General features: G+C 41.0%; 1 protein-coding gene across 2 annotated transcripts; it reads left to right on the plus strand.

Annotated features, from left to right (window-relative positions):
* Positions 1-7,448: 7,448 nt before the first annotated feature.
* CACUL1 (CDK2 associated cullin domain 1) lies at positions 7,449-55,329 on the plus strand. Of its 2 annotated transcripts, XM_065638863.1 has the most exons (9): positions 7,449-7,841; positions 14,117-14,243; positions 18,499-18,601; positions 28,562-28,657; positions 34,375-34,477; positions 45,460-45,549; positions 47,786-47,924; positions 51,162-51,205; positions 52,344-55,329. In XM_065638863.1, exons 1-9 carry the CDS (start codon positions 7,568-7,570, stop codon positions 52,382-52,384), a joined length of 1,017 nt encoding a protein of 338 aa, XP_065494935.1. In that variant the 5' UTR covers positions 7,449-7,567; the 3' UTR covers positions 52,385-55,329. The 2 variants fall into 2 exon arrangements, with proteins under 2 accessions (XP_065494935.1, XP_065494936.1); XM_065638864.1 differs by lacking the exon at positions 28,562-28,657.
* The last annotated feature ends 16,760 nt before the right edge of the window (positions 55,330-72,089 follow it).

The raw sequence follows: 72,089 nt of genomic DNA on the forward strand, positions 1-72,089 counted from the left end.
CTCACCTACAATATGGTAATTCTCCTTACACCTCAACAGGGAATGCTTGAAATAAACCATGTGAAAGGTGGTTGGATTCAGCTGAGATTTCTTGCTGTAACAGTAAGTAGTGCCTGTGCTTTTCCTAATTATGCATTACAGCAGTGAGTTTTGTAGTAAAATTTCCACATGCCTTAAGCCACACTAATGAATACACATGAAGAGAAGTGATTTGTTAGTTATTGTCTTGTGTCCTTTTATTTGCTGTAAATAAAGTTTATTTTGTTTATATTTGCTCGTGAATTGTCTTCCGTTCACTTTGTTGTTTTGTAGCATCTCCATTATGAATTTGATCCTGGGTGACATTTTCAGCTGAGATATATCAAAGAAATTGCACCAATGAATGAAGCTGTTTAAAAGACTAGTCCCTCTGTTCTAGACGTAGACATATGTTAAACGGGTGTAGTTTGCAGTGTAAAGCATCAGGGATGCTACACTTGCTCTGCTGCCACTAAAATTCTGCCATCAAAAGTTGCCCTAGAAAAGATTCATGGCTTAGAAATTGTTGTCTAACAGGAAAACACAATATTTTTGATCGTATGAATATGAATGAGTATTTTCTTCGAATTCTGCTTTGACTTCAAGAGAGACCTCTACAAAGCCAAATGGATATTTCTCTGATTTAGGGATGAAATGTGTCCTGGTCCACTAGTCTTGCAGCAAGGAAGGAGCAGTTTGCAAGAAGGAGTGGCAAGAGCAGAGAAACTAATTGTCCTGAAGCATAATCCATTAATGTTACTTATTACCATGGAACAACCACAAAACAGGATGGGATTTGATTTTTTTTGCAACATCAAAAGATGATACTTAAAGGGTGATGGAGTTTTAGGAATCCTTTAAAAGCTGCCTTCTTGTCTTATTCTCATTACCTGACAAGGTCTGCCAGTGGTTAGATACATAGACTTGACAGAAGTAAAGGTGGTGTACAAAATATTGTACACACAAAAAACTCCCAGGAAAGTTTTTGCATGATTTTATCACTTTTCTGCTGATGTGCCATCAGGAAGTTTCGTATTGATTTTTATTTCCATTCTAATATGAAGTCAGAATTAGTCTTCAATTATGTTCATCGACGTTCTTGCCGGTTCATTGCTTCCTTTTGTTACGCAATGTTATACGTGTCATTTTGTAACTTTTTGGTAATTTTGATGGGAAAACACTATGGATCGATTTACTCGCTTACTGTTCTAACACAGCAGCTGGTCAGGGATCGAGACCCCGTTGTGGTGGGGGCTGTGCAAGAGAAAGGTGATGTCTGTCCTTCAAAGCCTGAGGTCTCGCTATCAAACAAGAACTAATGAATGGGTATAGACAGACAGGGAGGCAGAAAGAAACATGAGCCACTGTTAGTCAGAGGGTTTCAGCACACCGGCAGCTGGACACTTAAGGATTTTATCGATGTAATGTCAAAGGAGAATTTTAAGGATAATGAGGATAGTTTCACAGGTACTTATAACTGCTTGGGAAAAGCACAAAGGTGCCTGAGTGAGTGTTTTAACAAATGGGAGATAAGGGGGTTTATCATAAAGAGATCAGAGGACAGACTTGGTTTCCTGATACTTAATGAAAGACAAGAACTGGATCATAAAGAACCTTGAAAGTGAAACTTGTGGTTGATGAGATGGAGAAGGGGGTCCAGAAACTCCAGAGGGGTCTGGTGTGGTTTAGTAACACGGTGGGTTTGATGGATAAGGGGAGAACACGACTGCATTTGGTGAGGGGGAGTGAAATAAAGGAAAGACCAGAGAATCTGCTCAGGAGACTTGCACCTTGGGGTGGGTAAGAGAAGCTGTTTGCCAAAATGTGACTGTCACCAGCTCATGTGGGACATGGAGGCCCAAACCAGGGCAGCCCCCGGGTGGGACGATGGGACTGGGCCCAAGAGAAGAGGTGAGGGAGGGAAATCAGGCTGTGAGTCTGGAGGGAAATTAAAAGCTCTCTTTGAAGTTGAGCTTGTAGCTTGATATGTTGAGATTGTTATTACTCCCAGAAAGGAAGGGAGGAGCAGGGAAAGTTAAGCCAGGGGCACAAACACAACCTGGGTGGGGGAAGAGAGGCTGAAGGAAAGAAATAGCTGAAGAAATAGGAAGAAAATTAGAGAGTACTGAGCAAAGCAGCCAGGCGAGACATGATTGTGGGTTGTGAATGATGCCAAAGCTCTGGGCAGCTTGAGGAGAACGAGGCTGAAGTGCTGATTGTGAGGTTTGATTAAGATAAGGCCACTTGCTGGGCTGGTAAGAACAGTAATCATGAGGGCTGGAGGCTGGCGTCTGTGTGTCTTTGGCCCTTGACCAAGAACACTTAAAAATCTCTTGCATTTGTTATTTCTGTGTTTAAGTTTGTCTGCAAAACCTCTTGTATTTGTGTAATTCCTCTCACCCTGAAGTAATTTACAGAGGGGACATGAGTTTGTCCAGCTGAGATTTTGGAGCGGATCAGAGTAATTGTCAACTTCCGAACCTGGACGATTCAGAATGGAAAGAAGTGGCAGCAAGTCCCACAGAATACATGGGTGGGCCTTCCTTGAAGTGCCAAATCCAAAACAGACCAAGAAACCACACAATAGCTACGATAACCACAGAGAGACTGTCATTGAAGCCTTCCCCGCCATGGCAGCTTATTGACAGAAAAAGTTTTTATGAACCATTATTTCTTCTCTTTTGGTTATGGAAAGATGGCGCCCCTGTTTAAAACTTAGACGCGGTGGATTCATGCGTTATCTTCCAGCAGGAGGAACTGTAGATGCTATTTTTCCATTTCCTGAGAAAATAGCAAGAATGAGGAAGTTGATATCCAGAATCTAACACAAAACAAAGACCAGGCGCCAGTTCTTCTGTTGCTGCACGCTCGTGGTTCACACCACCCAGATAAGTGGTGCGCACATTATTTTCCAGAACGTCTTAGAAGTGAAAGCAAATGAAAGATGTGACGGAGAAATCTTTCCGACTGATTTAACTGTCCTAGAAAGGCCGGTTTTTGAAACAGCAGAGGAGTGCTGCCGAACACCTCAAAGCATTGTGCCAGACAGGAATCATTAACAGGCTCTGTATGGTAGGGAAGGAAAGCTGTGTAAGGGAGGTGCTACTGGTTCCCTTCCCCCTTATATATTGGTTTTGCTTGTGCAATTCTTCCTCCCCATCCCAGTCTCCCCAGATTTTCCCTTGAAAAATTGTCTTGCGGTGATCACAAATGTATTCGGAACTTTCCAGTAATCTGCTCACTACTGGTGAGGATGTATCACACACATAAAGCCATTATTCAAGCAAAGACACGACTAAATTTTGTTTTCTGTTTTCTTTTTTTTTTTTTTTTTCCTGTTCTCCTGCATTATTGCTCAGAAAATGTCGTTCCTCTGTGTTCAGCCCTGCAGATGACTGGCTCCACCTCTAGGCGAATGACAGCTGGCTTTACAGGGTGATCTGCCCATCAGTGTTTATGCTGTTGTGGGTTTTGTTGTTGTCATTGTTTGTCCATTTATTTAAAAAAAAAAGTTCAGCGACCGTTTATGCTGGTTTTGTTTTGTTTTAATTTCAATTTTGGAAAAAACAAATCAGAATGTTTAGTTACATGGATCGCTTTCGGTAGCTGGCACAACGCTGCTGTTACACTTACCTGGGGAAAGTCTAGGAGGAATGGAAGTTTTCACTCTGTTCACTCTAGTATGAAAAACTCCCAAATATTTCCTAAATTTTACACCTAAACGTATTGGTAATGCCTGTTTTAAAAAAGTTCCTCACTCCTGAGAAAATCCTACTGGCGTCAGTTAATATCAAAATCTTTTAAACTTTTTTTCTTTTTTTAAATGACTAAAGTTGTTGTGCTTTTATACCCAACACATCTTTGTACTTGCATTCTCACCTTCAGAAGCAGAAAGGGGGACCTGGGTCAAAGATTAAAGCACAAAAACTTTGGTAGATTCTCTGAAAATGTTACTTAATGTATTCTATGATTTATTTTTCATTTACTGGAACCAAAGTTTTCACGGACTCACACATGTTCTCTGAATACATTGTGAAAGAGAAATGAAATACTTAATGATGAAATAAACAAATTCTGCTCTGAGAAGTCTAGAGTTTCCTTTTTGCTTTTAGTGAAGAAGCACTTGTTTGATAAACGGGGTGATTTCAGAGAGCTTTACAATAGACTCCGCACACCCGAGCGGAGGCGGAGGCTCAGCAGCAGATTACCAGGAAATAATGGAGCAAGTCAAATGAGAAAACATGATGAAACAGCAGAAAATTTACATGCTGCTTTGCTGCTTCTTTTTGCATTAATAGAACCAGTGCTTTCGTGTTTATTGCCAAGTGCCGCTCTGTGTGGATGGCACTGGATGTGTCCGTGGGGCTGACGACCCCGCTGTCCCGGGCGAGCGGGCTGATATCTAATGACGGGCTGTAAAAACAGCACTGGTGAAACTTTTGCAGCTTTTCACTGCATTAAATGCATCAGGCCTCTCCTGAAGAACCAAAATCCATCAGGGAGCCAGAATGATGGGGCTTTGGCCCCAGTGAGACCAGACCGGTGCTGGCTGAGCGCGGGGGCTGCAGGGCTGGAGCCGGTCGTGGTTCCCTTGTGGGTTTGGTGTGTGTTTTGTTTTTTTTTTTTTTAAAAAAAGTCAGATTACATTGCGCAAGAAGTGGAACTCTCGTTCGGCTTCAAGAAATGCTGGCAAGCAGCGGCATTCGGCAGAAAATTGCCACGCATGCCTGCTTAGCATTCATATTTCTTTCCCGTCAGAATTATTTTCTTTTTTCATTTGGTTTTTAGAACCAGAGCTATAAATCCTTCCACGGGTAGTGTTAGGAAACCTCAATCTTCCCTTTAATTTGTAGTAAAGCTTGCAGCTGTGACCTGGTTATCAAAAGTGCAGAGTCAAAAAAAAAAAAGGTAAATATTATGAAGTTGTAACAAATGCTTCTGATACTTGTCTAGGTAATAAAATACGGATTCAGGAGTCTAAAACCAAAGTGTGACATCTGCGTGATGCTTTGTTGGCTGAAGTACTGGAGTTACTGATGAGGTCGTTACAGCAGAGACAAATCTGAAGTCTCCAGGGATTTTATGGAGGCGTGAGGATACTCAGGTCTCATCAGAATTGCATGTTGTATCCTCAAACTAATATTGCAAATAATTATGGCTGCGGTGTTGCAAAATGCGATTTTTGCCAAGACAGTGTTTAAAGCCTGAATCCAACTTTCACATGCTGACGAGGAAATAAGGAAACAATGTGGAGAAGTCTGTGAAGCACATGCAAAAACAAGTGCGGCTTTAACCACGGAGGATCTGATAGCGCCTTTATCAGCTCGCAATCATGTGTTCAAAGAGCGTGAGCCACGGAGGAGTGTTGCAGCTTGTCATTTGCCTTACGGGAGGCAAGAAAGAGCTGCTCGTTTGATGTGCAAGACGAGCTGGCGCGTTGCACAAGGCAGCAGAGGTGGCTCTGTGGAGAACTCCACAGTGAAGAATTTCCTCAGCTTTTCTGGACTCCCGCCACAAGGAAGTGTGGTGAGTGAAGTCACAGCGCAAAATGGATTAGAAAGAAAACATACCTTTAGAGATCGTGGCAAAATAACATAAAAGACCCCAGCTCGTCAGGAAATTACAGAGATGGGAACAAAAATAGGTGTGTGCAACAAGGGAGTGTGAAACAGAACATAAGAAATGCTAGAGCTGAAAAATGCTGGGTTTGTCTTTTCCACTGCTCTTAGATGTTAACATAAGCACTTCCAAATTTAAGAAGAAAAAGATGAAGCTATACTGATAAGGATAAATTCTCCTTTTCACCTATTTTTAAAAACCTGCCAACAACCTGAGACCTGCTCCTGAGAGCAGTGGAAGCGGGTGAGCAGGAGGGTGTGACCGAGTTGCTCTGCAGGTTGAGAACACAAACACGTCTTTCTTGAAGCAGTGAAGAGACGCAAACTTCGTTCACGTTTCTTTGTGATTACCAGAAAATTGCAACACTTACCCGAGCTAAAAACGCTTTGCTGCTTTAGCATCCCAAGTTTAATACCCATTATAGATGACTCTACTGATATATACATTATATTACACACCCTGCTCAGTAATTGCAAAGGTGAAGCAGAAGTGAACAAAAAAGCCCTTTCTGTCCTTTTTCCAGCTGTGGTTAAGGTGTAGATAGAAATAAATCAACAGCCGAGACAGGCATCTGAACATGCGGAATCCGCAATCTCAGATCTAGACGTGATTCACCAAATCAGCTTTTGGTCTCTGAGATGAATTGTGACTCTCTACCAAGACAGAAAAGGGAGAGGACGGTATATTGGTTTCGAACAAACCATCAGTGTTCATAGTTTGATCTTTACATCCAAGAAAAACACTATTAGTTCAAATATGTAAGAAAAAAATGCCATAGGGGCGAATTCTTTTCGCAGCTCGCTTTTATCAAGGCAACTTGAGGCAGAACTGCCTCCCAGTGCAATGAAATCGGTGGCACCTTCTGCTCTATAAAACAGGACGATTTTGTCTCACGCTAAAATAGAAATTGGTGTTTTTATTCGGAAAACAAATAATGTGCTTTTCACTTTTCACTTAGGAAAGAAGGCCGGACACCTCTGCTTTTATCTGCATTTTTCACTTTGTTGTCCAAGCAGGAGCAGAACCCCACGCAGTGGGTGTTTATTTGCCATAGAACCCCACTGTTCATTTCCACTCTTCAACCACAGTAGCCAGTTGCAACTGAAAATAAAAACCTGAAGTAAATATGAAGAAAATATGTAATAAAAACCTGAAGTAAATATGAAGTAAATATGAAGAAAATAAAAACCTGAAGGCAACTAGACAAATACCAGGAAACTTTAAACTGTGTCCACGGACAAGAAAAACAGTTTTATTTGTGCAGACTTTTCCTCCATTAACAGGAGAAACACTGTGGAACAGCAACGTTGTGCAGGCCCTTTAGAGCCCATGAAGGGGGTGGGAAGGCGGGTGTAACATCCACAGCCCTGTTTGGGGGTTTTTCTAACGCGGATTTTGCGCTTTCGCGCCGCCGGTTTCCCGCTAGAGGGGGATGGCGCCTCAGGCCTGACACCCAGCGCAGGCCCCGGCCTGGGGGGGGCGGTCCAGCCGCTCTGCCCTCAGCGGGGCAGGGAACCCAACCACGGGTCCGGCTGGATCCCCGTCCCGGGCTGAAATTAACCACACGGGTTGGCAGGAACGGGACCCCGCAGCCCCAGCCCCGCGGGCCGCGACCCCCGCCCCGCCACCGTCCCACAATGCACCGCGCGCGGGCCGCCCGCCCCCAGCCCCGCCTCCTCCCGGCAACCCAGCCAATGGCGGCATCGCCCCGCCGGACTACATTCCCCAGCATGCCCCGCGGTGCCAGCCGCCTGGCCGGCCCGCCCGCCGTGTTGCGCTCCGCCGCAAAGTGTCGCGCCGCGCGGCCGGAGGCTGGCTGGCGGCCGGGGCCGTGCCCGGAGCGGAGCCGCCGGGAGCCCCGCCGGGCCCGGAGCGGCCCCATGGGCGGCGGGCGGTGATTCCCCGCCCCGCTCCCCGCCAGGCAGCCGCCATGGAGGAGGAGAGCATGGAGGAGGAGGGCAGCGGCGGCTGCGAGGCCATGATGGACGATCAGAACCACAACAACTGGGGCGCCAGCGGCTACGGGCGGCACCTGCTGGGCCCGGCCGGGGGCCGCCTCCCGCACGGCCCCGCCGCCGCCTCCCCGGAGCTGCCCGAGCACAACGGCGTGTTGCGGGGCTGCGAGGCGGGGGGCGGCCCGGGGAAGGGGGCAGCCGGAGCCATCGCCGCCGCCATCAACATCAACGCCTCGACCTCCAAGTTCCGTGAGTGACCGGGGGCTGGGGGGGGCCGGGGGGGCCTCGGGCCGTCCTCAGCCTGGGCTGCCCCGCTGCGCTGAATCACAGAATGTCAGGGATCGGAAGGGACCTTGAAAGCTCATCCAGCCCGGTCCCCCCTCCGGAGCAGGAGCACCCAGATGAGGTTACACAGGAAGGTGTCCAGGCGGGTTGGAATGTCTGCAGAGAAGGAGACTCCACAGCCCCCCTGGGCAGCCTGGGCCAGGCTCTGGCACCTGCACCGTGAAGAAGTTTCTTTTCAAATATAAATGGAACCTCCTGTGTTCCAGTTTGTACCCATTGCCCCTTGTCCTATCATTGGTTGTCACCGAGAAGAGCCTGGCTCCATCCTCCTGACACTCACCCTTTACATATTTATAAACATTAATCAGGTCACCCCTCAGTCTCCTCTTCTCCAAGCTAAAGAGCCCCAGCTCCCTCAGCCTTTCCTCGGCAGGGAGATGCTCCACTCCCTTCATCATCTTTGTTGCCCTACGCTGCACTCTCTCAAGCAGTTCCTTGTCCTTCTGGAACTGAGGGTTTGCTTCTCTTGCTTCTGGAGCTTAGGCCCTGGCTTTGGTTTAATGTTAGGTTTAGGCTCAGGTCTGTCCTACGGCAGGTCCCTCCCTTGGGTTGTGGCCCGAGAGGCTTCTCGAAGCAAAATAAAATGACTTAAAACACCTCGGGAGACAAAAATAACCTTTCTTGTCACGATGGGGTGAGGCAGTGGGTCTGGCAGTAAAAGGAGGAGAGCGGGTGTAGGTTGCGCTTTGGGCTGTGCAGAGCCACCGGGGCTTTTCCTGGAGCTTTTAGTTCAGGTTGTGTTTTCCTAAGGGCTTGTTCTGCCCGAGAAAGCCCAAGATGGGTCTGAAAGCCGCTTGTAATTGCTGACAGCGGATGACGGTGGGTGCAGAGCCCTGAGAAGGGACGTGTGTCTGCAAAGGCCCAATGAGAACAACTGAAGAATTTACCCAAAAAAGCAAACTGGTTCCGAAACATCGTTTACATGTAGCTTTTGGCAGAAATGGCAGATTTTTCCGTTGTTTTTCCGAGGTTGAGGAGAGGGAAGATCTTTCTGTTATTCATTGAAATGAATGACAATTTCAACTTCCATTCCCAGCAGTCACACCTCCAGGCAGAATATGCCTTTTTCTCTAATGGCTGTAGGAAAACTTGGATTTGGCTAGTTAAAGCTATTCCTGGAAACATAACCGTGTAACTGCCACAGTGAAATTTTGATGGGAAACGCAGCTTTTTTCCTTTGTTTCCCTGTTCCTCCCCGGTCCTAGCTCACCTGTCCGGCTCTAGAGCTGCTCAGCAGCCCGAAGTTGGGGCTTCTGGATCCCCATGTCTCTGGCAGGCTGGGTTTCGTGGCTCCAGGCGCGTTGCCAAGGCCGGCAGCTTTGAAGTTGAAGCTCCCAGACTCCCTGAGCTTTCTGGCTCTCGGCCTGTCTTGTTTGTCAGGGCTCCAGGTACCTTGAGGTGGCTCGTAAACACTTGAGTCAGTTGAAATGAAATGTTGTCCAGCCTTGCTAAACTGAGCTCTCAAATTCTCAGTCCAGAAATTTGGAGTCTTAGTTTTTTGCTTCTGTTTCAGAATGAAAATGGTTTTCAAGCTGGATCTTCACCAAGAGGGAAGGTGATTTTTCCAGCTAATCTACAGTTTGTGTCTGAGGGCGAGAAGAGGCGGCTGAGCGTGATTTTGCTTAGAGTGTGGGTTTTGAGTTCTTGTTTTCACTTCTCCAGTATTGCTATCGCAACACAGTATCTGTCTGCTGATCTTCAGTATTGTTTTAGAGAAAATTAAAATTCCTGTAAAATACAAAATTATCTGAGTTAAGTTCATTAGGACTTTTCTATGTCCTTGTTTAGTGGATAATTTTCACAATATATGTGTATTAACAGTTGGACTCGATCTTAAAGGTCTTTTCCAACCTCAATGATTCTATGAACAGAACAAGTCCGGTGAAGTTTTATGGACTGAGAAAATAGAGGAGGTGAGGTGTGATCCTGCCTGTTCTAATCCTCGCTCCTTTAATCTCCTCTCTTTAATTTTCATGTGTAGGAAAGGGGAGAAAGGGCATTTTCAATATGAACATACAGTGAAAAGGAGGAGATGGTGTGTATTTGATCCCCTTCTGCCTGCTCTGTCTTAGCAACCGCAGAACATGCTTGAGAAGCTGATTGTCCCTCTTAAGCTTGACAGGAAAGTTGTGTGTTCCCCGCTGCATGAAGAACTGGTGGTTGAATGAGCAGGAATCGTGCTGCCTTGTTGTGTGATGCAGAGACACAGCCTTAGGTTATCCTACAGGTGACCTTCAAAAATGTGGGTGATGTGTGATTCCCCACAATCCCATGATAAATTGGAGCATTCAGATAGGTCCTTCCCTCCTGATTCTTTCCTCCAAAACAAAAATCCCGATGCTTGTGTTCCAGTGCATAACTATTTGCAATGCGTTGATTTTATTCATGTTTGTAGCTGCAGACCAGAGTGCCTGGTGGGCTTTTTTTGTTCTAATTCAGCTGACAGAATAATAGAGTAAGAAGACTAGATGTAGATCCTTTAAAATCTTTCTAAGGGGCAAAATCCAGTTCTCCTTCCTTGAGGTTTTGGCGAGACTGAGAACTAAAATCGGATATAATAATGTGTAGTTTGTTTAATAGTTTTTCTCCAGTTAAAGCACCTTGAGAAAATTTTCCATGTTTTGGTAAACTTATAACTAAACCTTTATTTACAGTTGATCAGCTTCAATCATAGTTATCAATGTATACAAAATATTAATGAAAAATATTTTTCAAAGGCCATAAGGGAGAAAAGAAGAGTAAGGGCATTTAGTACTTTAAGGAAAACTTTTCCATACTAGTAATTGCAGTACATCTGAATTGTGGAGAAAATGAAGTTTTCCCTGTTGGGCTGTTTACTATTTTTTTTTTTTTAAATCCTTTTCAGGCAAGGCGATTATAACTGTGTTTAACCCCGGTCTCATTTAGGATGGGCACATGTGGCTGTGAGCGTTGGCGTATCTATTAAATTCCTTGGCTACCCTGTTGCATAATGCAGTTCAGTGCAGCATTTGTGCTTTGCTGCGTAGGCAAATAAATGAAGAAAAAGTTTTAACACTACTTTTACCAACCAGTCTGAACACAGACTGAGAAACACATAATAAAAATAGACTTGAAAGCAACTACAGGGCAGACTGATAAAATTGCTAATGTATGCAAGGATCTGTCAGGCAGGGGATGTGACAAAATCTGTTCTGTAAACATGTAGAGGGTTGAGAAAAAGCAAAGTGCAGAGCCACAGCAATAGCTGCAAGTCTGAACATCTGTCTTGGGCATCTGCTTGAGGAGTTTGTACACTTTGATGAAATATTTTAGGATTGTAGGGTGCATTGCTAATTAAGCAGTAAAACTTCATATATGTCACTCTCTGAGATGAAATAAAGCTGCCGAAAGGTGCCTAGCTGCTTGCTTTGATTTTTTTTTTTTTTTTGTGGTCAGAATAAATGACAGAGCACTGTCAGGCTGATGTCTGCTTATTTGTCAATAGGTTGGGTTATCTGTCCTGCTCTGTCTCCTGCTTTTTTAGCTGTAGTTTTAAAAGAAGGATGTGTTTTATAGGTGAACGTAGTCAGCTTTTTGAGCAGTTTTTCAGGTTGTCTCGTCTAAATAACAACACCAACACTATCAATTTTTTATTTTTTAAAAATATTTTTCTATTCTTCACATCCTATGCCTATTACTGTTCCGACATCTTTTTGAGCTATGTGTGTTCATAAGTTTTTATCAATTTCATGAGGGATGTGTACCTAATCTTGGACTTTTTTTTTTAAACTTAATGCTTTTTGCCGTTCTTCTGATTGAAGTTGATATCAAAGAATTGGGTAGCAAGGAGCAGGTTATGTTTCAGTTCTGGCTATGATACTGAAATATCTAGGTTAGGGTATGAAGCTCATGCATATTCCTTTTCACTTACATGGTTTCACTGCTGCATTTGACTTAAAACGGTTTTTCTTTTGAACTTTTCTGTATATGGAAAAGCAGCTGTCACTTCTCAGCCTTTACTTGGGAAGTCTCTTATAATTCTCTGGAAAATCCTGGCTTCCTTTCCATTTGATCAGACCGATTTCTCGCCCAGCCCCACCCCAAACTTTCTGTAGTTGGATAAAATTCTGTATTCTGGCGAGCTTGGTTACTAAATGTCTGTGTCACTTCCCAGAAATTCAATACATGTCAGTGAAATGCAAGTCATCTTTTAGTATCACCCTGTCCTTGTGATTTGGAAACGGAGGCTGTTGGGCAAACCCTTTCAAATCTTGAATACTTAATATAGGGATAAACATTTAAGAATGACATCCTAAAAAGACGGAAAAGTAAAAAAAGATAAAGAAGTTTCTAAAAGGGCAATCTGGCTTTTCTTTCTATGGATTTGTGTGATTCCTTCCTGGTCTCGAGGCTGTTCTTGAAGAGTTTGTCATTGGAAGGTGCTACTTTAACTCATCCTTTGCACTTTGTGTGTAACTGCTGCCGGGAAAAAAAGGACATTGCTGACTTGTGACAGTTATTAAAAATTTAATTTGTTTTCCAGATGAAGAAGAATAAAAACAGTGGTCGTTCAGTGCATAGTATTTGGACTCTTAACTATATAAATATTGTGGTTAGCTTAGTGTTAGAACTGATGTGTGGAAATCAAATGGAATACTTGTAAGAGTCTTTTGAATAAAAATGAAGCTTTTCTAGACTGTTACTCATCCGTGTTTCCTATGCAGGTCTCCCAGGGCTGTTTGTAAAAGCATTTTGTCCTTTACCCGTGCAGCATTTCCGATGGGCAGCCCTGCCTGCCTGGCTGCTGCTGCTTTTGCTGTATCGTAAAACAAAAAAACATCTCAACAGCCTGTTAAAAAAATATATTGCGATGTTCCCAATTCTCATGTGACTATTTTCGTTCAAACGAACGCAACTCATTTAATATGTTAAACCAGATGTGGGTGTGATTATACATTGAAATCTGCAATCAGGACTTGGTCTAATATTTTTGCTGACGTCGGTTGAATGTTTTCTGTGGAGCAGAGCACTTCTATGGAGACCCACGGTTTTTGGGGAAAAGCGAAATACAAATGCTCAAATATTGTTGCTAGGTGTAAGCACAAGTAATAAAGCTACTACTACATGGAAGCTGCTCCTGAGAACATGTGCCCAGAGCCTGGGCTATGTAAGGGATGAGGACTCAAACAAGTGATTGCGAGACAGATGAAATACCCTAAAAAGAGACACAACAGGAATCTGTAACTCCTGCTGTTACAGATAGTGTTCAAACACTGTCTTGTCTCACACCTCTGTTTATTCCATGTTCTCTTTGTACTTTTTCTTGTGATACTGTTAACTTTTGCCTGTATTTCCCTAGAATTGTGCTTCATAATGCTGCCAAAAGTGACTTTACCCAGCTCCTTTCAACCCTTTGTGAAAATAACATTTCGGAAACCTTGTTCCCAAAACCTAGCAGTGAATCTACATTTCCACATGTATTTAAAAAGCAGCCGAGGCACAGAGCGGCTTGTGCAAGAGGATGTGATTGGGAAGCTCAGGAGGAAAATCAGGGAGTGATGGGCAACGCTAATTTAAATACCTCCTATTCTTCCTTCTGTTGGTTCTTATCTGGAAAAGGATTATTATTGTGCCTATTAGAGGGGCAACTGTAATACAGATCCGAAAATGTTGCCTGAGAGCCTGACTGGAATTGAAGGAGCAGAGGGAATTGCATCAGCTTTTAGCTAAGGGAACTGCTCATCCCACCTGAGACACACCAAATTAATGCATCTTCTGGGACAGAGTTTCCAAAAACTACCAGTCTTGGCCATAGCTTGTTCTTCTGCATGTGAGGACTCAGTGTTAATTGTTGATTCTGGCCTCTCACAGAGTTATGTAATTTATTAATCTGAACTAACTACTGAACTATTTTTTTTTTTTTAATTATTATTGTATTGTCACACCACAACTCCCAGGAGTTTGTTTTTCCCAGCTACTTGGGCCCCTAAGAAATATCTAAGCAAGGATTTGACAGGTTTTCCGATTTTATTTTCTGTAAATAAAAAGGTACAAATTCAAGTCTGGGCTTTACTTTCAGATGAGTTTATCTTAGCAGAAGTGAACTGTTCCCAGGTTTTTTGGCCAACTTATCAATATGATATGAAATGGCAGAGCATTCACTTGCTTCTAATCTCCTCGCTAGAGTTACTAAATGTAGTTTTGTCTTCTTCTTGTAGTAATGAATGTTATAACAATTGAAGACTATAAGAGCACATATTGGCCAAAGTTGGACAGTGCCATAGATCAGCTTTTAACTCAGAGTCCTGGTGACTACATCCCTATCTCCTATGAACAAATATACAGGTAAGGAAATCTTTTAAGCACTACATTACTTTTTCTTTAAAGTTAAATGTTTGTGTTATCTTGCAGCCTATGCATATGGCTTATTTTGTATTTACAAGAAGGAGAGTGGGAATGTTACGCGAAGTACAATATTGTTTAAATGGTTGGAAGGAATGAATAAGAGATGCATATCTTGACACTCCATGTTAACCAGAAAAAATGCTAAAGAATTAAAATGCCTAAGTGCTGAAAACATTAACGTTAAAGTAAGCTCCGCCACAGTTGCTTTGTGTAGTATATTAAGAAATGTATTGAAGTTTCAACATCCCTTTCCTCAAAACGGAAGAAGAGACTGGCATGGTTGGCATTTTATTTACTGTTACAAAAAGCTTCTTTGTTGTGTCTGATAGGAACCATCTTGGTGCAGTAGAGGTGCGGAATAGAAGCCACTGGTGCCAAAGTCCATCCGTATAAACTGTAATTTGTGTGTTTTTATATCAGGTAGATTTAGGCCGACTTCCCCCGGCCCTGCAACCCCACTGCATGTGCATTTAGAGGCTCTCCAAAGGACAGACACAAAGTTCAGTCCTTTATATCTCCATTCTTGTCTGGATAACGTGTGATTTGTGCCTGGCCTGGAGCTGCAGTTTACTTTGCTTTGAAAAGGATCAGGTCACACACCAGAACTGCTCTGCAGACCAAGCCACTGCACAGTAGTGGGGATGGTAGGGGGGGATTTGCTTCAAAATCACACCAAACCGAAATGCCGAGTGCTTTAGAGACCTGGCAGTTTCTTAAGAGATTGACTAAAATGGAGATTTTTTGTTCTGTAGGTGACAGGTGTCCAGGGTGTTGGTAAATAGGATGGAAACTGGGTGGCTGCTGCTGCATTTACTGGCCAAGTTGCCATTAAAACTGCTGCCCTTGCCAGCAGCACAACCAGTAGCGCAGCTGTCTTGGGTGTTGTTACCACAGTGTTGCGCTCCATGAAACAGCACTGGCAGCTCGGTCACCGATTGCTGTTTTTAGAGACTTTCAGCTCTGTCTCCTGCCCACTTGTTCTTATCCACTTTGTCTCTCCAGTTTGAAACTCAGGATTAGGGAAGCAGACCCAAGTAGAGCAGGGGTTTAGTCTGCCCTCTTAACTCCAGTTAAAAACTCTGGTAAATTCCCTCTTTCCTCTCCAAACTTTTGGAATTGCTGTTATCAGGACTCTAACATCAGCTTGTGTACCAATAATTGAGATGGTAAATTTGAATTGAGACACATTTTGCAGCTTTAGTGTAAGTCATCAAAATCCCTTTTCTCACTTGAGATCCCCAATGTGCAAACAGCTGGCAGGCAGAGTTAAGCCAACGTCTCCCTACAGTCATCTGTGATAAAGAGTAGTGTGCAAAATTAATGCTTTAATACCTACAGAAGATCTGTACCTAGTTGTGGTTTTCAGATAACTGCAGCTTATCTTTGCCATCTTTTTGCTCCTCAAAAGGTTTAATGATAAAGGCATAATGGGGTTTACGTTTCTGGTAGATAACCCTTATACATGAGGGTGACACTCAATGCAGTGTTGTAATGATGCACAGATATCTGTTGCTTGTATTTTACCAAAACAAAAGATTATCTGTAGGTTAATGTTACTGATAAAGCTAGCATGTCATTTTAAGTTTTCTTTTAAAAATTATGTCTCTAAATGTAATTACTCTGACACAGGATCAGAGGATGGGTTTTAAACTTTATTTTATTTTAGTGAGTATCCCTTTGCTTGACTTACAATCTAGACAACATAGGGAAGAAAAACTGCTTTTTTCTTAAATTTAATGATAACGCTTGCTTGGACTATTGCAGAAAATTTGCAGCAGACTTGAGGTTTAGATCCTCTCTGCTTCCCTAGACTAGTTCTTTAGCCTGAAAATGGGGTGGTTTTTTTGAAGTGGTTCAAACAGCTATGTCTCTTTTATAATTTTTTTGCAGTGAAACAGCTGAAAATACAGTGATCTTTTTGATCGCTTCTGTGCTGACTAAAGGAATCAAGCTTTCCATAGTGCAGACTCAAAATATGTTATTAGATACCCAGACTACTGTATTTGACATGATCAGTGATAACTGTAGGTGTCTGCCCCACAGCAGAGAAAGCTAGGAGATAATTTCAAAGGTGTGTACGCAGGTATTTACTATGGATCAGTTACCTGTAAGGTTTTGAAGTGTGATTAGTGACTGTTTTCATCTTTTAGTCCAAAACCTGCCTGTGCATAGTAACTGCCTATCACAAGGGTTAAATATATCGACAGAGAGATGTGAAGGGAAGTTTGAGACAAGGAAAATGTGAATGGTTGTATTTCTGGCACCCGTTACAGCTGCATCCCAGGCACAATGCAGTTAGGTCTCTGTTCTTCAGGACAACTTAGAGACCTCAGATCTTCATCCCTCTCCATCATTGCTTACCTTGTAGTGTCCTGCTTGGGTCTTCCTTTTCCTGAGGTGTTTGGTTATGCTGAAGGACTAACAAGCTGCCGACTTGTTTTGGGTAACAGCAGGGCAAGGATGATGCAGAGAATCAGCCCACAATCAGGAACTGAAAACAGGATCTGAAAAAGGGGAAGGAACTTCTAAATGGAAGTGTTCAAATAAAGTGTAAACACACTCGGCATGTACATACCAAGATTGGTGTTCGGCTACAGAATGCAGTGCAGAAATATTGCATGTAACACTAAGCAGATGTGTACTTTAAAATTCAGTTAAGTTACATCATTGCAAGTGAAGTCATTGCAAACTTGTGGAAGTGGATATGTACTAGTTGCTTATGAAGAAAACACAGATATGGCTGTTTGCCCTTGTTACCTAGCTGGCTGGTTTGTAAGAGATCACAAAAATCCGTCTGGCTTTTCTTATCAGTGTTTCTTTGATCCAAATGAAATCGATATTTTTGCTGTTACTTCGTCATACCAAAATGTCTTTTGCTTGTTCAAAAATAGGATCTGCTATTGGTAGACTTCATGTGAAAGAAGCAGAATGACTTTGACTATTATTATGTAAATAATACCAAACTACAGATGCTCAATTATTTTTAAACTATAATAGTACGAACAGTGTGCAGTGCCTTTTGGTTTTTGAGAAATAACATGGTTTGCCTAATGAGCAGACTTTGCATAGGGATGAACACTGTATTTTGGGGATTTTTGAAGTTGTCAAAGGGAATAAATAGAAACTTGACTTGTAAAACCTTCCTGCAGAAGACTTAGGGGGTGGCAGTTGTTGAACGAGGGTGCCGTCTTGGCCCCAGAAGGCTCGGACTTGGTGCCCAGCCTCTCACTTGCATTAGAAAATTCCAACAGCCCGTAATCTGTAGTTGATTTTATTCCATCTTTGCAGTTTGTTTGTCATTGTACATTTTTGGCAGATAGTTTTCAAAATGCTGACTTCCAAGAATGAAAACACTCAAGAGAATGAAAAGCTGCTTGGTACAGATAATGTTGGTGTTAGTCCTGATGATGATGACTACCTTAATGTACCTACTTGCTGAAAGTAAAACATGTATTTGTTTTGCAACTGTGGTAAATATGTTTTCAATACATAGCCTTATTTTGCAGATATGTTGTATTGCAGTATGAGAGCAATAAAATGTTCTTAAAAAACAAAGGTAACACTGAAGACCAGAATTAATACAACTAAGCCATGGAATGTAGAATTAAAAGTTTTGTTGCTCTTTCTCTGCATCTTTGCTCATTCTGAAAATGCAGAGTTTTCTTAGAATTTAAGTGACAAGGGATGGAGTAACACGCTTGGGTCTGTAATTTTTAATTTTAGAACTTTTGCTATGTGGTTTTGTTTTGTTTTAAATGCCAACGTTTTTGGTGCAACTTCTATGACTGCTTGTCACTGCCCTTCTTTTAAAAAGGGTTTTGCTCTATAATGCGCATACAGTGATTAAACCTGCATATTTTAATGAAGACTTCATTCACATAGGAGAGACAAAAGCCAGAATTAGGAGTGTGCTGTTGACAGAATTATCCTGCACTGTTAAGAGAACTCATTGTGAGTTCAAGTGAGGTCAGGGAGGGGCAGTGGGAACGGAATGGCCACGCTGGGGGCTCCAGGGGAGACTTAAGAGTTTGCTGGAGCTCATTCCAAGCTTAGGGCTGTATTTAAAAGTTCAACAGTCATTCAATTAACTCTATTTTCCTCTAAACTGAGACTTGAACAAAATATTTTGAAGTCTGTTACCCTCCATTGCAAACTGTTGTGAGTTCATTGTTTGTTCCTATATTTGTTTCTGCAGTTGTGTGTATAAGTGTGTATGCCAGCAGCATTCGGAACAGATGTATAGTGACCTAATAAAAAAGATAACTAACCACTTAGAGAGAGTCTCAAAGGAGCTGCAGGTAAGAAGCTGCACAATCTAATTCTGTCTTTCCTGGGTTCTGTGATTATATCAGAGCAGCATGTAGATGGCCCATGGAGGGGGTTGCAATTAAGACTGATTTACACCTGCTTACTGAGTTGTGGACTGCTTCCTTCGCTAACTGACTGTCAGAATCCTGACTGCTGGATCTGATTGCATGGCACTGACTGGCCTTGGAGATCTGAACCACCTGGAGAGCAGGGGCTGAACTTGAATGTATACTATAGAATCCTGCAGTATAATCTAGGATGTAAATGCTTCAGTCAAACCTGATCTGAGCACACGACATGGATGTCTGCCATTGCCGTGTTAATCTATATAAACTGTTGATGGTCCTTGTGTATCGCAAGCAGCACAAAAGGGAAAATCTAAAGGAAAAAGTTGAAGTGAATTAAATATGAATTATGAAGTATAAATTGGGAATTTTTGTCTATGAAAGTTTTGTGCTACAGTTTATTCTGCATTTTTCTTGCCTATCTCTAGATGTCAGTGGTTTACAGCAGTCCTAATACAGTTTGTATATTCCTGTCCTTCTCTGCTTCTTATTTGTGCATCCATGTTTATTTCTTGTGTGTTCCCTGTTGAAAATTCCTTTTAGGCTAGAATCTCCAGATGTGTTTTTGAAATTGTCATTGCCATAGCAGCAATACTGTTTTTATTTCCCTACAGCTTTTTTCACTTCCATAACTGATCTTTGAGTTCTGTACTGACTCGCACTGCATCAAGTAGGGATGCCAAATACGTAGGAACCGTAAACTACAGCAGCTCCTTCAGTGCTTCTGACAATTGATAACTCATTTCTGTCAGTCAAAAGCAGTCTTACCACTTTTAACTGCATCAGGTACTTCTGGCTAAACGTGCATTCCCATCAAAGTATGTATCACTGTGATTGCTCTGATGTCCTTTTTGTTTCAATCTTTCTTCTTGCTTTCCTTTTGAAGAAAAATAACCACCCTGCATTTAATGGGCACAATCTTTGGGGCATTGTTGACTATAAAATATCTCGGTCATCTTGAGCTATGTTCTTTGCTCCGTTTCTCTTTTACAGTTTCTTTGTTCCTCATGGAGCCTCACTGTTCTGTAAAAATTGGTCAGAGTAGATGGACGTAGTATTTAGAGTAAAGCCTTCCCGTGGTTCTGCTGAGCTGGTCTAGCCTGTGCATTTTTCTTCCGCTTGTGAGAACTGCGAATCACTGCAGCTGTACAGGTTTGGCCAGTTCCTCTCATACATCCCGTGGTAGTGTACTGCATTACCGTGCTTTGAATTTGGGAATACACCAAAATTCTCTGCTCTGTGGTAGCTCTTGATTGTATCCTTTAAAGTTCCAAAACTGACTGAGGCAGCTGCTTTTGAGCACATCTGTGCATTAAATCCTTCTGCCTAAAACCAAGGCTGCCTTCTCAACATCAGCTGTTGAAAGAATAATTGAGACAACTATTTAATGCAATCTTTGTCTTGCAAAAGTTTCCTTACGTAGGTTAGACACACCTTGTGGCAGGAGGCGAGAGGACTGTAATATAACGTGATACCATCTTTGAGTGTATTACGTGAGTTTTGTCTGACGTGAACATGACTTTGGCTTTGAATGGTAAATCCATCTTTTTATGCTGCTGGAAGTAAAACCTATCTGCCTTAGAAAATTGTCCTGTAAAGAAACTGTTTTAGCTGTGGGTTGTGAAATTTACTGATAAGAAATTATTTTACTACAATATATTTTATTATCCTGATATTTCTTTGATCTTAATGCATTTTGGTGATACTCAGTCACTTGGATTTTAGTTGAAAATGCAGTGTTAGATCTTTACCTGAGCAGCAACAGCAAATTACTTTCTAAATGTTAGGCGCTTGGAAGTTTCTGGTTCATGCAAGCAAACAAATATATATATGCGAATCCTTTTAATGGACAATATTTGGTGTTTTGCTTTCTCTGGTATAAACTCATTCCACCTGCCAACAATATTTAATCTAATCACAGAGTTGTATTTAATTGGCAAGGTGTAACTTGATGCAGGATAATTTTTTCTATATGCAGAGATGCAAATGTAGCCCAATATAAGCAGGGATGTTGATTTGTGTGAGAAAGCAGGTGATCATGAAAACTGAAATGGCAGGTAAATGCAATGTCTTATTCTGGATGAGCCAAGCAACTGCTTTCCGTAGAAATGCAGCACTTTAATGGCAAGTGGGTAGCAGAATATCTGCATGTAACCAACATGCCAGAGCAAGCTGTTTCCTACAAGAACCTCTCATCAACTGCGAAAGCAATAAAACTGTCAGATACCAAATAGTAAAAATGGGAGCATCCTGGGGGACCGGTCAGACTTGCTCTTGCAAACTCCTTATTGCAGTTTGTCTTCTTTCTGCAAGGCGTTCACTGCAGAAATTCCCTATATTATTATTATTTTTCCCCTGCGTAGCCCTGGGCTGGCCTCAGCCAATATCTCGGGTGCTGCCGCAGCCCCATGGTCGCACGGGGTCAATCACGCTCCTTGCTCATCCCATGCCTGACTTCTGCTCTTCCAGACTGCTAGACACCTTGTGTGGCCTTGGTGTTTGTCACCATGTGCACTCCCGAAGATCTGCTTCACAGGTTTTCACCGAAAATAAATCATTTTCAGTCATGGCAGAGGCATTATCAAAGTGTGGGTGGGGTGATGTGTTCTCTGCATGTTGGACGTTGGGCAAAAAGCAGTGAACGTTGCCTACTGAGTAGTACTGCGTTGACATGAGATGAATTTCTTGTTGTCACACCATCAGCTCTTTGATACTGGCCTCCTATAGCCCAAGATATTTCTAGCTCCTCCTTACTATATGTAAGTAACTGATTCTCTCTTCAGGCTGTTTCAGTTATGGAAAGACTCTGAGCAAGGGTTGCCTTCCTTTCTTGCAATTGACGTCTGACCAGTTTCTCTGCATTAGTAAGACTGGGTTTTGCCATGTGGAGCTTCCAGTAATTGAGACTTAAATTTCCCTAATTCTTGAGTTGATCAGAATTTTGGTTTTTGTGTGCTTAACAAAAAAAAAAAAAGGGTAGCTGCAGAAAATGCAAACGAATGTGTTTGACGTTGTCTTGAGGTCTGTGAAGCCTGTAGTATACGGATGATTTTTCCAAGGTGCTTTATTTGGAAACATTTTATTGGTAATGGACATAGCCAAGTATGTTGTGGTTTAAAATAATGAGAGCTGTTTTTGTGGGTAAGCGCTGAGTCATTCAAATGTATGAGGTAGGGTGGATACACAGCATATGCTTTCAACTTAAATACATCTCTTTTTAAAATGAATAAAACTAATATTTGCATTAGGCACTAGTGTTTCTGACTTACCTTATTCTTATGCACTCTGGGAGAGTCATTTAAAATCGCGTGCTCTGCCCATTACGTATCTCTTCAGCAAAAGACCTTGGAAAGTCCTTTAAGCGCTGGCAATCAAAGTGCACTGAGGCATTGAGCTGGTCCATGTCAGAAGTAGCTTTTTTGTGCAGGTGCAGTGAAACATCTTCATTTTTGTTAGAATAATCTCAATAATTCCTTTAGGAAATGACTGAGAACTGAAAAACAGTTGTCATTTTGTACCCTCTTTTTATTTAGAGAAAAGAGAAAAAGAGAAAAAGGGATCTATTGTTGTTTGTTCATGTGTTTGTTGTCGTGGGACTTTTTTTTTGCCTTGACCAGAAACAGTTGAATTCACTAGCCTTATGTAATTTTTTTGTTCACTGAAGTTAATAAGTGAGACTCAGTCTTTCTCTGAGTAAACAAACACTGGTTTGCTTACATCGTTTCTATTTTAAATCAAACAGAAATGGTAGAGCTAAACCATCAGAATTTCTTGCTCAAATTCCATCCGTCTAAAAGCACTAGATTACATTTGGAGCCAGTTGCTGATAGCATACGTAGGCTCTTCAGCACTCCAGGAGGTTTGGCCTTTTTCTCCTCTATTGTGTCTTGAGATATGAATGCATGTGTGTAATTTTTTTGTTTATTAGGAACAATATTTTTTTTTTTTTATAATGAACATGACCAAACTGAGCAGTGACTGGTGTTGGTAGATAATTTGCATGATTGCTGTGTGGCCCCCAGCACCTGCAGATTTAGGGTCTTGCCAGAAAGCTTTCATGCCTCTTATTAATCCTTACAATTTCTTGGCCTTCTGTCTCATCAGCTCTCCAACCAGCCGGTGCAGTGTGTGAAAATATCTTCTCACCTATTGTTTCCGTGGAAGAATATGCATTAGAGTCAGGTGTAACAGCCATTCTGCTATTTTGGGGGCTTCCAAATCTCTGGAACTGAGTGCCTTGTCTCACATCACTGTCAGTTGCCATCTGTTCTTAAAAATCTGTCAGCAATATCTGTGGACAACCTGTTCCTTCCTCGCCTTTTCCTTTCTGGCTTTCTGTCTCATCTTTTACCTTCCGCTTGTCCCCTGTGATTATACGGAGTTTTGCCATCCAGTGGTGAGGAGCTTGTCGTTGCCTGCCCCAGCTCTTTCTGAAACATCAATCTGATAAATACAGATCCAAACTTCAGATTAGTTTCTGAACTTCCTTATTTGTCTTTTAGAAACAGTGTAGCTTGCAGTATTTCCGCTGGTTGCAGGAGTAAAAGTGAGAAGTTTAAGTGGCTTTGTCATGATTGCCCTGTGAGATTTGTGTGTAGTAAAGGTGGTATAAAAATACATCCAAGTAGTGCTTTGAGGGACCGGGGAATCTGAGCTTCTGACTGTGGACAGAGTTACGGGCTGGGTACCACCTCATAACAGTTCTTGATATTTATACTTTAAGGTAATTTTACCCCAGATTGTTTTATAGATATATTCTGTTTTCCTTCCAAGGTACACCGATGGTTGTATTAGCTTTATATAGTGATATATTGTAATTGAACAGTTATGCCAGTCTGTAAAGTAGAACTTTTGACATCATCATCTATGGCTGTTTCTTGTGTAAACTTAGTAAATCAGATTGCTAATGAAGTTATGATTAGAATTCAGTCATGTACTTATGGGAGGCCAGGTTATTATACTCCATTTAGATGAAGAAGCCCATTCTTATTACGCTGTTTGTGTGGGCTTTGTTCAACTTGCCAGCCAAATGAGAGATAGCGAGCAGCCTTCACAACTCCCGTCTCATCTCTTGTAGCATAGAAATAACACTCAAATTAGCTCTTGTTAATTTGAAATGAGCTGATTCCCTGAATTAACTTCCATAGCTGCAGTACTTTCTCGAACGCTCATGTAGAAAACAAATCTGCCTCCTCCATGTTCTGCCTATAGAAAAGATCAGAAATAGAGGTGGAAAATGAAAATTGAGAACCTGCATTTTCCTAACTTTTCTTACTAAATACATTAAATCACTAGTGTTATGGTCCGTTTGGGTTAGCTGCACAGTCTGGTAATACTGACAGGCTGTTTCTTAAAGAGGAGACTCAGAGTGGCCTTTTATCTGGTCCATAATATTTAAAAGGAAAAAAACAAGCATCCTTCAGTTCTGCTGGGGGAAGGTTGCTTTATTGTTTGTGAAACAAGCCTATAATGCTGTGAGTCACACTGAATTGAATCGGATCAAATGAATGCTCAGTATTAGAACTCGGACGGCAGAAACCAGAAGTGTTAGAAGTGTGTGCATCTGCATGCGTGAACATCAAAAAGATCGCTTGTGAGCTGAGGTACAGGTAAGGGTCACCATATTGCCAGAATTGCCATTAAAAATGACATTGTCGTGAGCAAGCTAACCTGAGAAAAGCATCCTTGCATGCAGCTTTTTGAAAAGGCTTGTGTTCCTGCAGTCATTTTTAGTTCCTTGCCCCATTCTGCTGGGTGCTGCAGACTCTGATGTAATTACAGAAAGTTATAATTAAATATGGCACAGATGAATATGTATTTACTAGATGGAAAGGTTCTAAATATATGTTACTATTAAACACAGTTTTGGTGGTCCTTAGATACAATATCTTTTTTGTTTTACAAACTTGAAAAATGGAAATGGAAGCATAGTCTACATCTACCTTGCCCTAAGACAATTATGTGAGAGTATGTTACGATGCTGTGCAGCTTTGAACAGTTTTGAGTGCAGACTTGACTAGGAAAGCACAGTCGGTCTTGGAAGGAATTGTACTTTGGCTTGATGTCTGTTTTTTATAAAAGGTTTTAATAGTACCCTTGTCTAGTGAGGTAGACCTGGGCATCACATAAATTGTCTGCAAGGCGAAGTAAACAAATTAGATTTTCTTGAGGAAAGAACAAAAACTGATTTAAAAGTTTCAGACCACTTACGTGAATAACAGGTTAATTTGTGTGGTCGGAGCCTTTCTGCCTTTTCGCTTGGCAGGCGTGGGAGAGATGCCGCAGCATCTGTGCTGGCGTTTTGGCAGCGAGTGTGTTCCCAGGAAAATGAAACTGCCCATTCAACGTAGGAATGTAAGCTTTACTGAATATATTGCTGATCGTGCCAGATGACTATTCATAAACAGATTAAGTTCGTGTTCCTCAAGCAAAGAACTGTTGTCAGTGTTTCTTCTGAGCCATTTCTGAGTTGTCTTGAGCCAGCAGCATCTGCTGGTTTCATTCTTATGTTCAGTTGAAGAATAATATTCAAACTAAAAAAACCCCACGTCGTCTTCAAGTATACACTTTCTTGCCCACAAGCTTATTGAAATGCCTAGATATTAGATTTCAAATAAGGGTAATTTAGCATACTGGGTCTCTAATTGCTTGTTTTGTTTTGAAGATGTCTGTCTTACACGTCATCCTTTCTCAAATGTGTTTCTTGTTACTTCTCACTTTCTTGGTGTTGAGATGTCCACTATGTTGTGTGAGGAGATTAAATGACGTTCTTAACATTAGCTTTTAACAGCCATCGTATTTTATGCTAGGAAGTAGTTAATTCAAAACCAATCTGAAGATGTTAAGCAACTGCATCACTATTTGAAAAACATGACCCAAACGTTCAGTGCTCCTGTGGACAGATGCTCTAATAGTTGCTACTGGAAAACTGTTCTTCACCCTGTGAGTGGTAGATGACAGCAAATGTAGGACAGGATTTAAGTTGTCTCCCCATATAAGGTGTCTTAAAAAACAAAAAAAACCCAAATCCACAAAAAACCCCCACAAACTGAACTGACGGTTCTGTAGGATTCAGGATGGGGAGTGAAGGAACGAAGGATTCTCTTCCTTCCTGGAAAATGTTAAGTTAGCAGTATATTTTTCTTTCTGTGAATAGCTTCTGTAATAAATCACTTGGGTAAGATAGGAGTGGTTTTTAAAGACTTAGTGTTTTCTAGGGGGGTTGTAGGAAGTGTTATGCTTAATTCTGCCCTTCCCCCATAATTAAAGTAGCTGAATATACAGGTTGTCTTTTCTGCACTGAGACAGAAAGTGAAAAATGTCAGCCTAAGCAGTTTCTTTTGTTTTTTGTGTAATAGCTATAGCTGAATAAATAAAAATTTTAAATGCAAGCTTTACTCTAATGATGGCCATTTAATAGAAAAATCTTAGCAACATCTATTTACTCATGAATTTGATGCCATGCACAGCTTTTTACTTTATAACATTCATGTAGTTTATATAAAGCAAGTCCCATTCCAGTTATTGTCTTATTAATGTGAATGTAGAGATGTGGAGAAAGTTCCGATGCTCAAGCAGGTAACTGATTTCGGTGTGGCAGTTTTAAGCAGCCGTACGGTAACGCCCTAATGAACAGAAAACAGATGGTTCTTTTTCCCACACAGATGACGATATTCCATAGATGAGCTGGGAAAATAGTAGTATTGATTTCTTGTTGACTTGGGTTATTTGTTAGTTTACAAGTCAGTAATTGAGGAGAGTTTGATTGTCAAGGTTTTGGAGGTTTGCCTGCCATTGCCTAGAGTCTGTACATGGGATGAAGTCACGTACTGTCTGGACAACTTTTGTCTCTTTTTAAAATTTTTTTTTTATTTTATTAAAAAAAATTGCAAACTGTCAGTGAGAGAAGAGCAGTGCCCTGTGTCAGGCGAGGGTCTTCTTTTGTCTGACATGTTTTTTGAAGCACAATTTTCCTTTTTTCTTTAATCTTAGAAGCTATATGCCAAGTCTTTACAAATCAGAGAGTATAACCATATTTAAAGTTGAGGTTAAAAGGGGGCAAAGCAAGAATACATACTGCTTAGAAATGCAGATTTCATTGCATGTTATTTGCAACAAATTATGTATGTACTATATATGAAAGGGAGTTCTTAGAGTTGTTGACCACTTTTATACATTGCTGGCATTCTGAACTAAAATTTGTTTGGCCACCCCTGAGAACTTCATCTGCAATAAGATTAAAAACTTATGATCAGAATGATGAATAACCATATATAACCTTTGGCAACAGCATATGAATAGACTAACACTCTTTATTCCTTTGCCAGTTTCACTTTCCTTTCTGTCTGCTCTGTACTGGTGTTTGCCATGAAAATTACTCATGTGTTCATTAAGTATATTAAGGAGGGAGGCAAAATAAGCTAGTTTAAAGGAAAAAAAAAACCCCACTTTTATAAATTCAGAATACTTAATAGATCAAAAAGTCAACATAAATTCTAACAGTTCTCTTAGGGCCCCTGGTGAATGTCTGTACAAAGGCTGAAAAATCTGCTTCATAAAGATATGAGTTTTAAGTTCCAATAAAGTGGTTGAAGTGCAGCTAGGCTTGAGCTTTTCTCATCCAACAGACACTTTGGCTTTAGAAAAACCTTTGAGCTTGTTTTCTTGCAAGGTCCCAGTCGCTGCCGCATTCTCCATCCTCTTCTGACTTGGCGCTGTCAGGGAGGAAAATGGTGCAAGGGAAGAGAAGTTTTGCTTTTTCATTAACAAGCAACGCTTTGGGCGTGTATAGGAGTGTATATGTATATGAACAGTAGAAACTCGAGCAGTTAACCCCTGAAAAGACCATAGTATGAAAGTAGGAGTTGGGCCAGAGGGCGGGTTGGGATGGAGAGGGGATGAGCGGAGGAATACGTTACCCCAGCTCCATTTCCATCCCTGGCTGTGTAAGTGCACTCCCGAATGCTCTAATGCAGCTCCCCTGCATCCCTCCAAATAGATATTTATAAAATACTCTGGGTAGTGCTTCCCATTTTCTTGTTCCGTTCTCAATGTAACTTAGCTTGCTGCAGAACAAATCTTTTTAGCTTCCTTATTTCGTTGGGAAAGATAGTGTTGTATACAGAAAACAGTGCGGCCACTGTGGGCTCTACAAAGCCTATCGTAAAGTGGGCACATTGGGGTTTTGTGGAGCAAGGTTTTGCTTGGGGCTGCAGGGTAATGTTGTGGGTTGGAGGACTGCAGGAGATGTTCGTGGGGCTGATCTGAGGGCAGGAAACCAGCTGAGGAGCTCTATCTGAAGACATGGCTCTGCAGTCCCTCTAGCTTGATACCCCCAATATTTGCCTTGCCTTAGGTGACCCAGCAAAAACTTCAAAACGTTTTCTAGGAAGGACGGAGCTCCCTGGAGCTGGAGGAGGTGCCACTTGCCAGCTCAGATGCAAAGCAGCAGCTTAATGTCACCCTGTGTCTCGGAGTAAAAGCTGCAGGGGGGTTGGAGCAGACACTGCAGCGCTTGCTGAAATTCGGGTATAGATCCTGGGCGTGACAGGTAGTTCTCTCAAAATGAAGGTGTGGTCTTTAATAAGTGTTTTTATTTGCATATGCTACATGCCAGTTTGTGACAGGCATTCTTTATTTCTTATCGAATGGACCTTTTGCTGGGCGCTGACATATAGTCCTTGGCAAAAACCAGCTACTGAAGAAAACTGGTTTTGCTGGAGGGAGTTATAGCAGAAACTCTGGAATGATTTGTGGCTTGCTTTGTGTGGATTTAGTGGATCAAATACTTTGTGGTTTTTTGAGTTTGCTATGAAAGCATAGCCCATGCTGTTCCAGATCTTTCTCTTGTTCAAATTACAACCTGACTTTTACGGTTTTTTGCAGGCCAGCCCTCCAGATCTCTATATTGAAAGATTTAACGTAGCTCTTGGACAGTATATGGGAGCATTGCAGAGCATTGTGCCTCTTTTCATATATATGGTAAGTTTTAGAAAATTCTTTTCAAATAAAGTATGATGGTACACAAGGTCCTGACTGAAAGTGAGAAGTATAAAATGCGGCTGTAATGATTTCTAATTTCTAGAACTTATGAATCATGCCTGGTTTTGCTATCTGTGTAACAGTACTGATCATGTTGTATTGGGAGAGGAAGGAGGAGCCGTGCTTTTAAATGTAGAGTTTTGCAATTGGTTTCTGCCCCAATATTTCTTTCCTGGGAATGGGGGCGAATGGTTTCTATTTTGATTGGAAAAAAGCCATCCCAAACAATTAGGTCATTATGTATAAACAGGGATAGTTTATGGGCTTGTTATATGTTGGCTTGGTAGTTACAAAGAGAGAATATAATAGAATCATAGAATCATTTTGGTTGGAAAAGACCTTTAAGGTCATGGAGTCCAACCATTAACCCAGCACTGCCAAGTCCACCTCTAAATCATGTTCCTAAGAACCTCATCTACGGGTCTTTTAAAGCCCTCCAGGGCTGGTGACTCCACAACCTCCCTGGGCAGCCTGTTCCAATGCCTGACAGCCCTTTAGGTCAAGAACTTGTTCCCAAAATCCAGTCTAAACCTCCCCGGCTGCAACTTGAGGCCATTTCCTCTTGTTAAGTTACTTGGGAGAAAAGACCAACACCCACAATGATTGTTTCTTGCTTTTAAATTGCACAGATTCAGACAAGACAGGAAGAAATGTCTCTTGGAAATGTCTCTGTCACTTGATAAGGCAATTTATACTGTTGACTGGATGCAGACAAACTTAGGTTCATAGCACTGTCAGGCACACTTGCAGCAGTTCAGAAACCATTTGCTCTAAGTGATTTTTTTGTGCTGATTTTGTAATTTATGAAGTCTTCTGTACCTCTGAAGTTGCTAATTTGCATCATTTTAGCTATAGTGCCAAGAATTTATTGTTTGTGGGTTTGTTTTGTTTTCGTGCTAATAAATAAACTTGAAATTTGCTCTTCTCCCAGAAACCATCCTTGCATTGGCATCACTTAGAGATTAAAAAAAAAAAAAAGGAAATACTTGCTGTGAAACAAACTTTATTTTTTAAAGAAAAAAATATTTAAACTGATTTAGATTAAATAAATCTCAAAGTCTTCAAAATTATACTCATTGATAGCTTCCTGGAGTTTGGGAACAGTATCTTCTAGAAGAATCTCCTGCGTTTCAGTGAATGTACCTGAAACCAGGTAATTTGCTACAGTCTCAGCAGTGTGACCACATAGATTTGTTGCATTAAAAACAGGGAAGACTTTTTCCTCCCTATTGCACTCAGCTCTTTTTAGATGCTGGCCATTTTTCACCTGTGTGTTCCCGACTGGTTTATTGTAGGCAGGTGTTTAAGCAGGCTCATAATTTAATACCCATTTACAAATGGAGATAAACTGTTCAGGTGTGTACTTTTATTAAATGCTCAGATCTATCACAGAGGTTCTTCCATCGCAAAGGTCCAAATCTACCTTTAACAATTAAGACTGCACTAACTAACATAGAAAAATGTTCCTGATAGATGTATAAACAGACAGGTTTTATCATTATAAGCTTTGTCTGTATGAACAGAGAAGGTGTAATTACTGAATAGATTTCCATATCTTCCTTTGTCCAGAGTTGTGATGTGGTGTTTGTATGTTCAAATGAGTGCTCTGTATCCCAATGTTTCTTTTTTGGAGTTGGAGTCTAACTCATATATGAACATAGAAAAACTGGTTAATGAGCGGACCTGTAAAATAAATACTTAAATAGTTGGGTTTTTTTTTTAATTTGAGAACAAAGAGAAGTGAAAGTACTCTATCATTTCTAGGGAAAGCTGCTTTAAAGCGTGACTAGTGATTTGTTCAGGCACTAAAACTCTGTTCCTGCAAACACTTTCTCATTTAAGGGACTGAATAGATAGTGGTTTACATGTCAGCTCCTCTTGCTGCCAAACGCATTGCTGTTTTGGCTCAGCTATATCACTGGTTTTGAAGGCTAATGTCAAATTAAGTCTCATACTTTTTTTCTGAAATAATTTATTAATCAGTGTTGTGCATGATGTGGAAAATAGAGAAGTCAGGATGAAAAATATTTTCCTCTCATTTTTTTCTGCATGCATTTGGAAGTACTTTTATGTACAGTCACTCTTGTAGTTTTACATTGTAGCATCTGATCGAGTTTTTCTTCATGCAGCAGCAGCAGTTTCCTTTATTTAGACAAGAAAATACAATTAAAAAACAATTGCAAGAGGTGAAAGCCTAATTATTCTACAATATAAATTACAGCTTTGCAGTTACTTTAACAGATACTTCCAATGTATTCTTAAGTGAAGAGGACTAAGTCGTTGAACTCTGCGTTTCTATCAGAGATGGCAGCTCTTTCTTTTTTTGGTGGTGATGTGATTGCTTAAATCAGGAGTTTCCAAGGCTGTTGAGTTGCACTAATAAACTTTGTTTTGAAAGGATAATTACATTGCTGCTTAGAAAAACTTTGAACATGTATGTAAATATTTAAAAATCTAGGAAGCCAAAAAGAACCTAAAGTTTTTTTGTACAACTGGAACATGTTCGTGTCCCTTGGTGGCCAAAAAAGGAGTTGCCTTGGGCTTAGTCCTGTATGTTCTGCTATCAACAGCAGCACTTATATTCTTTTTCCTCATATGTACCAAACCACTTTTTTGTGTGTGAATCGTGGGAATACAGGAAAGGTGAGAGGGCTGACTTTGCGATTGAGGGAGTTTTCTTTTTCCTCCTTTTGCTAGAGCACTAGTGGTTTTCTTTTTCGTGTGGTGATGGATTTTTTCAGTCTCATGCTGTGGACTTTTGAAGAAGGCATGGAGGCCCAAAGCACTTTTATCCCTCCAGAATTCTGTGGGTTTAAGCTCCTTCAAAAGTTCCAGGATATAACTGCAGATGAAGCAAATTAGAAGTCAGCTAGGCACACAGTGAGTCTAATCATTCCTAAGAATGATTCCTAGTTTGCTTTGTAAATCTAGGTGAGGTTATTCTGGATGCTTACAGACTGTACATGTCACAGTATGCAGCACACGTGAATGAATAAAAATCATATTTCCACTTCAAGAAAAATGAAAATCGTCATTTAGCTGATATACTTTTTTATAATAGGTTCTCAACTGTTAATGATACTTTGAGATGTGGCTGAATCTCTTGTCTCGTGGCATGAAATGAGCCTAATGTTTGTGAGCTCTGTGATTTTTAGAGTAGTTAAGATATTTTTTTTTTTCATTGCCTCTAAAGTATTACTATTCTTACTGGCTGGTGTTGTACTTCATTGCTTATAAGCTAGAGGGCATTTTATTTGTGTTTGTATACACAAATATATGTGAATGAGATAATAATCGCTCTTACACAGTTTTTTTCTCTTTCAAGTATTTATTGCTCTCCTCGTAATAACGTTAACTCAATTATGTCTCTTAATGTTTGCCAGATTGCTTTATGATATGGTGGTTTGTAGAAGAAGTGCTTATATCATTTCTGACTTTCTCAGGTATCGCTATCTGCTTACCTTTTACCTGTCAGTGAGACCCTCAGGTGGCTTGACAAACTTTTCAAGAAATGCTGGTACAGACTCGGTAGCGAGATCTTATACAGAAAATCTTACTGTTTCTCCACTAATAAGAATGGGGAAGGTGACAGCTCTTCTGTTCTCTCCTTTCAGCAGTGCAGATTGGAAATAAGTATTAATACTTATGTTAGATGACTTTTCATTGCCTATTTAGATTCGTGCAAGTGTGGAATCTTTTTGGAAAGTCATTTTCAAGTGAGCAAGTGCGAAGAGTATTTTACAGTCGTTCTAAGTACTGTGTTGTAACTCTTCTGTTTGAAACTGCTGGAGTTTTTTGTTGCTTTTCTAGTTATGAAGCTTAAGGTATAGACATTCCAACGCTTGAACAAAAGGAAGAATCATGGTTTGCACATTGTTGGCAGCTGCTTTTTAATGTAAGAAGGTCTCGAGGCTGGGAAAGGAACAGAGTGAGTTATTTCCTTAGCTGGGTGCATCTCCTCTGTCAGCTCCTAAGAATCAGGTTTGGTTCAGGTCAGTGGACTTGAGCCGAGATGCTCCGGTCACCCCTGTGCTTTGCACTGGTGTGTGCTCAGGAGCTCCAGGTGGAAATGGTTTGGGACGTTAGGTCTGAAACACTGTAGTATGGTGCTTAACGATTCCTAAAAGATGCGTGTCTTCAGTTGCTGTGAACTCACCATCGACCAAAAATACTGCAAATGAAGTGAATCTGTTTCTTAAAAGGCAAGTTATTCTGTCTGCAGAGCCTTTCCCTCGATCTCTGTTCAAAGCGCAGGTGCGGGCAAAAGAAATAAGTAATAGCCCTTGGTAAAACCTCTACAGGTAGAATTGCTTCAGGGAGGGAACCGGCAGTAGGAAGTTACTAAATTAAAAAAAAAAAGCTTTCTAAGGTGGTTGTCCATTGCTATAACAAACCTAAATTTCGATAGGGGTGAGTATTCAGCCCTCAGATTGCCTTTGTTCCAACAGGTTTGGTTTTCATTAAAGGTAAATAACTGCTGCTGAATGCTTGCCTTGGAAATTTGTTTCTGCATAGAGGGTTTATTATGGTATGTGTATGGTTTTGGTAATGACCAAGAGAATGAGTTTCACAAAAAAAGTAAGATTGTTCTAATAGTGTTGTGAGGGTTTGTTCCAATTATGTTAAATGTGTTAGCAAACAGGAGAACAACTTGATTTAAAGTGTGGAAAAACATTTTTCCCTTAAGATATCCCTTCCTCTAGTAAATCTCTCAGATAAGTGTTCTGGTTCATTATTTTTTATTAAGTTGATTTTCTATTACAGTCTCTGTTTAACACTTTTACACAAGTCATCCGTATGAATTCAGTTGTTCTACTTCCATGTTAGTGTTGTAATGACAGGAGATTTATCTTGAAACAAGTGTGTTTTGTGTTGGTTTTTTTTTTTTTTTTTTTCCCCCAGCGTTTAAAACCCACCTATGAATAAAATACAGGCAAGAAATCTTACTATTAATTGCAGGCTGGGAACTGAGGAATAACACCAAATAGTACATTAGGTGTAGAGGTCCTCAAGGAACTCATTAATAGAATTTCCTTTGAGGGCTGCAGAGGTTAATTTATTATTAATGCTGACTGGATAAAGATAATTTAATCCTAAAAATTTTAATGTGGTTCAGTTTTGTATAGATTTTTATATATCACTTGTTTCCAGAGTTGATTAATTCTGAGTAGCCGTCCTCTGAGACTGTCAGTGAACCACAGGAGTGGATAGCTGTACTGGTGATAGATTATTGTAACGTACCTATTTTAATGGCTTAATCACTTTTAGATATTGGTAAAATGTTTTATTATATACAGCCCTATTTTGGTGTTAGCGTGTTTATAAAGTTCTAAAGTAAAGTGTTTTTTCTAAAACTCCCCAGCCTGGATTGATATGGAGATATATCTGTAGGTATAGGAAAAAAATGATTATACATGTCTGTGTGTAAGTTGCCTGTGTGTAAGTAGGTTTGTTATCAGTGGCACCATGTACATTCTTGACTTTAAATACATGTTTCTTGGCTGTACAGGAATGTTCTATGTAGTATAAATGCAGTTACCAAGCTCAAATATTTTACAGATTTAACATTTTGAACTGTTTCCATTCAGGGAAAAAGTAACTTTACTGTATTTGCTGGTATGAGAAACAAACTTGAAAACTTGTGTCTTATTTTCCAGAATAAATTTTACATAGAAACCAAGCTTAACAGAGACTTAAAAGATGACCTTATAAAGCTGTTTACGGAACATGTTGCAGAAAAGCACATTTACAACCTAATGCGTAAGTAAACCTCTTGAGTTTTTCTTGTAATGGGAGTCTGGAAAACCACAGCGCTTTCATATATCGCAGAAATCTACAGCAAATAGGGAGAAAATAGCAAATGGTTATTGAACGTAAATACATATTCCTTTTTAAAGCATTCACATGAAGAAATGCGGCACACGTCAACCTGTTTTTTCAAAAATATGATTTTATATGAAGTCACAGTTCTCTCAAGTATCTGTGGGAACGAATATATATTTCCCCTTATCACCTATGATTATGGCACAACAAATGTTTCATTTTCCTGTTGCATATGCTATTACTCTTTAACTTCATTATCAGAATACTGACAGGTATCATTAAGAATGTGGTGTGGTCAAAGGATTGTGATGCTACTGGGGTTATTGTCATGATGTACTCAAGTACTCCCTGCTAGCCAGTGAACTGCATAATGCTACAGGAGTTTCTCCATTAAGGTAATGGGTTAACGCAAATGGAACATACTCTGAGTGATCCTGCTAAGTGCTCCTGTGAGTATCTCCTGTGGTGAACCGCTGAGTTCGCTGCCACCGCCAGCGTGTGTTTGCATGAGCAGAGGGACCTGGCACTGGCCTGGTGAACTCCCCGAGGGGGCAATTAGCCAAGGCAGAGATAATCAGAGTTCAATTTGGAAGAGTTTGTGTAGTGGTGAGCGGTTGACCGGCGTGCTGGGAGAATTGCAGGTGTAGGTGCTTTGTGCAACTGGTGAGTTGAGCGTTGAGCCTGGTGCACTCCTTTGTGTAACCCAGCCCTGCTGTGGTGTCTGTGTCCATCTAGCACAGCTGCTCCCCTCCTCTGCTCTCTGAAGCAATTGCTGTCTCTGTGATAAATGGAGACCAAATGATGGACGATTACAGTAGAGTATATTTCTTTTGTCTTTACTTGAGTAGTGATGCCCAGGCTATGAAGATGACAAGGGGTCTGGAGCATCTTATGAGGAGAGACTGAGAGAGCTGGGGCTGTTCAGCCTGGAGAAGCTGAGAGGGATCTCATCAGTGTTTATAAATATCTCCAGGGTGGGTGTCAAGAGGATGGACCAGACTCCTTTCAGTGGTGCCCAATGACAGGATGAGGGGCAGCGGGCACAGACTGAAGCACAGGAGGTTCCATCTGAATATGAGGAGAAACTTCTTTCCTGTGAGGTGCCAGAGCCCTGAACAGGCTGCCCAGAGAGGTTGTGGAGTCTCCTTCTCTGGAGACATTCAAACCCGCCTGGACACGACCCTGTGTGATCTGCTCTGGTGACCCTGCGTTACCAGGTGGATTGGACTGGGTGATCTCCAGAGGTCCCTTCAACCCCAACCAGTCTGGGATTCTGTGATTCTCCAGCAAAGGACTGGGGGCCAAGGAGCTTTGCTGTGTTTTTTAGGGTCACTGTGAGTTGGCGTCTGGGAGAAGGGTGGGTGAACAAGGTGACTACCCTGAGCTCAGGGAGCCCGGTACCCTAGAATGATGGGAGGTCACCAGCTCTGATGCCATCTTGTCCTTGCCCTTTAGAAAAGTCTCCCTAAGAAGAGCTTTTAGCCACGTAACGGATCAGATCACCTTGGAAATAGCAGGACAATGAGGAATCCTCACCCGTGGACCTGATGTTTTATTTTGTGCCAAAGAGGTTTAACGGTGTCATGAAATGTGGTGAGATGATTGCTGCAACAGGATCATGGAAAATTCAGCTGATATTGCCTTAAAAGGAAATACGTTGAATTTTAAATGTATGCATTTTTCAGGCGATTAAAGCATTAATGTGATTTGGTGTTTGGTGTTTTTTTTTTTTCCAATGACAAAACAAAAGTAACACTGGTCAGATTTTTATAACATAAGTAATGCGAGATGTGTGTTGCTATGTAATTCGTTTTCTCTGGATGACAATATGAGAATCTAATAGAAATTGCAGATGAACCATTGACAGGAAAAGGCCTGTGATGATGGGCCATCTCCCCAGCTCTGTGTTAGTTGCACAGTAAGTAAAAATCAAAGAGAACATTGGAAAATAAAATTTAAAAAAAAGAAAAAGCTATCACCCACTGTGTTGCTGTATATAAGTAATATATACTGACACGTATAAACTCTTAACTGTGATCTGACTTGGTTAAATCTTGTATAATAGGATCTTTAAATTGAGTTAAAGTATGCCTAAATGAAATTCCCAACTTGCTAATGGATTCTTGGGAAATATTGAAGACACAAAGCATATGCTATAGTATTGCAGAGGTGCTGAAAAAGTTTGTGTTGTATTCTCAGCTGTTCTTCTAGCTTGCTGAAATTCAGACTACAATAGCTAAGACTATTACATTCATTTTTAGAAGCGTAAGGGCCCTACAAAAGTAAGATATAAGTCAGTGTTTGTTATTTACTTTACTTGCCAGTGTCATTAGCAGAATTTGGTACTGTTTCCTGATACTTGATACAGATTTGGTTCAATGGAGAAGTGTTTTTTTATTATGGGGTGGGGGGGGAAAAAGAAGGTTTTGAGTGGGTATGTGTAGGCAATTAAAGTCAGTGAAATTGTGGTCTGTATAGAGAAATGGAATCCTGGGGCTGTTTTTCAAAGAGATGCTGCAGCTGCCACTTCAGTGAGTAGCAGCATGTCTTCACTATTTTGAAAAGAAACAACAAAATTGGTTTAATCAGTTTGTGATCTAGACTGGGAGGGCAAGGACAACATCTCTTGCTCTTGAAATGTGTTGCTATGTTTTTCATATGAAGGGTTTTTTGTTTGTAGTATCTTATCATTCTATTAGGGCCTGGAAGCTGGTGTTTCTATTTGAAGTTGTGTTCAGGAAGGGCTGTAAGTACATTTCAGGCTCATCTGATTTCAGAAAAAGTTCCTGCTCCACTTCAAAAGATGGGGAAAAAAGAAAGAAGAGCAGTGCAGCACAGATCTCTTCCTTAGCGTTTGATCTGGCTCAAAGTCCCTCTGGTTGCGTCTGCCCTGGTCCCTGTGCTGCGTGGTCAAAGGCACAAAGATGCAAAATTAACTCAAGGTGCAATGGTCTCTCTGGTGGGAGCACTTACCTGAGCACTTTGTTGCAGAAAATAGAGTGATTAAGGTGTGGATTCAGAAGAAATATCGCTCAAGTGAACTTGACGTGGACAAATTTTGCCTGCACTAAGTCTTTTTTTTTTTTAATAGAGAAATTTTGTTGTTGGTTTTGTTTGTTTTTTAGTTAAAAAGCTATCTAGAGCACTTCTGAGCACTTATAATTTTTAATGCATTTACTTGATAATGCACAGATCCATGAGCACAATTGTGTTTGTGAAACACTTTTACACTCACACATATTTATCCAGTCAATGCTCTTCAAATTAAAGTGGATATATTTGACCCAAGTGAATATAACCTGATTATTTTCCTTACAAAGCCAAAGCTGGCTGTTGCCGATAACACTGCTGTATTAAATGGCTTGTGAGAAGTTGCTATGTGCAGAACTACTTAACTGGATGTAAAAAGCAAAGATGTAGCATCTTGTTTACAAGAAGCTTCAGAGATGGTGGGGGGAAGATGCAGATAATATCCCTTGTCCCTAGGGAAAGGGAGAATGTTGTCTGTGTTCCTGCTAGAGTTCCACACGATGTGGCTTATAAGCAGTAAAAATCAGAAATACTTGTTTGTTTTTTCCTTATGCAGCCACTGTCTGTTGGGGTAGGTTAGACCTGGGTTTCCTGGGCTGTAATCTCAGTTTGTCATCTCCCTGTTTGTTCTTCAGTCCAGAAGAATGGCAGCTATTGCAAAATTTATCTGTCTTCAGTGATGAAAATGCATAACAGCTCCTGAAACTACTTCTAGTACTTGCAGTAGGTAAAATTCAATGGGAGAGAATATTTGCAAGTAACTGCTATTCTTTTTTTTAAATTATTATTGGCAGTTTAGTGCCCCAAACAAGCTCACTTTTAAATGCAACAGAAGAGAAAAGCTATTAACAGCGTGCTGGAATGGATGTTTGCGTGTTCCCATCTTTGATCTACTCTGTCAGGAATAGATCATAGGAACAGGTCCTTTTAATCCAGAGAAAAAGGAAACCTCTTAGACCATGGTGAAAATGCAATAGAATAAATAGAGCCTAGGACTTCACAGCTCTTAAAATTGTTATCAGGATCCAAAGTGATAATATGGGTTGTGAATGAGGCAATTCTCTGAAATTCACTGTTTCAGAACTAGAACATGGGTTGGAAAAAACACATGAAATTCAGGCAAAATTATTATCTAGGATTAAAGCACTAGATCTCGGCTGCTGGCTGTCTTAGTTTTTTGTTCATGGTATATATCCAGATAATTACAGAATTAGCTACTGAAACGTGAGGATACAGAGCAGTTCCCTGTATGTAGATTCTAATAGTACGTAGGTAATTATTGTATGCAGTTCTTGATGTCAGTGCTTGTGTGAGTTCAGAACTAAAACCCAGTGTAAAAACGTATCGTGTGTGTTCACCAGAAGTAGCAGCTTCTCTCATGGTTTTCCAAGAAAAAATTCCTTGTAAAAAGTCTGGAGGAAGGGGAGGAATCGTAACCTATTTTATTATGTTTACAGTTTCTAATTAGTTACTGGGAAAAACTTTTCTCTGAAGATTTTTGCATACGGCAGCTTCATTTCTTCCCAGTTATGTCACTTGGATTCAGCTGAAGAAATCTTGCTGCTCCATTTTTTTAATTTTTAGGTTTTTATTGGAGGTATATTATAGCTTAGTAGAAGGGCTGTTTACATTGGAAAAGCTTTTCCTTTATAAAGATGGCAGGAAAGCTGTTTCCATTGCGTTGATGCTTTCTGAAAAGTACCACAAAGGTTGACTGGAAAGTTGGCGAAGGTTGCTGACAACTTCTGACGATGAAGTTGTGCAGTTGTCCTTTTTGCTTGCAGCAGGTACAATTTTAATACAAAATTACAGAGAATAAAGCAGATTATAACCGCTGGAGGTTTCCTTGCAGAGGGTTGCCTGGTGTTTGTGCAGAAGAGGCTGTGTTTCCATATCTGGCTTTTGTTTGTGCACAGCCCAGGAGAAGAGGAGCAGCACAGAAGACTGAGAGAAGGACTGTGATTGATGCCACGTTTGCAGCTACAACAGAGAACACGGGTTTTATTTTGACATGTTGGGGTTTTTACTTTACTCCCCATGCCTCACCCTTTGGCAGAGATAGTCAATCCAATCCATCTTCTCTTTGTCGTTTTCCCTGCTGTAGTTGGCATTTTTTTTCCCCCTCCGTTTTGACATGTGTCTCAAGTGATCTGCAAATTAGAAGCAAGCTGTCATTGCCTTGACCCACAAACTGCAGAGAAAATCCCCTGAAAAGGGAGCAAAACACTTGACACAAAGTGTCAAGTAGCACAAGACAAAATACTGATCTATTCCAGTATATTTGTGCCAGACTAAAATGGGGTGATTTCTGTTAGAATTCCTCTACAACAAAAAACTATTTTCCTTCTTCCTGGCTATAAAGCTGTTGAAATACTAACTCTTTGGGGGGCAAGAGGGTTCTATAGCATAAAGGATCCTTTTAGAGATATAAGGAAGGGATGTGTTTATTATTAAGTTCTTCACTAGAAGTATGTTTTAGAGATTTTTGTGCATTTAGGGGATTGTGAATCTGTTCAGTGTTTAGTTTCTGGCTTATTCTACATAGGCAAATAGTTTAATCCCATTACTTCCACTTCAGATTCCCATTCAACCTTAAAACAACATTTCCTTCCTTCTTGTCTTCATTCCAAATATTGGTAGTCACAAAAAAATCAACGACACTGTGTTCTGCATCTTTTCCAACGTGCGGGGATTTGGCAGGGTTAAGCAATTGTATTGTAACCATATTGGAAACCATAGAGTTACCAAGTATATTAGAATACGCTTGTATTCTTTAAAGAACACTCAATCTACACACAAATGTTGTCACTGAACTGCACTTTTCATTAAAGAACTACGTTATTTTAAACAGTTGTAGCTGTTTTTCTTATTTTCCTTGTTTCATGTTAAGTTGCAGCACCTCAAAGTAAGGCAGTTTTTTAATTGGAAAATACAGTCTCAGATAATGACTGTAATGTTTAATCTGGCTCTTTGGTAGAGAAACAGGAACAATGTTCCCATTTCCATAAGCCTTCATAAAATCGTAAACATGAAAATATCACCTTATTTTCCAGTTATAGAAGTCCAAAAGTCCGTATTTCTACGTTTATAGCTTTGTTTTTCATATTTATTCAGGTTACAACACTGAATATTTTCCATGTGATTAAGACTTGGAATTTTTACTCCACAGCATTTTTATTAGGTACTTCATAAAGCTTTTGGGCTATGTAATGAATATTTTAAAAGTAATCTATGGCTTTATTAAAGGCGTAGTGGCAAACACCTAATAATAAATACGACTTTTGTGGGTTTTTTCTAATGTAAGTTTTAATTCATTACAAATTTTTGAAGAATTTAAGTTGCTAAAAATTTATTTTTAGTTCTGTTTAAAGGAAAATAAAAACCCAGAATCATGAAGAGTTTGATGTAACTGCAAATGTGAGGGTTAAGCCAGAAGGGACGTTTTCATGCAAAAGGCTTTTGAAGTTTTAGATCAATAGTTAATGCGTACAAATTGTACCTGGGTTAAAGTAATGGAAAGGTAATATGTGATCAAGATTTATTGGCCAATTTAATAATAAAATAGGCAGTAGGTTAATACAACAACAAATGCACAAACACAGAAAGGAACAAAAACCAACAGAAACCAAACCAACAACCAAAACCCAACAATGACAAAAACCCCACAGCAAAAAACAAACCAACTAAAACAAAGACACCAAAAACAACAACAAAAAACCAACCCCCCAAAACAACAAACCTCCCCCAAAACCTCAACACAAAGCAACAGCTCACGTACACTTGTGTAAGGGCTCCAGTCCTGTGCAAATATCAAAGTTGTTATTCTGCAAAATAATGTAAATATTACATACGTATTGGAATTAAGTACTAGAGAGCACGATTTGTACGGTGGGATAAAGATCTCTGGAATACATTTGTTGTATTTTCTAGCTTCATTAAGCCATCAGTTCTGCTTCTGCTGGAGGCTGGAGAGCAACAGCTGAGTAACACTTCGTTTTGGAAGCTGTTAGAATTGCTTTTAATGGGAATACGATGTATAATTTTAAGTGTGTCATTGAGTAATTACAACTTTGAATACATTTGCTGAAGCCATACTTACATGTGATTTGTTAAAATAGTTTACATTGAAGTTCTGTTACATTACTGCAAAGGGAAGAAAAGAAAATCATGTGCACTAGCATGCAAAAGTTTCACTCTCCTGCCAGAAAAATTACATCTTTGCTCAGTAAAAGAAATCTATTTTGAAATGAATGTTGAAAGAAAGATTTTTAGAATAGCTAACTTTTAGATTTTGCCAGTGAATCTTGAGTTCTGAACAAGGGAGTTTGAACTGGTAAGATACCATCACTGCTCCTGGAATTCCTGGTGTCCTGGATCTTGCCTCATGTACCCACTGTAATTATGAAATAGTTTAAACCTTCATCGAGGGACAAGCTGCTTCAGTGTGACTCTGCAATAATGCAATAACGTGGTTACTGCAGAGTACCTGAAGTACTGCAGGTTCATACCTTGTTTATTCCAATATAGTTCATCCACCATTCCTCAAAAAAAAGTCCTGAGGCCATTCTGGGTATTGTCTTACCTCAGTTCAACAATATTTCAAAGCATCTTGTATCTTTTTGCACTCAAAGCATTTCATCATGGGAACCCACGTGTCTCTTCTTTGATTCTGCTGTGAGTTATTTTCAGGACTATTTGCAGGTTAATTAACTTCTTTGCATATTGGTTACTCAGTCTGTAAAATGCCATCTTGGTTCATAAACACCGAGGTGGTCAAATCATATCATAGTGTCATTACCACTGTCATTCACCTGAGGTTTAGTTTTATTCTGCCTCATCCTGATCCGTCTTTGTAAATGCCGTGGGGTAGAAAGAGTCTTTGCAACTGCTGTGTTGTAGAGTCTCATTAATTGTTATAATAAAGGAAGAACCAAAGCCTTAATATTTGGAAGTGTTTTGTAAGATTGTAAAATAACAACAGAGGTAACTTAGTGTGACTGGCACAGCTGTTTCTATCCCTTTGGTTTCAGTGAACCTCTCAAGAAGTAATATAGGATTGAAGGGTTGGGTAGATTTCATTGCAAAACTGAAGATAAATTTGTGTGTGAAGGAGTTTTACATCTTTTATATGTTTACGTCTTTGTCTATAAACCTCCACTGAGGTTTCTTGGATCTATCCAGAGAGAGGAGTCCTGTCATTCTTATGGAAATCATTCTGAAAATACATATCCGCCAGCAATGCTGTTCGTCCTTCAGCTGTTGATATATAGCTTTTGGAAAAGGTGTGGGCTGGATTAATTTATACCGTATGGTTTAATGACCAGTCTGTTCTTTTAGTTTTCTTTAGTGAGCAACAGGAAATATACGCCATTGCTTTCTTACATTGTTGTTGAATATAATACCATCATGTTTGTTTTTACTGACCATAAATCAGGAGTGAGCGATTTCAGTTTCCATTGTTGCATGTGGTATAAGCAGTTGCAGAAAAAAGATAAATGCTAATTCCTGAAGCTGTGGTGAAGTGATGATGAAGATGTTTCTGTAGGATTGATCTTCAGGAGGATTCTTCCACTGATTTATTAATGAAGTCCCTTTCTCACACCAGGCGATATGGTCAGTAACCTGGAACAGAAACAAGTGGCTGCTCGTTTTACTTGCTTTATATTGCAAATATATCCGTTCATGTTATCTCAAAGGATCACAACTGAAATGAGCTTTATGGGTGAAATATTGCATGTTTATAATGGTGAACTATACTCAAGATGTGGACTATCCTCCGAAACTGTTGCTTTTACAAATAATGCTCATGGTCAGCAGCTCGAACACGTTAAGGGGGTGCCGTGGGGGTTTCATTAGCTGGAAGGGAAGGAGAAAGATGGGAGCATCTCGCACGCCCAACATGTCTCCGGTACCACAGGCCGCCGGTCTGGTATGCTCATCACCTCTTGTCTTTGATCCATATATACCACAAAATAAATTTTTTTGTCTCTGCCATCTACTTCTCCTATGTTATTCAAAAAAACAAAAGCTGCAAGACGACAGTAAGCATGACTGTGTGCTCAGGCACTGTGTTTCAGATCTCATCCGTAGATGGAATAGATGTGACCTGCGATTTTCCATTTACTCAGGGAGATCCAAGCAGTCAGATGCCCTCTAGTTCTGCGGTTGTGGGCAGCTTGTGTTAACGCTTGGGTTTGTCCCCAGAGTGACTCCGAACAGCTGCTTGCTCTTCCACATATGCCCTGTATGTATACATTTATATAAAGTAGCTTCTGAAATATTTTCAAATGGCTCTTGCTAGTTATAACTTGGATACTACTGCAGAACACAGTTTTCAGTTTATCAGGAATAAAATCAAGAAGCTGTGTTGATTGAATTACTATTTCACATCTATTAAAATTTTGAAGTGACTTTTATTTCTGGAGTTTGTGGCCTTTAAATCAGTATTTTTAGGCTTATTCTGTTTTAAATAATTTGTTATATGTAGCTTTGGAACATCACTTGGTGTCTACATATGAAGAAGAAATTTGGATGCTTTACAGATCTATTGGTGAAGCTTATGCTGAAGTAGCTACAGCCTAACTAAATATATGTATGTAAATACACATGTTGTATGGATTGTGCATTACTGTCTGCATATCTTCCTTATAAAGCATCATCCCCTTTTAAATGTTATGATTTGCAACTTTCCTGGCTGCCAAGAGGGCTGTTTAAAAACTCTTTAGGAAAGAGGCTGTAAACATGTTATTACAAAACAAATCACAGGCTCTTACCCCCTCAAGGCTTCAGCTGAAAGGATCAAGCGCTTTCGAGATGGTTCTTTGTAAAATGAATTCATCTATAGCAGTGAAATGTAACCACTTTCATTACTTGGAGATTAGAAAAAATACTTCCTTTTTAATCTCCCTATTACACAAGCCATTTAAACAGCTACACAAAGAGAAGAACGTGCTGCCAATGATTTTTCTTTTTATGGCAAGTACTGCAGCGACAGATGCTGAAGACCGAACTGGTGAAGCTTTAAAGATTAAAAACCAGAGTCTACAATGTAAGCACAAGAGATACAATTCTACCTAAAGTGTGTAAGAGCAATTTCTCCCCTGCATAGTGGGCACAGAACGGTGTGTGTACTGCTCAGCTCCTTTGTAGAAGCATAAAAACTGAAAGGCAGCAGTTGGTTTAAGCCGGATTTATTTTTTTGTTTGTTTCTGTAATTCAGATGGATTTGCAAAACTCAGATAAATACAAGGCAGGCTGAAGGTCTGGATATTGTAATATAAGCAGTAAATCTGCTATTGCCAGGTTTTTCCACAAGAGGAAGATGCAATTACTGCAATGTTTACTCCAGAAAATACCAAAAATGAAATAGAAACGTTCACTTGTGTTTAAAAGAACAACTTTTCATATTTGATTTTTACTTCTTTTTACACTACTTATACTTCATTAGTAGAATTTCAATCCAGCCTTACTTTTATGTGCAAGATGCTAAAAACCGTAAAGCGAGGATTTTTGGATCTCCAGGTGTTCAGCATGCTCAGTATAAGAGTGCTTCTAAAAATAAATTGTTTACTTCAGTTCTGCACCTGAATACCTAGAGCCATCATTTGGTTGGTTTTTCCTCAACTCCATTTACCTATCTGAAAACAGATGAAAAATAAGTTACTTAACATTTTCATCATACATGATTTGAACAGAATATTTCTACTTAAAGGTGATGTTTTGTTACTCTTGAGAATTAGGTTGTCAAACAGATACCTGGCTGTTTCCTTTGTGAGGACGTCAGATAACAAAAAAGCACAACTACTGTATTTCTTTGATCCAGAAACGTATGTGTAAGAGCCTGTATTTCTTGATTAGAAAAATAGCTAATTCTCTTAATTTTATTTCAGCTTTACTCTTGGAAGCTCAGTCAACGCCGTTTCAAATAACTCCTTCAACCATGGCGAATATTGTGAAAGGCCTGTATACACTACGACCAGGTAAAAAAGACAGAATATTTCTAGGAGTCCCTCATACTATAGTTGTGATATGTTTTCCTAAATGTGTACGCAGTCACTGTCTATGTAATTCACATTTAAACATGGCAGAAGTTTAGAAGTATTGAAATGGTGAAATTTATATTGTGAGTCACGCTTCAAACGGCCATGACATGAGGTGAATGACTTTCTTTTATAAAGTCATTGTTTGGTTGGTATTATTTCATGGAAGAGCTTAATTTAAGCTCTTCTGCAACATCTTCTGCAACAACCGTTATCTTGAGAGCAAAATGGTGTTGCAGGTTTTAATCAATTTTGTACTGAAATCTTTGGTTCTGTAAATTTTAGAGAACTGACTAGAGCTCTAGCCTGTGTTTGAAAAGACTTTAGAAACAGGAAATATTCAAAATATCCATAAATAAATGGTACCCGTGTCCTTTTCTTTTACAGTACTGATACTTTCTTCTTACCTTGGTGTGAGTGAGAGAAGGATTGTGTCTGAGCTTCAGTTGACTTTTACTTTGCAATCCCCATTTATAGAAATAGAAATGAGGATGGGAAAGCTTTACAAAAAAGCTTTAGTGCAGTGTTTAGCATGCATACAAGCCAGAAATGTGGTGGACCCTCCGTTTACAAAATGCCTGATTAAGTGCTGTTAGTCAGCAAAGGGTTATTTTTACAACTTCAAAATTAACATCTTACCATCCTTGTTAAGGCAATACTAATTTAATTTTTACAAACTGTTCAGTACCAAAGGAAGAAGGGTGTATATATAGGTATAATTCTTTTGAAAGCAGCTCAGGGTGGTTTTCTTGCACCACACTTAATATTGTAGGTGATGGACTTGTCATGTCCCAGTTTTCCATTTTGGATGATCCCTGACTTGCTGTGTACTTCACAACAATACTGGTTTGGGTTGGAATTGTGGGCCTAATTGGATTTTGAATAGTTGTCTTCTGTCTGTAAGATCTTTTAGTATGAAAATTTGTTCCTGCAGTTGTGGTATCTGCTTCCCACAGCTGGGTAGGAATAAAATTTTTCTTTGTCTCCGCCATCATCAGGATGTTGGTTTTTTGACGTGGATTTAACCTGAAATACTTGTCTCACCTACAACGATCTGGCAGTGGCATGAAATACGTACCACAGTATTTCACGTTGTGAATTCCAAGTGTTGGGCTAATGGTTGGACTTGATGATCTTGAAGGTCTTTTCCAACCAAAATGATTCTGTGATGAGGGAGGGTAGTGCATTGTTTTTTGTTTAAACCATATGTACGCTAGTAATGATTATTAAGTGAGTTTGCTGATTGAAATAAAAGCTGTTGAAGCCTGGCGTCAACCAGGTGACCATATGTGGGAATTGGATAAAAGCTCGTGGTGTGCCCTAGTGAATGTATTTAAAAGCATCCCATTTTTTCCAAGTAAAGATGAAGTTTAAGATAACTGCTACAACCTCTGGACAGTCTGGCTTCAGAAATACTTGTGGAGTATTTGTTTTTCTTAGAACTTCTTACACAGTTGCAATAAACCCAGTTTTCATCCTTTGCTCAGTCTTCTGCGTTTCTTATCAGCCTAGAAGCGGCTTTAAGGTAAACTGTGTTGCTTCTGTAAGGCAGTGTTCAGTGTAGTGAAATTAAATCACATTTCTATCCTGAAGCTGAGCTAATACAGTTTAGAATTATATAATGAACATTAAAAAGTGTTCATCTGAGCTTTGGAAGATCAGTGAGAGAATTGCATTAATTCACTTGAAATGGGTAATGGAGAAGCAGGGTTATATGTTGATATTACTGTGCTTTCTAGAAATAAGGCTCAGGGAAGAGAGGTGTAAATTTTGTGAACAAGCTTCCCACAATAAAGTGTTACAAATGATCTGATTATCAAGGTAAGTTTGCTGATTATCAGCGGTACTCGAGAGTGTCCTGAGCCTCAGCAGCCCCTGTGAGATGCAGCAAGAACTGAATTTCAATTTGCTCACAAGGTCGATGACCAAAGAAAACAGTAGTTCCTTTATCTACATTTAAGCATTTAACAGTCTGACTATTTTTTCTGCTTTAAGGTTTGGTTTCTGTGGGTTTAGGGGATGGTTTTGGTTTGTTGTTGTGGGGTTTTTTTGTTTGTTTTTTGTTCGAGATCCTAAAATGTATTCAAAATGGAGCAAAGTTACATCTGTCAAAGAGTAAAATTTTCACAAAAGATCTGTTCCACATGTTTTGTTGTTGCTTTCCCTCTTCTTACAGAATGGGTACAGATGGCACCAGCTTTGTTTTCTAAATTCATCCCAAATATTCTACCCCCTGCTGTGGAATCTGAGCTTCAGGAATATGCTGCTCAAGACCAGAAACTTCAAAGAGAGCTTATGCAGAATGGATTTACGAGGTAATGATTATTAGTCTTCAGTAGTAATTGTGCTGGACAGTGCTGAAATAATTTAAGTTAATGAAGAACCTTCACAGCTCAATATCTGAAATATGGCCTTATTTTCCACACATTTTGAGCAGTACCAACCTGGCAGATGGTACCAAAGAGCAAATCATCAGAAGTCTTCAAATATTTTCGTGTAACAGATTGCTTAAAGTTCATGCCACCCTGTGTTTTCATTGTGCTTCTAATGCACGATCATGCTCTTGTTCAGCCTTTACTTTGACCTTATATTTTCTGATTTTTTTTTTTTTTAATTTCATGTTGCTTCTGAAAATGTCAGTTGACAACTTCTCCTTATTCCACTTTCAGAGCTATTTATACAGTCAAGGTGTTTATTTTAAATACACATTTCTCTTCTGAGAATTGAAGAACAAACAGTAGAAGTGACAGTGGAAAATTTTCATCATGTTAATTTTCATATTAGTGATTCTGGGCTGTGCCTGTTGCTCTGGGCTCCTTGTTTAACTGCCTAGATGGAAGCACAGCAGTGGGACCAAGCGTGAGGAAACTGTCGTGCTCTGATCCCCAGAGGTTCCTTTCTGTGGGGATAAATCATCCTTCCTATTATCTGTGCAGCTGCAGCACTGAAAACCTGGTCCTGTAGTTTAAACACACACTAAATGTGGGTATGTTTAGTGTTAGACGTACTCCTGGATTTCACACTCGTGTAGTTTTCCGCGAAGGTAATCTCTCTCTTCAAAGTTTGGTAAATTATTGAGCTTCAGAACTCTACTACTGACCTAAATGCAAATGGTATTGTAGACTCATTCCTTGTAAGGCTTTCTGTTGAGCAGAAAAAATTTTGATAGATTAGCGTGAGTTAGGATACTAAAAATAAAACCATAAGAGCTTGGGCTGAGAAAAGTGGTGCACTTGGCCCAAGAAATAGAAGTTTGAGACTGTTTGTTTGAAACTGAGTAGGTATATAATGCTGACAAAAGAAGGAAATTTACAGAAAACAAACAAACAAACAAAAGGAACATTTTAGTTTTGTCTAATTTTCAATCTAATTAATTCTGTAGGTGGCTTATAGTAGTTCTGCAGACAATCGCATTTCACTAGTTACATGCTTCGTAGAGAATTAAAAATGAAGTTTCAAGTAGTAACGATCCATATCCACGAAAACAATTCATTTTGGGAACATTTTTCCTTCAGTATCTGAAAATAAGACAGGCTTGTCAGCTTGACTGTGAAGTTCTTTGGCTGGTGCTCTATAAAAGGAAACAAAGGGTACTGACCATTGCAAAAGCTGGTTGCCTCTGTGGTTCCCCTCTTGGTAAAAACTTCATGGAATCTTCAGAATATATTCTAGCAACTCCTGTTTTATGCAGAAAAGTAATTGTCTAGCACTGTAAATAATACAAATCCATAGGAAACTGTTTCTGTCCTGTGGGGACAAAGAAATTAAGGCTTGAGGGAGGTCATACAGGGAAGAACAAAGTAAAGGTTTCTGTGTCACGTATTGGTTGCAAAGTCTAATTTCTAAGAGTTCCTCTTCCTTCTGGCTTTCTGAGTACGTGATCTTCTGGGTATTGGACATGTGAAGAGTTTTGATATGTCTTGTAGGTTTAGAAAATTGTCCCGCCCTAACCCATGCTTTGGTGCAACTGCTATTTCTATCTAGCTCGCTTTCAATTTATTACATAAAAATGCAAAATAAACCTTCACAGTGGCATAACTGATCAATGTATTTTGCAAACCACATTTGTATGGTTTTACTGCCGGGGAGTCAGTGCAGTCTGGTAAACGTGGAGGTTATATAAAGTGTTAGAGTCTGTCATCATGGAAAGGGCAGAGGTTAAAGAAAACTGAAGTACAGGTGATATAATTTGCTACCTGGCATTTTGAAGTGGTATTTGAAATGCGTTCTTCCTTGAAATGTATTTGAAGAAGTAATGTGCTTCTGCTTGTGTTCAGGAACACGGATTGTATTTATTTATAACCTTTTCAGAATTGTTCTGAGGTTCCATTCCTACGTGTATAGCTGTATATGTATGTACAAAAGGGTTGTTTATCTCTTTTACGAAGGAGTGTACGAAGGCTATTTGCTTCTGGGCTGGCATGAAATGTCACCTCTTCTCCTATAATTGTGCCAAAAAATGGTGATGTCTTTGCTGCTGCACTTCCTACAACAATAACCTTGAGGAACACAGCACAGTGAGGTGTCTTCAGCAGCACTGATGGCATATCAGGTTCTACTTGAAATAGTCAGGTTGTCAAAACATTAAATACTATTTGCTGCAGAAAGTAGGAACACAAGCCAGTTGCCTGGCAGTATTGCTCTTGAGAAAGACCTTAATCAAGTCATACACAGCAGGTCCATCACTTTAAGAGTCATTTCAAGGAAGAACACTTCATATTAGTAGAGAAAAAAATGTTCTACCAACTTCCAGCAGATAAAGGTTAAATTATAACCACTGTGATGAAAATATATTGGAATCTCTCTTCCTTATATGACAGTTTCAATAGCGTATCTATCATAGTGAGAAACTTGTGAAACAGCAAGATTTACCAGCTTTAAGAGCCTGTGTGCACAAGAATAAAAGGAAAAAATGTTTTCCAAATAGATGGGAATTTGACTTTGGGTTTTCAGGAGCAATGTTGTCAACCAGTGTTTATAAAGCTTTAGTTATTTATTTAAATCTTGTGCTTGAAGAGGAAGTGCTGTCAGCTCATATTTGGTTAGAGTCTCATTGCTGGGTTTTCAGGAGCATCTTACCTTTTTAGATTGATAGATGCAGAGTTTTTTATGTAGTTCTCTAAAGCTTGGTTGAGGAGTTTGAGTTAAGGAAAACAATTCTATGCATGACTTAAGACTGCTCTGCATATGAGCAATTTTCCTCATCTTCATTTTGTAAAAAATTATCTTATAAGATCAAACCTACTGTCTTTGACAGAAGGATGAACTAGTTAAATCTATAAAATCTAGCTTACATTTCTGTTTTAGTAAATCCAGAATCCCGCAGTCATGTGTTGCTACTATGTTTGAAATTTGTTTCTAAAGTCTGTAAAAGTTGATGATGACTGTGCTGAGGTATTTCACTTTTGTTTTCTGTTTTTTAAAATCATAGACTCATAAAATGGTTTGGGTTGGAAGAGACCTCTAAAGGTCATCTAGTCCAACCTGCCCTGCAGTGAGCAGGGACATGTTCAACTAGAACAGATTGTCATGAAAATACTTTTCTTTCCTAGAGGTGACCAGTCACGCAAGAGAGCTGGAGAAGAGTTAACTTACAGTGAGTATGCATCTCCCTGCCCACCGGTGTCCTGCTGTCCTCGCTGGTTTGGGCACACAGCTCCTGGTGGACTTTGGAGTTCTTGGGGCTGTTGAGGTGTCAGAGGCTGCTCCTCCACATGTAGCTCAGTCTTCCAAAGGAATCTTTACCATTCCAAGTGAAAATACAGTCTTCTTAGACCTAGAGCCTGGCTAACTGTGCTAGAGTTCCACAGCCACCCGTAAGGTAGTAAGATATCCAAGCTACCGAGGCCAACATATTTCCACTTCACTTAAGTACACAGCTGAGGTCTTAAGGGAAAAAAACGTAGTTGTCCCAAGTCAGGATACATATAACAGGTAACGAAGTGATGAGCCAGGCCACCTCTGGCATAAATCGTGTGCTAGTGATGTGTTTCTGTCTGCTGACAGGAGGCACAGTTTGGAGAGGTCGTGCTTTTCAACTTGGAACCCTCAATTATGTGTCTAAATACAACCTGGTAGCCACCTGTATTGAATATTTGTCTACAAATGCTTGAGTCTTGCAGCAGGGAAGTTCTCTTTCATTTGTAGGTGCAATCTCTTGCTGCATGTTTAACTGTGAGGTTCTTCACTTCGTTACTCCCCTAATTTCCCTTGGTATAGATGAGGGGGTGAGGAGAAGAGACACAGGGAGGAATATTTCCATTCTCGGTTAGTTGCTCTACTCCAGACATCCTGAATTTGGGTGCAGTCAAAGGTCCTGCCTTCTGTGCTGATTAAATATTTGTCCAGGAGAGAATCTAGTCCCGTACGTACTAAGTCAGGGTTTAAGTACAAGGTCCTGATTGTCATTTAGCCTTGGGGACAGGGGAATAGTATCTGTTCTGGTGCTGTTGTTAACTTCATTTTATTGCATTCTTTCCACCAATTTCCTCCTGTGCTTTCTGCTGAGTATGCTTGCTTTATTTCCTACCATAAAATGTCATACAGTTTTATGATGAATTCTTATTACAACCTGAAATGAATAGGTGGATGTTTAACTGGTATATCAACTTCAGTTTACACTGTTAACATCTGCAGGCAGTGCTGTTTTGAGGGTTGATGGGGAAAGGGGGGCAAAGGACTTAAGGTGGAAGCTTAATATGAGAGAATTTCTTGAACTTTTTCTATAATTTCAGATGGCTCATCAGCCTGTGCAAGCTCCAGGGGGTACAGATAGTGAATATACTGGATCAGCTTCTCTTCCTAACCAGAACAGACACTGGAGGAGCGCAGGTGGTATCCAGAGCCTCCTTTGGCAACTGCTGATACTCGAGCTCTGACACGAACTATGCCTCAAAGAAGAGTTTTGGACTTCTTTATACGATAAAATGTCAGCTGCTGCTACAATTGGGATGACTTTGAAAGACGTGATTCTTTGGTCTGGCCTCTCAACAAGTTCATGTTCTGTGATTTTTGTGAGGAATGCACCTTGAAAACGGTCCTTTCAAAGTAGAAATGGGCAGCTGAAATCAGCAGCTTCCAGAAGTGTTAGAATGGAAGAATCCTTTTTGCACTCTTTTCTTAATATTAAGGACATTCTTAAAACTAGTTAACACGTCAGTGTATTAGTTTTTAAACTTCAAGGTATTTTCTGGAGCTTTTACTTAAATAATAAGAATAAAATTTTGTTATTTTGCAATATTTGTTCATTAGTTTAAAAATGGTCACCTTTAAAGAGTTGGTCCCATATAAATGTATCTTCCTGTCAGGGAGTTTTAAATTCCAGATTTTTCTTTTAGCTCTTTTCTTTGTTAACTTTGTATTTTGAAATCTGTTTTCCTGTGTGTTTTTACTCTGTGCCTTCAGCTTGTGCACTTTGCAACTTTATAGACCATATTTTGTTACTGCAAAATGTGTTCTTGAGGAAAAACTTGACGTGAACAAACATGCTGTAAAGTTGCACTTTTCTCTTGCGTTAATGGGAGGTGAATTTGAGAAAAAAAGTTGAACCTATCACTATCACTAATCGTGACTTGGAAGTTTGTCCCCTTTTATTTTTCATGCGTATTAGTGTTTAATGCTGGGACCAACTCTTGTAGAACCCCTCTCATTGACTTTTCAGTGACTTCCATAATTGCAATAGATTGAGGTGTGAATTCCAGACTGAATGAAATACTAAGATGTGTTTGATGCTGTGCTATGTAGAAATATTTGGGGCAAAATTCTCTGGTTTTGTAGGCCTGCAAAGTGCATTTCTGTCAGCACGAACCAGACCTGCAGCTGGTTGATCAGTGAACAGTGGCACCTGTCCAAGGTCACTTTGTGGCTCCTGTGCCATTTCTCCTGTCCCGGGGACGCGATGGGGCTGGGAGAGTGGATGTTGTTGGCATCGGGGAGCTGAGGAGCGGCGTAACGCGGGCATGTGTACCCATCGGCCCCCGCTTCCAGTCTGGGGTAAACCCAGCTGGAGATCCAGCTGAGCCCAGTTCCAAGAGATCTGGACCTATGGTCTGAATCTTAATGATTGTGACAGGGGCTTTAATCAGTAGTATGGCTAATGCGATTCTTTCCTGAGGGGAGAAACATACTTGAAAAAGCAGATTGACTACAGATGTTTTTGTTGTTTTTGTTTTGTTTGGTTTTTTGGGGTTTTTTTTATTACTATGGATTCATTTTTTATCACCTTTAGTTACAAAGAGAAATGAGTGGGTAATATAAAATCTTTCTGAAGTGAAACAAAAGTTTGTTCAGTTTTGTCTTGCACAGCTCTTACGCCTGTTCAAAAAAAAACTACACACAAAAAACCCCCACAAGCCCCTTTATGCTTGTGTGACTTCATTACACAATGCAGGAAAAAAGATAAAAAATACATGCGGCAGGGACAATATTTCTTTTTCATTCTGTTTTGTAGCCAGACTTCATGTAAATGAATTTAATTCTATCAGTTTCACATCAGCCACTTTGGCAATGCTGTTAGTTTGGGGAGTGGGCAGGGGGAAGAATGCGGAGGACACTTCTGTGATTGACAGATTAAAATCTGATTTACCCGTATATTTCTTTGCATATTCACAAAGCCTATTTGGTTTTGAGGAAGTTTTTTCTTTTCAAGTTAAAAATGAATGCTTCGGTGTTCTGTTTTCCATGCAGAGCAACGCCAGCAGTCTGATCTCATCCCCAGCAGTGGAAAACCAAACCACTCTGAGTTGGGATTTTCAAGTGTTGATAGTGTTTGCTTCAGCTTTGCTACCAGCTACTTAAGTTGAGGCAGAATTAGACAAAAACAGGGGGGTTGAAAATTTTCCTGAAGAACACAGTGGAAAAGTCAACAAAGGATGATAGGGAACGAAAAATGATTTGCCAGCTTCCAGATTTTTTTAAATCAGTTTAGGCTTTAAACAAAAATAAAATCTCTGATAGTGTCCTTAGCTTTAAAAATCACTGTTTGCTGAAATGCCAATATTCTTGAGTTAAGAATAGATACATTAACCGAATTTGGTTAAAATGTGTTTACAATATCATTCCCATTCTTGTTCACCTAATACAGTAATCAAGCTCTGTCATCTTTGTCCAGTGATCACAATGTTTTTCTGTTCTTAAGGTGGTTTTACTGGTTCAAGTTTGTAAAGAACATGTATTCCTTTGCTTCGTGTTTGAGGCAAGGGTTCAACATTCATTTTGCGTTGCATTATGTTTGGGACACAAACTTCTAGAACAATAATTCCATCAGAAGGTAAAGCATTCCTGTCGGTGTGGTTCACTTTGTGTGCACTGGGTAGTGCTTGGATGCTTCTCAGTCCTGTGTAGCATTCTCACTTGGCCACCATACCTGAGAAATCTGTTTGTTAAGCACTGTATTATGTTGTAAATTTGGCATTAAAATTCCTGTATGTTTTGGCATTATTAACATAATGCTGAAATATTGTCTATCTGTCAAAGACGTTATCATTGTGACTGAGCATGAAACAGAATACAGCGTACTATACTAAATTATTTTGTTTCTCTGTAAACTTGCATTTTACTTACAGTAAAACTAACTCAGCCAACTTGAGCATTGGTACTGTAAAGCCACAATTACCAACAGCATGTTCCTACCTGCAATATTTAATTTAACCAGATAACTTGTCGTAAATCTGTTGCCTCTGTAGCTTACTCTGTTAAGATTAAGCAGTAAAGTTGGTTATACAATGGGCATCCTCTTTATGTTGCACTGGTTCTATAGCCAAACTTGCTACATTAAAATATTTTCAGATTAATTTCATTTCTTGATTTGGGAAGTTGGAATATTTAAATCCATCCTGCTCACTACTGTAATACTAGGCAACTGTCAACATATGGTTCAAGGTGGTCTTTGATACAAGTGATGATGGGGGGTGCTCCATCTAGGTAAGTACTCAACTCTTCTACAGTTGGATCTCCTTGATAGCCTTCTGCAGTTGCTGAGGAAGTATTTGTGGATGAATACTTTGAAGCAAATGTTTTTGACTCCTGTTGTTTGATAGAAATATGATCAGCCAGATTTATCCCTTTTAATTTCTCCCTAATGTGACTGTTTGCTTTCTATGGGTTTTAAAAAAAACCCATAGACACCAACCACAATTAATGACTGAAAAATATTTTCCATGTACGCTATGACAACCCCAGTGAGAGGACTATTCCGTAGAACTACAGAATAATAACCAACTGCTTGGATTTGACTCCTGTCTTGAACCCAGCTCCAAGTGAGAGAAAACAAAGATGTTTTGACAACTTGACATGCAGCAGATATCCAGAGGGCACTTAGCTCAGCTCACAATATGCAAGTTGTGGTACCTTTAGGATCCATATAGTTCTTGACCACAATGAAAAGGTCCTGCTGGGGAGGAACGGTCACTGCTTGGGTTCATGTACTTCTCTGTCTGATAACATGGGGATGGTCTCTGTGCTGATGCCACTCTAGTTAAAGATGCCTTTTTTTGAGGGAGGTCTTCTGTTGGCCACTTGTTTAACTCTCGTGATTGCTTTTCACAGCTGAATACTCTAAATAAGCCTGATAATGATAGTATGTGCGTTCTCTAGTGGTGTTTGCTTTGCTGCTCTTAGAGCACCTCCCCTGGACGCCTTTAAATGCGCACTAGAGGTCACTGCATCTTTGTGGCGGTGTTTGCGTGGGGTAATACTGAGCTGCAAACTGCGCTCCCAACGCTGTCGCTGGGCACGAAGAATGTAGGCGGTCAGGCTTTGTGTGTCCCCCTTTCTGGAGCTGGGACTTTGCAGTAACAGGTACGGGTGTCTGGCCGGTACAAGGAGCAGCCTTTTCTCCGCCGTTCCTTTGGCCGAGTGTAAGCAGGGGAGGTTGGAGCCCGGCTGTGCCGCTGCTTTGCTGCGCTGATGCATCGTGCGTGTCATGTCGTTGCTGTGGCACATACTCATGTCCCTCAGTCCCACTCAGTCTTTTATTTCTGGGTAAGATAGAGGAGAATTTGCAGGTAGAGTCTGAGCTTTCCTTCTGGAGCTTTCTTGGGAAATATTCTCTAGATGGTAGAGAGATTTTTTCCTCCGAGGAAGAGGACTATGGGTCATCTATCTGATTTTTGTCTGCTGGTCTCCAAGGCAACATGGTACAAGACAGTCAATCATATTGAGTGCACCATGCTTCTAGCACTTAATTCTGCACTTAATCTAGGATGAACAGTGACCTTTTCAGTAGGATTACAAACTTCAGGTAGCAGTAATCGCGGAAAGTGTGCACCAGGGGTGGCCTTACTCTGGCAGATGTCATTCTAGGAATTACAGGTCAGAGGAAGCTATTTTTTCTGAAAGGACATTACTTATTATAGCGTAAGTTGGTGTGATGTTGGCCCAACAAGATATTTTTTAATACCTATAGTATCTGTTAGCAGAAAAAGGGCAAATGATTGAAGTTTCATCTTTATCAGCACTGAAATACACTGGCATTGGGGAGCAGAACCCGGTGTGAGGAGAAGCCTCACCTGGCAGGAGGTGCAGAAGATCAGCATTACTGCATTAATAAAAATGACAAACTTGCTAATTTGGCCTCAGTTGATAGCTTCCTGACAAAGTGCTTTGTACTTTGCTAGAGGGAGTGGAAGGATTAAACCCATGTATCTTGAGCCGACTTGAGTGACTGGTTTAAGGGGTTTCCAAAACTTCATAGGCAATGAGTACACAGAAATCCCTCTGGCTGTCCCTGGGATGCTCCAGATGCACTTCGGTTAATGTTGCTCTTACTAAGCTTCTGCTAAGTGATCTAATTAGCACAGAACAGGAAAACTGGCTCCCCTAATGATGACAACAGAATGAATTTAGTAATAGCACTTATTGCCTCTTTAGTATTGTTTTTCAATTAATCATTCCTTAAGAAAACCTCTTACAGTTTCCATGATGACCTGGGTCATCACCGATTTCTCTTAGCAGGCAGCAGGTAATTTATTTGTTAGCACCATTTGCCATCTTATCAGCAAATTGAACGATTTTGTGCAGATAAAAGTTCATAAATTAGTATCTTAGGGTGGTTGGTAGATGTTACCCCGTGGATGAGGTACACAGAGGACAGGATGGATGGAGCTCTGAGCGTGCTGCTGAAGAGCTGAGGTGCTCGTCTGCCCTCAGACACACGGTGTGACCTGTGGGGTTGTCCTGTGCAGGGACAGGAGTTGGACTCGATGATCCGTGTGGGTCCCTTCCAACCCAGGACATTCTGTGATCTGCTTGGGTTCATGCTGCCGTCCCACAGAAGCCCAGAGTGACTGCGAAGTGAGCAGGCACGGAGGTGAGCACAAACAGGTGCTGAATGTGAATCCCCCAGGCAGAACTTTCCAGATGGGACCTGTCCTGCTGATGCAAGAGCAGGAGGAAAACAGGCTTGTTTGGTTCTTGCGCATAATGGCTTTTGTATTACGCCTTTGCTGAGCAGGCACCTGCTGTTCCCAGTTGCTTGGACATCTGGCGCTGTTAAAGGTACGTGGGTTTGATGCTTTAGTGTGTTGGCATGAATGTTAGGCAGAATTTCATCTGAGCTATAGAACCATTTTCATTAAAATACAGAGATGCATCATACCTGGTGATTATCTACTTGTAGTATACATAATCTCATTATCCTAATTGTTCCCTCACAGCTTCTGAAAGCATGTTCAAGTGATAATATGCTTTCTGGTTGTGGCTCCAATCTTCTACTTCAGAGAATGTTGTAGTTGTTGAGGACAGATACACAGGAGAGGGAGACCCTTGAAGTAAAGTGCAATTCTCCATGTATATTTCTCTTTCATGTTTCCTTCCAGGGATGTGTCATGAATTGAAACACTGCACACACAATCGTTGCTGTAAATCCTTCACCTCATTCATGTTTTGGCATAATAATGCTTTGTTGTTTTCTAAGAATTCCCAGTGCTGAATTTGCCTTTTCTTAATAACCAGTGTATATCACGCTAACACTTGTTAGAGCTGTTATAATCCAAATATGTCCCTTGTGGGTAATAGTAGCTCCTGGTGAAAGTAAAATTAGGATCATGGGAATTTGGGATGTCATGCTCTGGTCCTGCTAATGATTTGGGAATTATCAAGATGATTTCCTTGGGTGAAAGGAAACAAGACAGACTTTTAGCATGAGAATATTTCATTTTATTTAGCTAAGAGTTTCAACAACTTTTTATTTGCTGCAGATTCTCTGAGCTCAAACTAACTGGTTGTTCACCACTTCATGATTTGCCGATATGGGACAAGAAGGCAGGCAAGCTTAGAATTTGCCAGCTGCTCTTCTCTGCTTGCCAACACAGCAGCTCACCTAAGGACCTACTCGCATCTGAAGATCCAAATGGAGCCATTTGGCAGCAATTCAGCTGCTGCAGCTGAGGTCTGACATCCACAGTTGTTGGTGCTGAACGGTCTCTTTCATCTACAGGACGCTTTAATGGCTTGTGATTGAAATTACCTATCATCACACTGGCTTCTTTAATTGTTATATTAAAATAAACCACAGTCAGTGATCTGCAAGCTTCAGGAATCACGTCTGAGGCATATTTACCAAAGCCACTCTGCCCATCCTGAAGCATGTCACTGCTGGGCTTTTTGTCAAGAAACCAAAATTGTGGGGTCTTGGTTCCAAACCCCGTGTGCAATTGGCGCGGCTGCTGGGAGGATCCATTGTGGGCTGGATGCGCCGTGGGACCCGAGGCCATGGGGTGGGTGCTGTGTGTGTTGCAGTAAAGGTTTTAATTAAAGATGTAACGACAGTGTGCATACAGCCCATGGCTAACCAGTGGGGTTTGTACCTAGTTTGCCTAATAAACAGGGAAACAAAAGATTGTCCTTTGTCCTGGGTTTGGCACTGGTGAGGCCAAATCTCTAACCCTGGGGTCAGTTTTGGGCACTTCATGAGAAGAAAGACCTTGAGGTGCTGGAGCGAGTTGAGAGAAGGGAACGGAGCTGGGGAAGGGGCTGGAGCACAAGTGTGATGGGAGCGGCTGAGGGAGCTGGGGGTTCAGCTGGAGAACAGGAGCTGAGGGGAGACCTTCTGATCTCCGAACTGCCTGACAGGAGCTTGGAGCGTGGAGGGGGTTGGTCTCTGCTCCCAGGTAGCAAGCGACAGGACGAGGGGAAATGGCCTCAAGTTGCACCAAGGGAGGTTTAGATTGGATATTAGGAAAAAATTCTTCCTGGAAAGGGTTGTCGGGCATTGGAACAGGCTGCCCAGGGCAGTGGTGGAGTCACCATCCCTGGAGGGGTTTAAAGGACATGTAGATGAGGTTCTTAGGGTCATCGTTTAGTGCCAGTGTTAGGTTAAGGGTTGAACTTGATCTTGATGATCTCTTCCAGCCAAAATGATTCTATGATTTACTTAACATGAGCGGAAAAGACAGCTCTCCCTTGTACTTTGGGCAAGAACAGAGTAGAACACTGAATTACGCTGGGCAAACCACAGAACCAGTGTCCTGCCAGAGCAGCAGTGATGTGCCCTTGGCTAACAGAGGGCACTTTTCCAGATGCTCTGGAGTGCAGAGCTATGTGCTGAGGAGAGGGTGCTGAGCAGAGCTGGATTCCCTGGCGTTTCTGTAGCTACTGATGGTGGGAGAGCTGCCGGCCACATGCCTGGGCTGGACGTGTGTGCTGGGCTGGGGAGGACGTTAGTGTTTGTACCACCAAATGGATTTCGTGTTTCTATTTAGCAATTCCCAGGGCAGAACAAACCTCCGCTCTTAAATTGATTTAGCTACTTTGCAGCCAGCCTTTGGTTATATTTAAAGTATTTCAAGAGCCTTATTGATTTTTAAAAGCATCCTGGCAAATAATGCATGTGATGTTAGTTCCCACTGGAGCTAATTTAACTTTCTATTGGTCTGCATCCTCACGGTGACTTAGTTCAAGCTTGCTTCAGTCTGATGAATTCCTCTCGTGCTGAATACAAACAAATGCTTTGGCCTTTATTAAATTATTCTCTTAATTTCTTCCATGGGCTACATATGCACAGAAAAAAGCCCAACATATCTGGCTGCTTTTAATTGAGCCATTGTGACTTTATTTTTATATCAATCGAATTAAGACTAATAAGCTGAATTTAAGCAAAAGAGTGATATTCGTGCAGAAGAAATAATTATTCTCTTGGCTAGATAAATTTCAGAAAACAACTGGCTCAAGCCTAGATAGTAATCTCTGAGAATTTTCAGAATCATGAGGAGCTAATACAGCTCCCAGGCCATGCAGAACATGACAACCCAGAAACAGAAGGGAGGGAGCAGTTCCCCACCTTGATCGCATGCTGAGATTGCTCAAAACTCGTGCGTGCCTTTATAGGCAGGATTTTAGCATCTTTCAGCTTATCCAATGCATTCCCCAAATTGTCCCTGAAGTTTGTAGTTTTCCATGTGGGTGTCAAATGTTGTCTCTGTCTCTCTGGTGTCATCTGACCTGCAGATGCTGAACACTTTTCGAGCCCCGCAGTGTCCGCCCCAGCCTTGGGGTCTTTGGGCCGTTCTGTGCATCTCTACAAGGAGATGCTGTGAGCAGAAAGGGGAGAAGGGATGGGACAGGACAGGACTACCCAGTTAAGGAAGGACCACAGCGCAGGTAGGTGCTCTCCTTGTCCCTTTCTAAAGAGAAACAGCATGACCTGAATTCCCCTGGGTTTAGTAATCCTGTTTTAACCGTTTGGCAGTCTGTGCTTCTGGCTGTCCAAATGTGCTCTGAAGAGCCTTTACACTGTGTTAAAGCTGTCTGTACCCTTTCCCTTCTGAGCTGGTGTCCTTGAGTGATGCTCGGAAGAGGGTCATTCATCACAAGCAATGTTCTCCCGCAGCTGGGTGAGGCAGCTTTCATCTCTCTCTCCTGTGCAGATGATGTGCTGGCAATCGTTTACCGATGTTGCATTTTAATTCTCCTTGATGGCTGTATTGCAGAAAAGATGAAAATATTGGCAGCTTGATGTTTCAAAACAGATTGAAATCTTAGGTATTTCCAGTGTCAACATAATCGCTTTCTCAGGAATGGGGGAATTAATTTACATATATTTAAACGTTCCGCTATCAATTCTAGTCTATTCTCTAGGTGTTACTGTACTGTCAATCAGGTTCTCCTGATTTGTGGATTCCTACAATGTCTGATTTTCTTCTGCTGTCACTTTTTTATCGTCTACTTCAATATGGATGAAGTTGATGTCATTTACAGGTGTGTTCTCTCTGGTTTTATTCTCAAGCCATCCAAACCTGTCACTTCTGCCGCTCACTCTGAGTCAGAACTGTCAGAAAGGCTTATTCCTACTTCGTGCAAAATACCTGGAAGTTGAAGAAATGAAAACCACCCAACTCTCAGTAATCTGCCTGATTACTGAAAGGTACTGAGGGGTTCTTTAGGAATGTCTATGTGCTCGAAGATGAGTTGAATGTGTCTGTCCATCTGGTAGCACTGGCTGTTACTTCAGTATGTCACAAGTTTGTTTCACCACAGAGTAACAGTTTTTTTCTGGTCCATATTTTAATGAGAAATTATGCTTTAAGTGTCTTTAAATCATGGAACTGCAAAAAACCCTTGAACCACAAAATGAAGCGGTGGTTGTAGTCGAAACACTGAAAGAAGGTGACACACAAAATGCACAGTGAAGGATGCTGATTGAAATATATTAAATATAATAAATATATTAAATGTATAACAGATTGAAGTTCTGCCCCTGCTGAACTCGATAGAGGTTTCCCTGCAAAATACCAAGAGCTGCAGTTGCGACCTGAGGTGTTTGTGCAAAGTGCTCAGACATGCGGCTGCACCCGCTCTTGTGGGAGGAAATGACATTCAGCTGTTCTTTAAATGATGCACAAACTGAATAGGGATGTTGTGTTAAACTAGCTTAAGTGAAGGATCCAGACATATGGAAACTGGTTAGACAATCAGGCAAGATATTAAAGTCTACTGGGGTCTTTGACCTCAGAGAGTTAATGGTAAATAATTTCCTTTACCAAGAAATGGTGAAGGAGATGACATGAGCTCAGTTTGCTTGCAGTGTTTTCTGAGCACTGGTGGTGGAGAGGTGGAAAAACTCGCCCAAAACAAATCACAGAATCACAGAATGTCAGGGATTGGAAAGGACCTCGAAAGCTCATCCAGTCCAATCCCCCCGCCGGAGCAGGAACACCCAGATGAGGTTACACAGGAAGGTGTCCAGGCAGGTTGGAATGTCTGCAGAGAAGGAGACTCCACAACCTCCCTGGGCAGCCTGGTCCAGGCTCTGTCACCCTCACTGGGGAGAAGTTTCTTCTCAAATTTAAGTGGAACCTCTTGCGTTCCAGCTTGTACTCATTACCCCTTGTCCTATCATTGGTTGTCACCGAGAAGAGCCTGGCTCCATCCTCGTGACACCCACCCTTTACATATTTATAAACATTAATGAGGTCACCCCTCAGTCTCCTCTGCTCATGACTCCTGAGGGATGGCAGTAATGAAAACGCTGAAGAAAATCAACCCTGTGGCAATACAGGTGGTCAGCCTGCAATAACTGCCATGTTCTTCAACAAGATCCTCATCGATTCCTCGCCCAACTCCATCTGTTCAAGTGCAGCGGCAGATACCTGGAACAGACGAAGTTATACATTAGGTTGATATAATGCCCTGGCCCTGAAAAGGATGTTGAGCTCCTGCAAATCCCAGCCTTGGCTCTGCAGGAAGGGATCTGCTGATCTCTGCCCACGGTCTTTGGGCTGCAGTAGCTTGATGGGCAATTAACCAACAAGTTGCTTGTAGTCCCAGTGACCCCATCAAGATCAAAAGCTGGTTGTTACCTTCTATATCAGGAAATGGATCCCTCTGTGGGAAAAACCCCAGTATAAATAAACCCCAGTAAATAACTTTATGGCTTTAGCATAAAAGAGACTTTTTGTTCCAGTCGCAAGATCTTTTTCTTTGCTTAAAATGAGATTTTGCTTGCTGTAATTCATTGAACTTGACAAAGTACAATTATTCGCTAGCATCAAAATTAATGTTAATGTTAGTATAACACAATTTATGAACAATTTCAAAAAGCACTCAGCACTTAAATTTACAACAGAATTGTAAGTTTATATATTAAAAAAAAAGTCTATGTTCTGCTTTTCCTCACACAGATTACTGGTCTGGCAGTGCCTTGCACAGCTATTTCACAAATCCTCCCGGCATAAGGCAAGTAGTAAAGTCCTGGTTCTGCTGTGATTCTTTAAGTGCTGTGAAGCCAACAGGAGAGCTCAGGGTGCAGGAACATTGCACAGGTCAGGTGTTGTGGGCTCGGATTTCTGAGAGCTGAACCCACAAAGATTGTAAATCCTGGTGCTGCTTTTTGCTCTCCACAGTGTTACTGGCAGGTTGGCTTTTCCGGGACATCCTTGTTATCCTGATGTTGATTTGTGCTTCGCAATATCTGGACTTGCTCTTTTTCTGCTGCACCTTCTCCATCTCTTTGGCCTCTGATGTGAGAGCTCCTCGTGCCCTGAACTGTTGAATCTGCACAGACTGTAGAGATTTGAATACAATTTTTTGAGAGAAATTGCAGTATGGTTAGGAGCGGTAGGAGGGAGGATGCCAGTGATTTTGGACATTTCTATTTCATTTCTTGCTGCGCCCCAGTCACACCCAGTCGCCTCAGTATCCACTTCAACTGCTAAAAAGAGAATCTGAGTACAGAAATGCTGCTGAATTAAGTGAAGCTCAGTGTCAGATACTTTTTAGCCATCTGCTGTCTAGTAGTCTTGGTGCTTTTCTGTATATTGAGGTACTAAACTTTTAAAATCTGAGGTTTAGACTTGCTAAACCTCCATTCCTCACCCATGGAAAAGACATAACTGCTTTTCCTCAGCTCAGTTTTGGATATTTCACAGAGCAGGGTACCTGTCTGTCTTTTTACCAGCCCTACTGCCTCTGTTTCCCCATAGATGATGCTGCGCAGTGTACAAATGCAGGCTTGTCTTGCCTCGTTAAATAATTTAGATGTCCTCTCTGCCTTGCTATTCATCCAATTGTCTGGTTGAGGCTGTGCATCCCCCAGTGCACAAAAGAGTTCTGATGGAGATTGCATCTTCTAAATACAGATACAGCTGTGGCTGCTGCTGCTCAGTCTCTAGAAATGGTGCTTTTGGTAACTTCCCTCAAAAGAGCAGTTGCGTGGTGCAGCTGGCTGTGTTCGATACAGCAGGTTCATTTGCTGGAATCGCCTTTCTCAGATCATTTTTTCTCTGCGTTTTTGCCTCGTGGAGGGATGTAGAGGTGGTAACTCCTGCCAAGTGAACAGATCCCGTCCTGACTCTGATACTCCTCTCACCGCTGTGCTGCCCAGTTGATTTGGCTGCTGCCCAGAGGTTTCACACCAATGCAATAAAAACCAGTCATTTGGCAGCAGGAGGAGGTATCAAGCCATACAAGCTGCTCCTTCCTTACTCTGTGCAATGCAGGAAATTAAGAGGATGCGGTTTCCACTAGTAAAACTGGACAAAACTATGTGCAACGTGTTGACGGAGGTACCAGAGAGGCCGATGGGCACGTTGGCCACTCCTGGTCAGTTCATGGGCCAGAGCAGAGCAGCCTCTTCGTCTATAGCTGGAGGAAGGCACCGTGCACTAACCTCCTCCTTTCCCACTTGGTATGAGGAACCTCCAACACCCAGTGAAAGGTTTTTTGTTAAATGTATCATAGAATCATTGTGGTTGGAAGAGACCCTCAAGATCATCAAGTCCAACTGTTAACGTAACACTGGCACTAAACCACATCCCTAAGAACCTCATCTATGTGTCCTTTAAACCCCTCCAGGGATGGTGACTCCACCACTGCCCTGGGCAGCCTGTTCCCACGCCTGACAACCCTTTCCAGAAAGAATTTTTTCCTATAATATCTAATCTAAACCTCCCCTGGTGCAACTTGAGGCCACTTCTTGTCCTATCACTTGTTACCTGGGAGCAGAGACCAACCCCCTCCACGCTCCAAGCTCCTTTCAGGCAGTTCAGAGATCAGAAGGTCTCCCCTCAGCTCCTGCTCTCCAGCTGAACCCCCAGCTCCCTCAGCCGCTCCCATCACCCTTGTGCTCCAGCTCCGTTCCCTTCTTTGAACTCGCTCCAGCACCTCAAGGGCTTTCTTGCAGGGAGGAGCCCAAAACTGACCCCAGGATTGGAGGTCTGGCCTCACCAGTGCCAAATCCAGGGGGATGATCGCTGCCCTGGTTCTTCTGGCCACACCATTCATCATACAAGCCAGGATGCTGTTGGCCTTTTTGGCCACCCAGGCAGCGAGTGGTTGCCTAAGACAAAGCTCAGGCAGACCCAGAACCAAACCCGCCCGGGTGCCGCCGTGTCCTGCCTGCTGCATCGGGGCTCTCGCTGGTCCCGCACTTTGGGCAAGGGGCAGCTCACCACGGGGCCTGCCCGTGGGAATCCTTCATCAGACCCAAGTGGTGGGGTTTGTTCCAGCACCTTTGGATAAAACAAGCTCCTTGAAGGCCAGCTGAGCCTTTCACACAGACTTTCTCGTTGAATCCTCTCCTGACTGGGTTTCTCATTGCCCACGGTATGAAAGCAATAGCAGGCAGCAAGGCTTCCTTGCGTCACAGCTCTTTGTTCCTCTTTTGCATTAAATCTATGAAATTCCTGTTTACTCTCTTGTACTGGTCTTGGGCCACATTTAAGGGTCTCTCTGTGTGTATTAGAGTCTCTTAGAGGTGCTTTTTATTCACTGTCCACTCTGTAAGAACACAATTTACACTCAAAGTGATGATATTGATGCATCTTTCATTTTTTTTTATTTTTTCATCCCAAGGTGAGCTGGTTCAGGGAAGCAAACACAAAGAAACAGCCCAGCAAGATGAGGCAAACTAGTGGTTTTCTGCTGCGTGCCCTCCCTGAGCCTCAGCCTGCAGAACTGGAGATATCCCACACCTGTGCCGGACAGCACTAAAGTCAGCTTCATAAACAAGACCCCCCCTTAACAGCTGGGAAAAAAACAACCAACCAACCAAACAAAAAAAGACACATTTTCAGGCTCCTGAGGGGTTTCTCCATTTTTGGCAGCCGTGAGCGTTGCTATTTTTCTTAGCAACCATGTAAGCGCTGCGGAGGGAGAGTGGTGATGGTCCATGCAGTGTGTGATCCGTGGCTGCTGCTCCAAGGCCTCGGTGCAAATACGTCCTGTGCCAGCCTGAAATGATTCATGAGGGCAACAGCACAGTCTGCTCTCTGTGGTAGGTCATTGCATTTGGGTTTTTTTTGGGTTTTTTTTGAACGAAAGGCAGTCTATATAAAGATTTGTTCTGCAGGCATCTTTTCACCAGAGAAAAACTATGGTTAATCCGTTATAACACTAACAAATTCAAGAGTTTCAATTCCCTTCTGTACAAGACTTTTAAATATATGTCTGTGCCTTGGTAACCACTCACAGAAACTTTAAAATTGTATAGTTGAATACTTGGAAATCAAGCCCAGAAGTGTCCTTTTTGTTAGTAATTCGGTTTTGCTGAAGCCATTCCAGTATCTATTTTTAATGAGTCAATTCTTTTGAATTAATTTTACCAGCTCTCGGCTCACATTCCTTCCTCCTGGTGAAAAGATGATGTAAAATGACTTGCTGCAAAATCCTAACCTCAGTAAACTTAATGTTCTTGATTGAAAGAAGGTGAAGCGTACAAGATGTTTGTGTGATCAAAGGCAAGTTGAACACTGCAGTGAAAATCCAGCATGATTTCACCTGCTATTGAGCAGTGCCCAAGTGTATACCTGAAGTGACAGCTTAGATAAACATAACGAGTAACTGAAGGCCATGAAGTTCTTTGTGATTCCGAAATGTGTTGGTCTGCTTTAGAGATTTTGCAATGAGGAGTCATTAGTAATTTCTATGAACTGTCTTTAGAGCAAACATTGTTCCAGTCCAATGTTCCTCATTTTGTAGAGCTGACTACAAATTCTTCCTTTCTATTTTTGGCATTTATTTAGTATTAACAAACTTCCTGGTCCCATGCCTCTTACTAAAGATGTTCTTAAAATGAGTGACACAAATTACCATTGGTTTCACCATTGGCTATGAATTCACTTTTCATTAGGAACCGCCACAAAAGTAGTGCTTGTTTTAATCAGCTCTAGTCTCATTGTTTGGAAAGGCTCGCGAGGTTGACTGGCTTTCTCAACTTGATCTGTGCTCACAGTAATGAGGCATCAGGCTAATGAGACCATTGCCATTACAATTACCAGCTTATTAAAGCCTAATTAGGGACCCAATTCTGCTAGGTGCTGAGGGCTGGTTATAAGTAGCTGAATATTTTCATGTGCCCATTTTTGGTCTCTAGTTGAAAGCGGTACTCGAAAAGTGTTGAAGCTCACTATTCAAGTATAAGGTCTGTTTCAGTGCTAATGGGGTAATTGACCCTAATGATATTGGCTGGTGTGTAATGGTCAGAGCTGCCTTTCCTTCCTCTGAGAAGCTTAGCATCAATGTCACTGTTAAATGGGCTGTGATTCACACGGCAGAAGGCTGCATGATGCTGAAGGACAATATTTCCTATATAATGTTCCATGGCAGATTGTTTTCTGCACATTCATGCACTAGTGAAAAGCGTTTGCAACTTTATTGTTCATCAGTGCCAATTAAATGCAGACTCAATGTTAGCCAGACATGCTTCTTCCTGAATAAACAACTCAATTCTGTTCTCCCGAGGCTGGACATTTTTAAATGTGCAGTGTCTCTTTTGGAATTTAATTTCCAAATGACCTTCCTACTGCCTGCTTTGTGTTCCGTATGAGCTATTGAGCTGAGCAGGTAGTGTCGGTACAAAAGCAGGGCGCTTTCCAGAAGTACGTTAAGGAGCATCTCTCATGTCTGGTTGGTTGTTTTGCTCTTGTTTCTGTCAGGGGAGGATTGTATGTTTGAACTCTTCTTGATCTTCATCTTGTCCAGATGGGTTTAGGCTCACCTTGCTAGTCTGTGGGGTTCTGCTGTTCATAGCAAACATCTTTGCGGGATCCGGGAAGCCCTTCAGCTCAGTCTGCCGGTGGCAGCAGCTCCAGGTATGGAGAGGTGACACTGCCTGGACTGTTCTCCCTTCTCACCTGCCGACTCTTAATGCCTGAGTTTAGGGAGAGCCCTCTGGGGCAGCTCCCCTGCAGAAAAAGGACTGAGTTTTGTACGTCAGTCCCTATGCGTACCTGTGTGCACACATGCATACGTAGAGCAGATTTTTTCCATCACAGAGCCTCTCCTCTATCAACCCAGGAGCCAGGACTCCTTGTGGCATTCTCCATAGATGCTAGCTAAAATGAACATTGCGGCTGTCTTGTCATGCCCCAGTCTTTCTCATACCTTTTATTTTTTTATATATACTGTGCTATTCCTATTTACCTCCCAGTAATCCCTGCCGAAGCGGGTTTCTGGTTTGCATGTTGTATATTGTATGGAGGCGATGCTGTTCTTAGTGATGCTGCGTGAGTGTACGATGCCAGATGTCTTGTACCGCAAACAGCCACGTAAAAGCAGTCTTGTCCCATTTGAACTTAGGCTGGATTTCATTGTAGGTGTCTTTTAAGATAGATACATTAAACTTCTAGTGTTCTGTCTTCTCACGGTTGGATCATCTGCATCTCTAAAACTGAGCTCAAGTGGGGCTCCCACTGGTCCAAAATGCTGCCCTAATCACTTTTGAAAAGCTAGTGAAATGGAATGGGGCTTATTTTTCAGGCTTAGCTGAAGTAATAAATTTTTTGCATTGCTATTGTGTAAGAGATGAAAGCTAATTTCCTGAGTTTGATCTTGATATCTCTCACAGGGCTCTCTGTGGCTTTGAAGAAGCCGTCACGAGTGCTTGAGGTGCCTGGAACCAATTCTCAGTTTTAGAGGGTTGTTAACATCATATAACAGAACATTCAAACACTTGGTATTAATCACTGGTTCTTTACTTGCAACGTTAATTGGAAGAATTATGTCTTTGTTATATCAGTGGTGAACTGAATGCTCAACGTAGCAGCCAAATTGCATTTTTGTTTCTTTCCCTCTCTGACTCCTCTCAGATTTAAAGATTCATCACAACTTTTAGCATTCCACTTTGTTATTGGGATTTCCACTGTATATACCTTGTGACCTTTAAAGACTGAGGACTCTCCCTGCTGGCTGTCATCAGGCTTTCCCTTTGTGGCTGGTCCTTCTGGATCTGAAGTCAGATATTTCACTTAGCAACCGGGCTAATGAGAAATGAGATCAAGACTTAATGAGCATTTTCCTTCCTGTGGACAACAAATTGACTGATACTCACTATAAGAAGCAGGACTTTGGTTTTGTGCCATCTGAGCAGTTTCCATGCAGAATGTGTCTGGAGTCTTACCAGACCTGGAGTAAACAGCCCGGCTTCTAGTAAGAAAATTCGTTGTAAAGGTGCATTTGTACCTTCATGTTTCATTTTTAAGCTACGCCCTGAACTTGGCGGTGAGGCAGAAGTGTGTAAGGCAGGTAAAAAAATCCCTGTTTTAAAAGGCAATTCCAAAAGTTCATTTCTCAGCAATTCAGTACTGGAAGAGGTCTCGCCTATTTAGTTTCTTCTTTCCCCACAATGTGAAATTGGAGCAAAGCGCTTAGATGTTACCGTGGTAATTGGACTTTGAAGCATTTTGGAATACGTAGAGTCTTATAGCACTGGCACACATGATGTCAAAGGAGAGATTCTGAGCCATGAATATTCCTGAGAAAATTCAACTTATTTCCTGATCTGCTTTGAAAATAGAGATATTCCTGGCATGGCACTACCCCTGCTTTCTGATTTCATTTTGAAAATAGAGCAAAGATCTGATTCCATCCAAATGAAATGTTGCTGGCCCAGCTGCCATGCTTTTTGTAGGATAGCGATGCTTCTTTCCTTCCCCTTCTCTTACAGTCTTGGTATTCTACTATTTTGAATTAGCAGAGCTCCGATCTTACAATTAGAATCATAGAACAGTTTGGGTTGGAAGGGACCTTCCCAGCTCCCCCAGTGCCCCCCCTGCCATGGGCAGGGACATCTGCACCAGCTCAGGTTGCTTAGAGCCCCGTCCAGCCTGCCCTGGGATGCCTCCAGGGATGGAGCATCCACCACCTCTCTCGTCTCTTGCGAGGCACTTGTATAAAGACAGTGGAGGAAAAACTGGACTTAGTGTACTCAAAACTAGTCCAAGTGATCCTGCGTGCTTGGCTAAGAGCTTGTTCTTGCGTCTGTTTTGGGACAACTCTTTATGCTTTTAAAGTGGTCTTGCACTTTGCAGAGACCTACTTGATATGAAAGAGACTGGACAAAAAAGAATAAATTCTGTGTTTGGGATGTCAGCCCCACACATCAGCCTGTCCTTGCCCAGTTCAAGGGGACAAACACCATCCTAATATAGGAGACTTTGAGCTGTGAGACACTAGTTGATTTAGAGAGTGTTTTTCAGGTTTATAAAGAGGTTATCTCAAGCAGGCAGATGATCTGGTTTTTTTGTCAGCTTTGCTCCCAAACACTCTCTTCCCAGAGCTCCCCGTGTACGAAATGGGCTGAACACTAAATGAATGAGTAAATTCTGGTGGGACTAAGGCATGGAATTGTTATGCAGCTCTGCTTGTCATGGCTTCGGGTTTGCAGCTGGTATTACCGATGTGATTACTGGGGCAATGCTGGCCTTGCACGACTCCACTCCCCACCAGGCTGCCTGTTCTCCGCTTTTATTACGAGAAATTTGGCCGTTTCTCACATAACTCCTCTGCCAGCATCTGTGAATCCAGCCATTCATTATTGCACTGTCCATAATGCTCGCCAGCTTCTTACACTCTTATTATTCGCATCCAGAAATCTCTTTTGTCGCATCCAGGGGTTTTCTACATCTTTCCCAGCTACCTTAATCTCAGGCAAGGGCCTTGTCAGCAGCCAACCCGGGCAGTATGGAAACACAAAGATACAGGTATGATGAAGCCTATGGCAGATTCACATCTGCTATAGAGAGAAGCAACTCCCCACACATGTAGCTTCACTGTGGGACTTCGATAGTCTGCAGGAGAAGCAAAAGTAAAGCTCTTAACCAAATAGCCACAGGAAAGAAGATTCAAATATGTGTATCTGGGTGGTGTTATTCATCCAAGGGTTTTAAAGAAATGGGTATAACCTTCTAAATACAGCCCTGGGTTTTGTAATCAGACCCAGCAGAAATGATCTGTTGCATTTTGAAGCCTTCGGTCTCAGAGAGATGTATTTATTTGTATTGTTTTGAATCCTGTATAAAAATTGAAGAATCAGTGGTAGGCACTGTACAAAGCTCTGGGAGATGTGAATGTGATGTCCATCTCTTAATTGCAGTGGTTTCATTTCCTGAAACCTTTATTCTCTGGCATAACTTTATTAAAACATCTTGCTCGCAATTAACCTTTAAATGCTTAGACAGTTGCAAGGACTGCTGAATCCCTTAATGCATTAAGAGATTAAGAATGCCTTCGGATGGTGGGAATTCAGCTTCTGGGCTGCCTAGGGTGGA

Source organism: Caloenas nicobarica, chromosome 7 (genome assembly GCF_036013445.1).
Source record: "Caloenas nicobarica isolate bCalNic1 chromosome 7, bCalNic1.hap1, whole genome shotgun sequence".
In the NCBI taxonomy this organism is placed as follows: Eukaryota; Metazoa; Chordata; class Aves; order Columbiformes; family Columbidae; genus Caloenas; species Caloenas nicobarica.

Excerpts from the sequence above, each read along its gene's own strand:
- CACUL1 (XM_065638863.1), top strand. The coding sequence starts at position 7,568 with ATGGAGGAGGAGAGCATGGAGGAGGAGGGCAGCGGCGGCTGCGAGGCC. Across the intron at positions 14,244-18,498 it reads TCCTATGAACAAATATACAG|TTGTGTGTATAAGTGTGTAT; the intron begins GTAAGGAAATCT and ends TTGTTTCTGCAG. Across the intron at positions 47,925-51,161 it reads ATGCAGAATGGATTTACGAG|AGGTGACCAGTCACGCAAGA; the intron begins GTAATGATTATT and ends TTTCTTTCCTAG.